Genomic DNA, 72,089 nt, shown 5'->3' with positions numbered 1-72,089 from the left:
ACTTTATCTATAGCGATCCCGGTCTTTCCCCATTTGGTTATTGTATCCGGACTTAGGTTCCGTGGAGCTTGTTGTTGTATATATACCTTGTTGTCATCCTTCAATTCCTTATTTTGAGTTATAGGATGTTTTGGGCAGGTTTGTTACAGGTTGGGTGTGATTAGGAGCAAATGGTTGCTGCCCAGAATTTTGGTCCTTCGCTCGAGCGAGACTTTTGTCGCTCGAGCGAGCTCTGTGTTTTAGATCCTTTGCTTGAGCCAGGATTCCTTCGCTCGAGCGAGAGTTGAGTTTCGTATCTAGTGGATCGAGCGAGAAGTCCTTCGCTCGAGCTTGCTTCTGCATCCAGTACTGGACCTGAAGGGTGCAATTCTTCGCTCGAGCGAGCGAGATCTATGTTTTGGATTTCTTCGCTCAAGCGAGCATTCTGTCGCTCGAGCATGCTTATGGGTTGCAGACCTGAAGCTTCTAATTGTTGGCTCGAGCGAGGCTTTCTACGCTCGAGCGATAGTTCTTTGTGTCTGGTCGCTCGAGCGACCAATCCTTCGCTCGAGCGAGGCTGTGTTATATCAGTAGGCAGCAGTGGGATTGAACATCACTTTTTCATCTCCTTCATTATACAAACCCTAGAACCGACTCTCCCTCTCTCTCTACATATCTTCTCTCTAGGGATTGATCTACATAGAGTGTGTTTCTACCCTAAGTTCTCTGTAAGAAAGGTAGAGGGTTGTGTGGGCTACATTCTAATCTGAAAAATCTTGGATTTGGAGCACTTTGAGTTTTCATCATCTTCTCCATTTGAGCTCTTCATTTCGAGGTAAGGATAACCTACTCCATCTTATGGGTTTTGACATAAGTTTTATGCATTTTGAGTAGTTGGTAATGTTGGGTAATTTTGGGAAAAGTTAGGGTTTGATTTGTAATTTGAAAAAGGGGGGTTTTCATATATTAAACTCCATGTGTATGTAAGACTTGAAAAATGGCATTGATGGTGTCAAATAGAGGAAATTGAACCTTAGGGTTGATTTTTGATGAAAGGGGAAAAATGCCCTAATTGTTGTAATAAATTAACTGGTATAATTAATTTGGGAAAATATGAAATTGAGTTGAAATCCATGAAATTGGGAAATTACGGGATTGAATGGTGTGGTTGGATTAATCTATCACTCACCTATATAAATGTCGATGTTGTATCCGTTTAATGCATTTATTTTTTGTTTAGAAGTAACTGCTTTGGGCTATCGGTGGAGGGTAGTCATGCTTGTTGTAGACACCATATGTTGATTAGGAAAAATTAAAACTAATCACATGGAATATGTCATTGAATATAACGGTTGGAACATCAATTATGTGTATTGAGTGATCCCTGTATATGATAATTGTTTATATACTTGGGATATGTGTACTGTGTGGGAGGAGAAAGGGGATGTACTCCATGGTTTGAGGGAAGATAGGGAATGGACTCTCAAACCTGTTTGGGAGAAGATAGGGGATGGACTCCATTAATACAGCAAAAATGTGTATTAAATTGAAGTATTGATACAGCAAATCTGTGTATCATTTGTGAAGTATGGAAGTGTCTTAGTATCATAATGATGCATCAATTATGTGTATCTATCTTGAAATATGAGAATGTTGATATATGAGCTATAGTTTCATTGAAATGTTGGCCAGGTTCTGAGCCATGTATATGAAATGATTTAGATAAGTAAAGGAAAGTGGAACGTAACATGGACATAATTGTCATGGAACTGTAATGTGATATAACTGGTTGATAAGTGTTAACCATCTATCAAATGCTATTGTTTTAGTCATTGCTTATATTTGGTTTAGTGTATCTCTACTGGGCTTTGGCTCACGCTATATGGGACATCATTTTCAGGTCCATGTGATATGCTACCCCCACGGACATAGCTTGGGTGTTTCTGGGAGTTGAGGACTCTTTTAATTATTTTGTTATTTTGAGATTACATATAAATTCGAGCCAAGGGATTAAGTGTTTTTGAGTTAGTACTCTCTTTGGTGACCAAGTATTGGCTTGGGAAGTTGTAAGCCCATAAGGCATTTACTTTTATCATCAACATGTAATATTTTTGTACTTAACTACTCTGATGAATGGAAGGATGTTTTATTCTCTTATATCTATGCATGTTAAGAATGTTGGATTTTATCTATTATTTTTTAGGGCGTTACATTATCTATTAGTTTGTTTGCCAAGAAATCATGGGAACAAATTACATTGCTTCTGGGTCTCAATGCTTGATGTTAACAAAACAGACTTTTTTCTCGCAATTTGCATTGTGACTAAAGCTCCTTCTCAGGTTTCTTGGCGATCAAATTTATAATGTTAGCTCCCAATTTCTCGGTTTCTTTAATTATGATATTTTTATGAGTGATGATTTTTTAATTTGGTTACATAGTATTTATTTTTATAATGTTTTGTTTTCATAGTTCTTATTCTTGTCTTATGATAATTCCTTGTTTGCTATTTTCTTTTTTTTCCAATAAATTTTTTTTAATTATTTGGTTTTGCTATTGATAAATATATATTATTTATTGCTTAATTTTACTTTATCTATTAGTTTGTTTGCCAAGAAATTCGTGGAACACAATTCATTGCTTTTGGGTCTGAATGTTTGATGTTAAAAAAATGTACGTCACTCTCCAAATCTCCATTGAGACTATAAGTTCCTTCTCATATTTTTTGACACTCAAATTTGTGATCCTAGCTCTCAATTTTCCAGTTTCCTTAATTATTGCATTTTTATGAGTTGTGGTTTTTTATTTTGGTTATATGGTAATTATTTTTATAATGTTTTGGCTTCATAGTTCTAATTTGACTTTCAATTTTTTGTTTATGTTTTTTGTTTTTGATAATTTTTCTCTGATTATTGGTTTTCTTCTTGATAAATATATATATTATTTATTGTTTGATTTTACTTTATCTATTAGTTTGTTTGCCAAGAAATCATGAGAACAAATTACATTGCTTTTGGGTCTGAATTCTTGATGTTAACAAGACGGACTTCTTTCTCGCAATTTGCATTTTGGTGACTAAAGTTCCTGTAACGCCCTCAAAAAAACAGTATAAGACAACCATTCATATAATCCATAAATATAAGAGAAACATTGTATTTTCATTCATCAGAGTCTTCTTTACAACAGATATCACATGCATTACATTTTCATTGATGTTTATCCTGAAACTACAGCATGTAATTCTAACTTCTAATAACAAAATAAATGCCCTACGGGCTTACATCTTTCCAAGCTATCACTTGGGTACAACAAAAGAAGAGTTCTAATTCTATTACAAACAAAGCCCTCGGCTTGAGTTTACATTTAACATCAAAATAAATCAACAAAATGGAGTCTTCAGCTCATAAACCTCCCAAACTAAGACCTTGGAGGTGGCATGTGCCCTATACCTGAAAATGGTGTCCCAAGTAGGGTGAGCCAATGCCTAGTAGAGATATGCTAAACAAAATATGAGAAATAACTAAAACATTAGCATCCGATAAATATTTAACACATGAAAACCAACTACATCTTTTCCATAACCAATCAACATTTACAATCGTATTTCAATCCACTTCCATTTATTTATCCAAATCAATTTATTAACATGGTTCATTATTTATACATACAATTCACAATGAGACTACAACTCATATTATCAACACTTCAATCATCAACATCATTCAGATGTATATAAGGTTTCGGGACTTTCACCCTGGATACTCCGGCCAACTTAATTATCAATGGAGTCCATCCCCTATCTCCTCCCAAACAAAGGTACATATGCAATGTATTTAAACACGTTGTCATATACAATGACCAATTAAAGCACATATTCAATGTGTTAATCCAACCGTCATATTTAATGACATAATCCAATTGAATAGTTTCAGTTTACCTAATCATCATGCAGTTCTACAACAATCATGGCTATTCTCCATCGATAGCCCAAAACAGTTATTTCTAAACAGATAAATTATCAACTTTTCCATAGATAAGTGATTTATCAATCCAACTACACCATTTAATTACATTTTCTCCCAATTTCATTATTTCCAACCCAATTACATATTTCCACAATTAATTCCATTATTTTGACAAATAATTTATTTAATCCCAATTAGGGCATTTTTCCCCCTTCCTCACCTATCAATCCTAAGGCTCAATTTCATCAATTATACACAAATAACCCTATTTTAAGACCTCACATTTCACAATGGAGTCCAAAACTAAGAAACTCCTCTTTTAAACATTTCAAATTTCAAACCCTAACTTTCCAAAACTTCTAAATCTCACCATTTATACAAAATGACTAATATTTATGTTAAAGCTCATAGAAATGAGTAGATTATCCCTACCTAAAATGGAGAAACTCAAAGGAGATGAAAAGAGAAACCCAAGATGCTCCAAATCCAAGCTTTTTTGGATCAAAGGATAGCCCACGTGATGCTCTACCTTTTTTATAAAGGAAGTGAAGTAGAGACACTCTAGATCAAGTGTATTTGTAGAGAGAATGAGTATGGAGAGAGAGAGAGATAGAGAGAGAGAGAGTCGGATCTAGGGTTTGGAGTGAAATAGGAGGCTAAAAAGTGATTAAAATCACGCTGCTACGATCTGATATATGTGAGGCTCGCTCGAGCGAAGGAATTGTCGCTTGAGTGACCAGACACAACAAACACCTCACTCGAGCGCAAAAAGCATCGCTCGAGCGAACAATGCGAAGCTTTAGGTCTGTCACTCATGCAGATGCACACTCGAGCACAAGAGTTCTTGCTCGAGCGACGGAACACAAAACACAAGGCTCACTCGAGTGCAAGAAAGCTCGCTCGAGCAAAGTATACCAACCTATAGGTCTTCACAGAGATGTAGATGCACGCTCGAGTATAGGAATGCTCGCTCGAGCGAAGAGACACACCACAGAAAGCTCGCTCGAGCGCAAAAACCTTCGCTCGAGCGAAGAAGCAAATACTCAAGGCTTGCTCGAGCGCAAGAAGTCTTGCTCGAGCGACGAAGCCAAATCCTGGACAGCAACCATTTGAACCAACTCACAACCAAGCTGTTCCAAACTCCCCCAACACATCCCAAAACTCAAATACAAGGAATTAAAGGATGGAAACAAGATACAGATAACAACATATAACTATGGGACCCGAGTCCAGAATACAATAAATGACGGGGAAGATACCGAGATCGCTATAGTTCCTTCTCAGATTTCTTGGCGGTCAAATTTATAGTGTAAGCTACCAATTTCTCGGTTTCTTTAATTATGGTTTTTTAATTTGGTTCCGTGGTAATTATTTTTATAATGTTTTGGTTTCGTAGTTCTTATGCTTGTCTTGTGATAATTTTTTGTTTACTATTTTCTTTTTCTTTTTTCAATATTTTTTCTTCAATTATTTGGTTTTGTACTTGATAAATATATATTATTTGGTTCTTGATTTTACTTCACCTATTATTTTGTTTTCCATGAAATCTGTGGAACAAAATTCATTGCTTTTGGGTCTCAATGTTCGATGTTAAAAAAACGAACATCTTTCTCCCCATTTCCGTTAAGACTAAATTCCTTCTCAAATTTTTTGGTGATCAAATTTATAATCTTACCTCTCAATTTTCCGATTTACTTAATTTTGTCATTTTTTTAAGTATGGTTTTTTTATTTTCGTTACATTGTAATTATTTTTATAATGGTTTGGTTTCATAGTTCTTATTCTTGTTTTATAATTCTTATATTTTTTTTGTTTAATATTTTCTTTATTTTTGATAATTTTTTCCTAATTTTTTGCTTTATTTTACTTTATGTATTAGTTTGTTTGCCAAGAATTCTAAGGAACAAATTACATTGCTTTTCGGTCTCAATGCTTGATGTTAACGAAACGGACTTCTTTCTTGAAATTTCGGTTGTGATTAAGTTCCTTCTTAGATTTTTTGGCAATCAAATTTATAATATTAGCACTTAATTTCCTGGTTTCTCTAATTATGACATTTTTATGAGTTATGGTTTTTAAATTTGGTTAGAGGGTATATAGCGACCCCGGGTCTCTACCCGACTGTCATGGTACTCTGGATCTGAATCTTGTTGTTTGATGTTGCCGGTTATGTCTTTCTTCCTTACATCTTTTGAATTTGAGTTTTTGAAATGACTTGAGCGTGTTTAGAACAGGTTGGTTGCCTTTCGGTCTAAAATCTTGTCGTCCAGAATTTCGGTCTTACGCTCGAGCGGGCCTTCTTGTGCTCGAGCGGAGTTTGCAACCTTTCAGTATCGAGTGCCCCTGCAAAAGTGTTGCAAGAGTGTTTTTCATGCTCGAGCGGCGTTTCTTACGCTTGAGCGTGTCTAAGCTCGAGCGGCCCTTTTGGCGCTCGAGCGGCTATCTGCAACCTGTGATATACTGGAAGGGTGAAATCTACGCTCGAGAGGTGATCTTTGCGCTCGAGTGAGTTGTTGTTGTTGTGTCTGACGCACGAGCGTAAGACTCTCCGCTCGAGCGGACTTCGCGTATATCATATCGTAAAAGTGACTTTTTACATAACTTTTTCATCTATTTTCATCCAAACCCTAAGTTGAGAGCTTCTCTCTCTAGAAATACCCTCTCTCTCTATATTTGACCTAGATCTAGTGATCTTCTCACCTCCCTCCCTTAGACAAAAAGATTGAGCTCTTCAAGATCTTCTTTTCCATCCAAGAAGAAGTGGGTTTTGCCATTTTTGGGAGCTTCACATTTGTCTAACCCTTTTCCTTGGGCTTCTACTTTGAGGTAGGGATATTCTTGAGTTATATATACTAGTTTTGCCCTTTTTACGATGATTTAAGAGTTCTTCTAGTTTGTCATGATATAAATCTTGTGATTTCAAAATGTGTAGAGATTTTCTTCAAAATAGGGTTTTTCTTTAATTTTCAAATGTTTGGTCAATCTTTGGGGTTTCCATCTTGTTGACCTAAGAAAGATGTTGTGATGAGATTTTCACCAAGAAATGAAAAGGGTTTTGTCTTGAGGAAAAACCCTAGAATTTGGGGAATTTTGAGAAAACATGGATTTTCTTGTGAAATCCTTATTATTTTGTGTCTTGAAGATGAATGAAAGGTTAATATAATGAAATAGTTAAAAATATTTGGACATGTGTTATTGGGAATTGATGAATGATTATGTATTATGAACATGGAAAGCCTTGAGATCTTGGAATGTTGTTGAAAACATTATATTGCCTTGAGAGGCTAACTTGTTGTGGTTTGCACTTGGTGAGAGTAATTATTTTGAGAAATGGAATTGATTGACATTATTGTAAAGATATCTTGAGGATAGACAAATGTTATGACGTAGTAATTATTGCATCATGTTTTAATTGAGTCATTACCATCTTTTGTGCACCTTGGCATGTGGTGAAAAAATCATTATTTTGCGAAAGATTATATTATGATGGAAATTATGAAAATGTGTAAGGGGTAAATACGTTGGTAAGTTTGGATAGGAGGTGTAGATGAACTTGGTAAGTTGGCCTGAGTGTCCAGGGTGAAAGACCTGAAAGCTGCGCGGATAGGTGTCGAGCCTTCCGGTTAATACCGGTAAAAATGACAGTTTGGTAGTACTCATAGAGTCTACTTGCAGACATCAGCCTAGTGATTACCAATGTCGTATTTACCGCCCCTATTGATTAATGATTGGAAATTTTGGTAAAAATGTTGAGATTGTAAATAATTGTTGGAAAAGTAGAACTTTTAAATGTGCATGAAATGGACTTGCTTATAAAGATGCATGGCATGGTATTAACAATTGAATTGTTTTTAAAGAGTATGCATAACTGTATATACTTTATAAAAATTCTCTACTGGGCTTTGTGCTCACCCCTATGGGATTTGGTGCAGGTAAGGATGTTGTGATCCCGCCAAACTGAGGGCGTGGATGTTTTTGAGAAGAGTACATAGCTCTTTTATTTTGTGTAATTCTTTTGAGCCAAGGGCTAATGTGTATGGGTTGCAGAAACCATCTTTTGTGTAACCAAGCTTATGCCTTGGAAGATGTAAGCCCTTAAAGGCATCGTATTGTTTTGGAGAATGGATGTTTTACATGATATAGATTCATATATTTGTATTGATGAATGTATATCCGCATGTAAAACCTTTATAATGACTCATTAGTAAATTATGTAAAGATGGACAGATCATTGTTATTGTTGGACAAATGTTGATTATTTATGGGTGGTTCATGTTGAATTATTTCGGGGCGTTACAGGGTAATTATTTTTATAATGCTTTGTTTTCATAGTTCTTAGGGCATCTCCAACAGTTAATTTTTTTTCCCCCACCAAATTTGAGTAAAAGCTTCCTTTGATATCAAGTGCTCCAACAGAGCTTCATCAAACCACCGGATGACTGGGCCGATGTCCTTCCAGTTGACTGGCCAATGTAAATTTTTCACAAAATTTTGCCTTGAGGTGGCCATCCAGTGGTGAAAATCCAACGACAATGAACAGTGATCTTGTGACGACCGGGTCTTCCTTCTTTTTTCTTTTCCTTCTTTCTTCGCTCTGTCCTTCTTTTATTTTTCGTTGAGTTGAAACGTTCAGAAGTTATTCCCAAATAAGTCATCGTTCTTGTTTGGTTCGGTGTTGAATCTCACTTGTGCCAGAGGGTGTCCAGTTAAGTCCTGTAGCGCCCTCAAAATAAACTCATAAATCATGCATTCGCGACATCCATAAACATAAGAGAAATAAACATGTTTCTATTCATCAGAGTATTTAGTCCAAAAGTATTACATGTTGACAACAAAAGTAAATGCCCTACGGGCTTACAACTTTCCAAGTCAACACTTGGTTACAAAAAAAAGAGTACTAACTCTACACAAAATAAGCCTTGGCTTGATATACATGCAATACAACAAAAACAACAAAAAGAGTCCAACAGCCTCAAGCCTTCCAAGCTACGTCCTTGGAGGTGGCATAATACATGTACCTGAAAATGATGTCCCATATAGGATGAGCCAACGCCCAGTAGAGATATGCTAAACATAATATGAGCAATAACTAAAACATTAGCATTTGATAAATGTTTAACTCACATAATTCAATTCATAACCCATTCAATTACATGACAAATGTGTCCATGTTTCATTCCATTTTCCATTTCTTATCCAATTTCTCAATTCATAACCATGGGTCAGAACCTGGCCAAACGATTTAAATGAGTTTACATCTCATATCAACAGTACTTCCATTTTAATTGAGATAACAACTCAAATTAAACACTTCATACTTCACATTAGATACACATAATTGCTGTATCGATCTCAAATAAAACACTTCCGTACTTCATATATGATACACAGATTTGCTGTATCAATACTTCAATAGATATACATATTTGCTATATCGATGGAGTCCATCCCCTATCTTCTCCCAAACAATATCCGATTTAGGAGTACATCCCCTATCTCCTCCCACACAATACAATGTATATAAACACATATCATATACATAATCAATCAATACATAAATTTGATGTATTATTCCAACCGTCATATTCGATGACATATTCAATTGATTAGTTTTAGTTCGCCTAATCATCATGCATTGTCTACAACAATCAAGACTATCCTCCACTGATAACCCAAAGTAAATATTTCTAAACAGATAATAAATGCATCAACAGATAAAATTATCAATATTTTTCAAAAGTGAGTGATTAATGATTCCAACTCCACCATTTTATCTCATAATGAGCCAATTTCATTATTTCTAACTCAATTTCATATTTCCATATTAAATGTCATTAATTACACTAATGACCCAAATATACCCAAACATGGCATTTTTCCCCTTTTTCTCAATATTGACCCAAAGGTCCAAATATTATCAACAACGTCAATAATCTCTTTTTAAGACCCAAAATATACATATATGAGTCAAAAGGACTAAACCCCTCTTTTCAAAATAACACATCTCAAACCCTAACTTCCCAAATCAAACCACTTATACGAAAAGCTCAACATCTATGTCAAAGCTCATAAAGATGAGTAGTAATCCCTACCTCAAGAGATGAAACCCAATGGAGATGATGAAGAAATCTCGAAATGCTCCAAAACCCAAGATTTTCGGATTGATAGATAGCCCACAACAAGCTCCACACTTTTTACAAAGGGACAAAGGTGGGAGATCACTCAAACCAGATCAAACCCTAGAGAGAAGGTGAAATGTAGTGAGAGAAGCTCTCAAAATATGTTTTTGAAAAGTAAGAGAGAGAGAGAGTGGGTGTAGAAAGTGATCTAAAATGACCCAACTGCCAACTGATATACGTATGACCCGCTCGAGCGGAGAATAGGACGCTCGAGCATCAAACACAAAAACTGGACCCGCTCGAGCGCAAGAATACCCACTCGAACACCAAGACACAACTGCAAAACACACCCGCTCGAGCGTAGATTACACTCCTATAGTATTTTTTACAGACATCGAATACCCGCTCGAGCCCAGCCCGCTCGATCGTAAAGAAATCCGCTCGAGCGTGAAAAACGCATCTGTAGAAGTTTTACAGGCGCACAAGATACTGAAAGTATGCAAACTCCGCTCGAGCGCACAAGGACCCGCTCAAGCGGATCACCAAAATTCTAGGCAACAAGAATGGAGACTAAGACTCAACCAACCTGTAACAAACTTGCCCAATACATCCTAAAACTCAAATATATGGAATTAAAGGATGACAACAAGACATACACAGCAACCAACTCCACGGAACCTAAGTCCGGATACAACAACCAAAGGAAAAAGAACCGGGATCGCTATAAGTCCAGTGTGTCAGGAGTCGAACAAAAACAAATTTCTGGGCTGGTGGGATAGCCGCAGGTGCGGGGGCCTTGGGCCGCACATACGGGAGGCAAGGCTGCACGTGCAGAATTTAGGGGCTGTTTGGCTTAGCACAATGCTTAAATTGCAAGTGCGGGACTGAGTGTGAATTGGAGGGCCGCACGTGGAAGGATCATGGCCGTATGTGCGGGGATCAGTACCACACGTGCGGGAAGGAGGCTCCGCACGTGCGAGGGAACGTGCCACACGTACGGGACGGGGATAGTCCGAAAACTCTATTTTTTCTCCTCTTTTGGGCTGTTTGTATCTCATTCTATTATATCTCCCTCTCTCTCTAAAAATATTTTCTCTCCTCCTTCTCTCTAAAAACCCTAACCAAGGCATCAAAATCCTTTGATTTTTGTTATCCATTGGGTTTAGATCATCATCATCTCTCACTAATCTTGAAGATCAAGAACTAGAGCTTCACTTGGTGTGGTGGAAGTCAAGGGTCTCTCATCTTTTGATTCTAGGGTTTTTTCTCTCCATCTTCTCCAAAACATTGAGGTAGGGACATTCTTGAGTTATATATACATGTTTTGCTACATTGTTAAAGATCTAAAAGTTTTCTTGAAGTTTTGTGTTAATTTTACATTTTGATTCAAAAGGTAGAAAGTTTTAAATGTGGGTTTCCAAAACTCAATCTTTGCTACTCCTTGATGGTTATTCATTTATAAAACCTAAGAAATGTGATTTTAGTTGGGTTTTACCAAGGAAATGAGAAGTGTTTTGTCTTGATGAAAAACCCTAGAATTTGGGGGTTTTGGAAAATAAGGAAATACCTATGAAACTCTTTACCATTTTGTGTCAAGAGGATGAATGAGAGTAAACCACATAGCATGTTTGGCAAAAATGGAAACCTATTTGATGTATGAGACATAAGATGTTATTATAACATATTGTTAAATGCTTGAACACGTGTTGTTGGAAAGTGGTGAACGATTATGTACCATGGAATGTGAAAGTTGTGAAATCTTGGAAATTATGTTGAGAACATCACATATTGCCTTGAATAGGCTAACTTGTAGTGATTTGTGCATGGTGAGAGTTTGTTGTTACTATAAATTGATGGCACATGGATATTTTGTGAAATAGCTTTGAAGAGAAGAAATGAGAAATGGGATTAATTGATATTGTTGTGGAGATATCTTGAGAATAGAAAATTGCTACGAAATAGTAATTATTACATCATGTTTTCAATTGAGTTATTATCATTATTGTACATCTTGACATGTGTTGGAAAACGTTTACTTTGAGAAAGATTATATTGTAATGACAACTATGGTAATGTGTATGGGGTAAATACGTGGTAAGTCCGGATAGGGGGTGTAGTTGAACTTGATGAGTTGGCCTGAGTGTCCATGGTGAAAAACCAGAAAACCACGCGGATAGGTGTCGAGCCTTCCGGTTAATACCGTTAAAAATGACGATTTGGTAGTACTTGTAGACTCTACTTGCAAACACCAGCCTAGGGATTACCAGTGTCGTATTTACCGCCCCTGTTGATTAAAAGAATTGGAAGTGTTGAAATTGATGAGATTGCATAACATCATTGTAAACATGGTGATTTTCAAGTGGTGCATTAAAATGATGTTCTTCTTTATAATGGCATGGCATGGTAACACATTTGCATATGGTGTTGAGAAATTTTGCATAACTGTATATACTTTGTGAGAATTCTCCACTGGGCTTTATGCTCACCCCTATGGGACTTTGGTGCAGGTAAAGATGTAGTGATTCCGCCGAGTTGATGGCATGGACATGATTGTGAAGAGTATTTTTTCTCTTTTATTTTTGTGTAAATTTTTTGTAAGCCAAGGGCTAATATGTATGGGTCCGAGAGACCATTTTGTGTAACCGCACTACAAGAATTTACACAATTGCCGACCACTTTTGCCGGCCAAAAAAATTTTGGTCGCAAAAAAATGACATTTGGCGACCAAATATTAATTAGTCATGAATAATCATTATTTTTGGCGACCAAATATTATTGGTCGCAGAAGGTTATATTTTGGCAACCAAAAAAAGAGTTGGTCGCAGAAAGTGGTATACTTTTGCCGACCAACTACAAATTTGGTCACGGAAGGTCACATATTTTTTGGTGACCAAAAATTTGGTCACCAAAAACTTATTTTCAACAACCAAAAAAAATTAGTCGCCGTTGATTGAGATTTGGCGACTAAAAAAGTTTCTCGGCGAAGGTACTTTTTCTGCGACTAATTTGGTCTTTTGGTCGCCAAAAGTTTGGGAGGGAAATTTAAAACATGGAGGGGGGAAATGAAATTTTTTGGCAACAAAAAAAATTTGGTCGCCAATCAGAAAACGACGTCGTTTTGTACCTGGGAAACAGAAAAAAAATTAAAAAAAGGCAAATCCAGTGAGTAGCCTTTGTGTATGTGAGGCCGATTTGAACCCTTCTTCCTTTATGGAATCTATGGAAGGGTTGACGAGTGATATTATCGCGATGAATGAAAGAGAGAAAGGGGTTGCATCGTTGGGGTTAGCTTCGGTGGAGGTTGCACAGGGGGATCCGTTTCAGCGAGTTACTCAGTCGAAGCCCTTTGAGGAGTTAAGAGAGGAGCTTAATCGTATGAAGGCTTCCATGTCTGGTGTGGATCGAGAGGATCTGATCTTGTGTGATCTTATCCAAGAGGAAACTTCAACCCTAACAGCTTCTGCCCTAAATCTTCTCTAATCTCGGTGGTCAGACATCGTAGAAATGGAGGGGAGTGAGGAAGCTGTTGTAGATTGCTTTAAGTATATCCCAAACAACCTCTTTCTTGCTAGGGCGAGAAATCCGGTATCGAAGCTTGATTCCCTTCTGATGGCTGGGAGTGTCCATTCTCATGGGGTTGGTGGTGGTATGGCTAATTCGAAGGTTTACACACCTATTGGAGGTCAATCTGGGTCAGGTGGTCGTGGAAGAAGGGAAGGCAGAGGCCAAAATCCTATGGCCCTAAATCCTGAGTTGAATATGGTTTCAGCTGTAGACAATGCGGCTCCTGATACGTCATGGGCTTCAGTGGTGGCATCGAATCAGAGGTCATCTGTCAAACTTAGGTATTTCCTCCATTCTTCTTCTGATTCTACCATTGTGGTTGACCTCCCTAGGAGGGAAAGTGTAGAAAGGTGGGAGGCTTGTTTAGTGGGGCATTTTTTGGGTAGGAATCTCAATTTTAATTATGTCAAAAATTTTGATTTCAATCTGTGGGAAAATAAGGGGTTAAGGCAGGGGCTATCTACCTCAAATGGGTTCATCTTTTTCATGTTTGATAACTTGGACAGTAGTAGTGCTGTTTTAGAGGAGGGCCCTTGGTTTTTTGGTGGTCATTTCTTAGTTTTAAAGAAGTGGCATAATATGATGAAGCTGACAAAAGAGCAACTGGACAAGATTCCTATTTGGATCAAATTATTCAATGTCCCAATGGAATACTGGATCTCTTGATCCCTTTTTGTTGTGTTGGTTAGATTTATTTTTTGATCCCTTAAATATCTGTCCTTGGAATGTTAGGGGTCTAAAGGACCCTGTTAAGCAAAAAGAGGTTGCGAAATTTTACTCTAAAGAGGATATCCATCTTGCTTGCTTGTTAGAAACCAAAGTTCTGATTGCCAATCATAGTGGTGTTATGAACCCTGTTTTGTATAATTGGTCTTCTCACACTAATTGGTGTTATGAACCATGTTTCATCCCACTAACAAGCTACTGGTTAATTACTTGTTTTTGAATTTTTATGTGTAGTCTATCACCATCCAGTGTCTGGAGGCACTTCAATTCTTGCATGGTCTTGGTCTCATACACTGTGATCGGAAACCTGAGAATATTTTGGTGAAAAGCTACAGTAGATGTGAAGTGAAGGTCATTGATCTTGGTTATAATTTTTCTTATTGCTAAGCCATTTGCTCATGTAGGATGGTCATGACCACCCAATGCTTAATCATCTTTTTAACCTTGATATCTGTATAGGACATCTTTTTTCTGCCATTTGGGTTCTTTTGACAATCATGACAAATGTCTTTCAGAGAGACCTCTCTAACGTGCTCCGGATGCTTCAGGCCAAACATTTTAATTGAGCGTGAAGTGAATTCCTATCTTGGACCACTGTTATGTCCACATATAATTTTATGTCTACTTGATTTTCACTTGGATACCATCTCTTATTATGTAACTTTTCTTAGTTACTCTACTTTCGAGATTGTGGAAGGAGTTCCATGAGTTCTGTTTTGTTCAAAATGTGCATTTGCCTGACCATGTTGAATTGTATGGCATCTTTTATGGGTGGACTAGATTACAAATGACTTTCCTTAATCATCAAAAGATACACTTCATCTTCTGGAGAAAGGCGTTTTAGAGTGCATACTGCAGCAGCACCAATGGTTGCAGATCTAGGAGAGATGTATCGGCAAGCTGATATTGGCGCCATCACTTCTCTGTTTTGTAGGCTAGGTACAAAAAGCACCTCACCCTCTCCCATACTGTCTGCTAGTGTAGACACCCCATTTTTGACCGACCTTAAGACTTAGACGTCACAGATTGAGCGCTCGGTGATGGTGCATATTGTGCTCGTTCAGAAGTTTCAGAGTCTCGGCTGCGAGCCTTGCCTCTGGACTTCCGGGCTCTTTCGTGTCTTGCCTCGGTTTGCGAACCAGGCTCCGTTTTCTCTATTTTCTCTTCCCGAAGGGAGGGAGAGGTCTCGTAGATCATCTCTCGGTGGCCGTAGGCTACATTTCGTGGTCGTAGGCCATTTTTCCCGTTTGGGGCCCGGTTTCTGATTTTTCGGAGCCGACAGCCGTGTGCCTCGATTCGGGACCGCTTAACCACCTCCGTTTGCCCCGATTTTTGGTATACACCCCACCACCATCCATTCCAAAAACTTGGACCTGTTTTTCAGAGCTTAGGAGCACCATTTCTCAGACCAAGAGCTGCTGGTCCATTGGTCTTCAAGAGTAAGCTTCTTTTCCCTCTTTTTTGTTCCTATCTTGCTCTATATCTAAGCCTTGCTTGCAAGCATTTTTGGGCTCCGACCAAAACTGTAAATAGTCATATTTTGAGCTCCTTTTCATGTTTGATTAAGGACCTTTTGCTGTTTGAGGTCTCCTACTATCACTTGCCTCTTTAATTCTCTTTTAGGCCTATTTTTGCATGGTATTTTAGGCTTATTTGTGAGCTGTTTCAGACTTGGTCATAAACTGTAAAATGTCTCTTTTTGAGCCCCTCTTCAACTTTGTTGAAGGGCTCTCTTCAGTTTGAGGCCGGCAGCTACCACTTGCCTCTTTATCACTCTTTTAGGCCTATTTTTTGGGGGAAATTTGAATTTCATTTCCCCCCCTTTTCCTCCACTCCTTTGCCTATATAACCAACACCCCCAGCTGTGTTTTCAGAGGTTACAAAATTTTCTTTAAGGCTCTTGCATTATATCTCTCTCTCTCTCTCTCTCTCTCTATTCCAAGCTCCAAAACCCCAAGTTTCCTACACCATTTCTACACTACCTCATAGCACAAAGACTCCATACTCCATTCCAGACCTTTGAAGCTGATTTCTAGAGGTGAAGAGCTTCTAAACTTGGTCCAAAAGTCGTTGAAGCTTGGTTCTACAAGGGTGAGTCCCATTTTCCCTCTTTCTTGCCTTGTTTTGTTTCATATCTAAGCCATACTTTCTTACACTTTTGGGCTCTAACCCTAACTGTAAATAGTTATATTTTGAGCCTCTTTTCATATTTTATTAAGGACCTTCTACTGTTTGAGGTCTCCTACTACCACTTGCTTCTTTATCTCTCTCTTAGGGCCTAATCTTGCATGATATATTAGCCTTGTTTTTTTATCATTTTTGGGCTCCAAGAAAAACTATAAATAGTCTTATTTTGAGCCCCTATTCAACATTGTTGAAGGGCTCTTCTCTGTTTGAGGTCCCCTACTGCCACTTGCCTCTTTATCTCTCTTTTGGGCCAATTTTTGCATGGTAGTTTAGGCTCATTTTTAAGCTGTTTTGGACTCTTCCATAAACTATGAAATGTCTTTTTTTGAGCCCCTCTTCAACTTTGTTGAAGGGCTCTCCTCTGTTTGAGAACAACAGCTGCTACTTGTCTCTTTACCCCTCTTTTAGGCCTTTTCTTGCATGATAGTTTGGCCTTATTTGTGATTATTTTCGTGGCTTTTTGTAAACTGTAAAATACCTTTTTTTGAGCCCCTCTTCAACTTTGTTGAAGGGCTCTTCATTGTTTGGGGCCAGCTTCTGTCCCTTTGTGTTTAATCTCTATTTTAGGCCTTTTCTTGCATGATAGATTAGCCCTATTTGCATTCGTTTTTTGGGACTTGTTATAAACTGGAAATATGCATGTTTTGGAACTGTTTTGCATCTGTCTTCATGCTTCATGATCAAATAATGCATGATTTGTATAGCTATAGGTCATTGCGTATGCCTAGTTTAGAGTTTCGGGTTTCATCTCGTGCATCGGGTGCCATATTGCCATGTTTTGGGGCTGTTTAGCATCATATTTTAGTGCTGGAATTTGCATGTTTGCATACCATGTTCCATGCCCTACCATGCCTTGTTAGAGTGGCTTTTGTGCCTTAGGATCGGTCCTCGATTTGCGTGCATGTGTGCACGCATTTCGAGTGTCTCATTTTCATCTCATGGCTACTAATGTGAGTGTGGTTGAGGTCCACTCATGTTGGTGTAAGTCCATTGTGCATTGAGTATGCCATTTCATTTTATAGCATTGCGTATGCTAGGTTGTATGTTAGAGCATTGCGTATACCTTGTTACATCGTGCATTATGTATGCCATCTCATAGCATTGTGCATGCTAGGTTGTATATTAGTTGCATTCATGCATGTCATGCATATTGCATTGTGCTTGGGATAGGAGTTAGCCTGAGCACGGGAAACGAGGGACGTTTTGTACTTCGAGTGACGGAACGTGTCTCAATTCCCAGTCACCGACACTCCGGATTATCCATGATGGAGTTTAGGTTTTGTTGTATTTATATGTGTATTCATTTCATATTGAGTCGTGCAATTCGACTCCTCGGCCATTATGCATCGATATGCGTGATTGGTGGCACGAGGATCGAGGACTACACTCCCCGAAGAGTAGTCATGCATACATATGTGAAAATACTTTGCCATGCCCCTTTGTTGCTCTCTGTTACAGCAAATCAGAAATCGACAGCCTTCCGGAGCTTGGCACGCATTCCAAGAACAATTGCAAACAGAGGCAAACCAGGGCATCGCGAGGGATTCTCCGCACAAGGCAACCCGAGCATGCATCATTCATCATCCGGAGCAGATTTGAGGCAGTCCCTGGCTTGCATGCCAATTTATTGCATTCCTAATTTAATTTGTTAATTAATTAGGGTTTTGTACATATTTGGACTGTAATTATTTGGGACTGTATATTATTTATTCGGACCCTCTGCGCGAGGGCAATATTGTAATAAGTGTGCGTGTGTGTGATGTATGTCTTCCAACCCCACGTCTTTCTCCCTTTTATTTACCAGCTTATGATGGTTAGATTAGGGCATGTTTCAATTAGCATACAGTATGATAGCATGTTTGCATTCATTCATCTGTTTTGCATGCACCGGGCTCGGCGCATCATACTAACTGCATTGTATTTTCAATTCCAAGTTGAATACACGTTAGCTGTAGCATTTCATATGCCATATTTAGAATAGCCGAGCCTGCTATAGTTGCATTTTTGCATGTGTTGCATTAGGCATTTCTATATAATTAGGATCTTGCATGGATTTCTAATTAGCTTCTGTTTTGGCTTGGAGTACTCGGTAAGTTTTCATGTTTTAGCATCCTTGAATGTGTGTGAGTGACTGCCATGAATAGCATGCTTACCATGAGGCTATATGCTTATGTGATATAATTGCCTGAATGCCTGTGGGTGAAGGTTGGATTATTTGAATTGGAACAATTCATCAAATGTGTGTTTTAAGCCCGCTAGATAATGGCAAAATCATGTTTTTCTAAGCCCACCCGAGGGTGGCAAATCCACGTCTTAGCCTACTTGTGGGTAGCACCATCAAACCATTTTCAAATAAACAAACATGAAATGTTTTCTTCTAATTCAAGCAACCCAGTCTATACTTGTATGCTGTGCGCATCACATAATAAATCTAGGCTAATAATCGGAATAAGAACGCATAATGTTTTCAAAAATAGATATCATGGTTAGTAGAGGCCGATCTTTGATCGGGCGGGCAGGGGTGCTCACGAAGTGACCTTCCCCAATCGTACCCAAGTTTCCGAGCCGAGGCAACTTTGGTGATGACGGACACGTGGCCTTAGGCAAACGAGTCAGGGTTTCCTAAATTTCCCCAAAATAAAACATTTAGGTGGCGACTCTGTATCTGGCAAAGCAGTCCATGTTTGGCACTTCTTTCAAAATCTATTTTCTCAAAACGATTTGCCAGATTTGGACTCTTTGGTTCAGATTAAGAACCGTGGCAATTTGAGCGTCCTGAGCTGTAGTGAGCCCAATATCGAACGGAACGGGGGGACTCGTTCCTCCCGGGAGCATTCGAGGACGTCTACAGTTTCTGGCGACTCTGCTGGGGACTTAGAGAACTTGACTCGAACTCATGATATCTATTTTTGACTACACTTATGTGTTTTTTTGCATTGCATGTGCATTGGTGCGCCTAGGACACCGTGTTTGCCATCTGCTATTCCTGAACGGTTTGCCGGAGGCTTGTCTTGTCAAGGCATGACCATAAGGCTGACCGGCTATGGGCTCTGCCAATATGGGAACACAAACCCCGGTTTTACCAAGACACCCTTTTTGACCATTCGACCTAGTGCATATTCGGAATCCATAGTGACCATTCCAAACTAGGACAGGTTGCTTACCCGATATAGGTTGTTTGAAACCGCTGCATGTGTAGTGAAACCCTAGCTCCTGACAAAATAGGACAGGGAAACCCTACCCCAACATAGGGGTGCTTTGGCTCTCACTTGTCTGCTATGTGCTTTTAGAGTGCGTCTCTATAGGAATGCATGTATCACTCTACAAGTTTGGGCATCAGGCCTGCGGGCACCAGTTTAGTACTTTGGGCATCAGGCCTGCGGGCACCAGTTCAATATTTTGGGATTCAGTTTACCTGAGGGTATCAGTTTGCAAGGGCAGAGATTTGGGCAGAATTCAGTAGAGGGCACACTCATTCAACTACGCTCAAATCTGTTCTAGTAAATCAGGCTGAGATGCTGAACGTTTTCTCTTTTGCTAGGTAGTCCTGGAACTATAGCTTCAGAAGGTTTCGATATCCCCCGGGTACATTGGACTAGTGCTGATAGACTTTGTTAGGTCAGAAATTCAATTCAAGGGCAACCAGTGTTCTTTCGCTGAGGCAAGGCAAAGAAAGGCCAATCAGGGCTCACCGGTTCATCTGATCCGTCAGTCACCAGTCACATCATCTTTGTTCAAACTCAGCAGACCGTGATGGCACAGGGTTCGAAAGAATTTGTGGCCGTGATAGCAGCGCTAAATCAGGGAACTGCCATGCAGGCAAAGACCAGTATTGAAAAGCAGCGCCCATCTGGGGCATCTGCCTCACATCCAGCTTTGGGACCCCAGCCGAACTTTGACCCACTTCCACCAGCTGAAGATTTGCAGGGTCCAGATCCTCGAGAAGGGTTGGCTCAAGCTCGAGTTTCCAGACCCCTGGTGCAACCTAATGAGAGGCTTTATCCCCTTGATGTTAGTGACCTCGATCCGACCGCGGTGAAAATCGCAAACCTTGAGAAGCAATTCAAAAAGGCACAGGGCCTTAACTTCATTCCCGACATTGAGGATGGGTACACTGAGTCTGCCGTACGGCTCCCAGACAGATTCAAAATGCCATATATTGACCGTTTCGACGGGTCTGGGGATCCAATGGTACATATCCGACTTTTCTTGGATGTCCTAAAGCCGATGAGTCTGACTAAGCCACAAAAACTCTCTCTATATGGAAGAACCCTGTCGGGTGTAGCAGCCACTTGGTACGCTAAGTTGGAGGACAAAGTGAAGCAAAATTGGGAAGAATTGGCTAAGGCCTTTGTCGATCAGTATTCCTACAATACCCAAGTTGAAATGACCATCCAAGAACTTGAAGCAACCCGCCAAAACCCAACAGAGCCTTTTGTGGAATTTGTTACAAGGTGGAGAGCAAAGGCAGCACAGATGACAAATCGTTGCCCTTCTGAGAGGGATCAAGTGCAGATGATGGTGCGAAACCTCGAGCATGATATGTTGCAAAAGTTGATAGTCGCTCCGCTATCCACTTTCAAAAGTTTGCACGAACTGGGGGTCCAGATCGAGAATGCGTTCAACAGTGGGATCATTCCCAGAACAAGTGAACCGACAAGGAAGATGATTTCAAGGAGTACCAATGCTGGAAGTAGCACTATTCCCGAACCCACTGAAATCAATACAGTCACCACAACCAACCCTTTTGCCAAACCAAGCCTACAAACCATCGACCCAGCCCGAGCTCAGGGCAGAACTTTCACCCCTCTCTATATGAGCCTGACTAGCGCACTAAAAGCCTAGATGGAAAGAGGGCATCTCAAACCCCTCGATCCTCAAACTCTTCCTGACCCACTCCCAGCCAGACATAACCCCTCCAAGTACTGTATGTACCACCAGCAGCGCGGTCATGGCACCGACCGTTGCTACCGCCTTCATCATGAGATCCAAAATCTCATCGACAATCAGACGATAGCTCCACCTTCAGACTCCAATGACCAAACATCTCCTGCCTACCTCAATCTCATCCATATGCTGCCATCCACCTATGACCCCAGCATATACATCACCCCGACCCATCTACCCAAGCCTGAGGTATTTATCCCAGAAAGCATGGACTTATGCATGATGGGTGCACCTGAACCTCAACCATCTCAAACCCGTGAACCCACTACTTCTGAGTTGATGGGAATGATTAAAGATCTTCAAAGAACCATAACAGATCTGGCCTCCGGGACATTGGCTCCATCATCGACCACACCACCTACCGGGAAATTCATGTCAAAAGGCTCCCCGATCTTGGGACAGGCTGCATTTGAGGAAGGTCAATCCCTTGGCAAAGTGGAGGCGAGTGGAAAGAACAAGGTAGGGGCGGGCATGGATCCCCATGAACATCTCCTGTTCGCTGTTAAGGCTTTGAAAGTCGAGGGACTGAACAAAGAGCAAGTCCTCGCAGTTGTTGCAAAAGCTGTGGATGACACTTTCGCTACTCAAGTTGGGGGCAGTCTGAATCAAAGGGAACATCGGGAGAAGGGCTGTCATACTAGAGACGATCCTGTTATCTCTAATCCTCCACTCGAAAGAGATCGGCAAACCAGGCCAGCACCTACCAATCCCTTTGCTGGTGCGCCCAGTAAAAATCCACAAGCCCTGAAGTACCAACCCCGAGGTCGGAGGGTCTTCCATGCCCTCTATATGCCTTTGTCCAAAGCTCTCCAAATCCTTGTTGGACAAGGCCATCTCAAACCCCTTGAGCCTCGGCCTCTCCCAAACCCTCTTCCGACTACGCATGATGCTACCCAGTACTGCGCGTACCATCAGCAAACCGGCCATACTACCGACGACTGCTTCCGTCTTCGCCATGAAGTACAGGATCTATTTGACAATGGGGTCCTCCTCCCGCCGAGCTCAGCAAAGTCTATCGGCACTGGATCGGTGAATTTGGGGGGATAATGTTATGTGATCGGGAGATGAACCACTTGCAGGCAGCGCTCGATTAACTCCAGACGTGGGAATGGCATGCACTGTTCTGAGCAATATACAAATACCAGTTTTTGTGCTTTCTGACTTGGGTATTGGGTCAGTCTTGTTGTGTCGTACAGAGTCAGTCTTTTCTTACTGAGTCAGTTAGGTCTGTCTTGTTGTACCGAGTCAGTCCTGTTTTGTTAGAGTCAGGTGATTCTGGGGGTGTTACCTCGGGCATCACTGTTTTGTTTTGTGTTTGTCTTTTTGCTTTCTTTTGAGTCTGTTTCTGTCTTGGAGCCAGTAATGCCAACAGATTTGAATGAACAGCAGTGATTTTCACATTCTTGTGTTTGCTTCTGCCTTGTGCCAGTTGTGCCAGAAGTTCTTAATGAAACGACAGTGCTTTTCACCTATTTTTCTGTGCTTTGAAAATCATTGCATTGACCTAAGTTTTTAAAAACCTTTTGAACATTGTGATGAAAACAAAGAGGAAGGAATTCCTCGAGATTTGCAAAACTTTGATCAAATTGAGAGAAAGAGAGGCGTGCTAAGCCCTTAATGAATGAAATCATGTTTGTTAACGTGAGTACTGAGAAGGATCCTAGCTTGATCCAGATTGGTCCCACACCGTCTTCAGCGAGAACGATTAGTCGCGTTCTTAAAAGATTTCAAAAAAAAAAATGTTTTACGCGGTCCTGCGAAGACCTGTATGGAATCGCTCTTGAGATTGCGCAGCTTAGGATCGCTCTTAACCTCGAGACTCGACTCCTCATTTTCAAACCTTGGACTAGAACTCAAAAAGTTCAAAGGTCAACTACAATGTAGGGCCTGTGTGGCCGGATCCAGAGCAGCCCGTGAATTAGCGGCAAGAAGTCAGATCAAGAAGCTTGCGAAGCTAGATCAGGAGCACCCCTCGAACTAGAGGCAAGAATTTCAAATGTGCTCGAAGAGTCCAAGATGAAGATCGGCAAGAATGCCAAATCCCAGAAGGGAGGAAAGAAGAAGACATTGTTGAAGGACAACCGAGGCCCTATCCACAAACACTAGGGGCAAATTCACCCTCCATTGGATGGACTCTTGCATCGTCAGCGAACAACAGCCATTCTCCTGGATTCAGATGACTTCGGGATCTCAAAACCATTTGACGTGGACAAAGCTATACTTTTACCCATGAGAGGCTCGCTGGGCCGAAAATCCGGAAGGGCGGCCCAGGCAAAAGTTAAAGCAAGAAAAGAAGGAAAAGAAGAAAAAGAACAAAAGAACAAAAAAGAAAGATGCAAAGAAAAGAACAAAAAAAGAAAATAAAAAAAAAAGAAATGAAAAGAAAAGAAAAGAACACAAAAATTAAAAAGAAGAAAAATATAGCTCGCAAGGTTGAAAACCCGCAAAGGGCGGCCTTGACAAAAGTTAGAGCGTAAAAGGAGAGGTTAATACCCGAGTGTACCTTAACCCTGAACTACGTGAGGCTTGATTCCCATCTTTGGGATACGTAAGCAACTTCATTCTGAAGTCCAGCCGTAAAACACTGTGTCCATGTAATGGTTTTGATCATCTTTGCTTTCTCTGAATCCGAAAATTTGGTTGTGTTCGTCACTCTGAGGACTGACTACAATGCGCCGCGGTGCTATCCAAACAAGGGGCAACTTTCCGTTGCCAGGAAGCTCTCTTCAAGCACGGGGCAATTTTCCTTTGGATCTGAAGTTGTGCATCTCAAGAGCGGGTTCCGTGCTCGTTGAGCAATGGCCGTTTGCAAAAATAGTTTTTGAGAATTTTTAATGAGGTTGACTAATTTTCTCTCAAAAATTATTCCATTTTTCCAAAACTGGACCATTTCTTGGACCCAAAAAAGGAAAATTTTCAGTGCTCATAACCTGACTTGCATGATTTTAAATCAGAAAGTTGAACAAGCATATTAATCGAACTCTCATTTTGGTCAAAATTGTCTTAGTAGAAAGCCAAAAACAAAAAATGGTCAAAATGATGAACTAGGGGCACAGTTGAGTCAGGTGTTCTTTCTTTTCCCCATTGCCACAATACTTGCCAAGAAGGACACTCTACCTGCCAGAAAAGGGCATAACTGAAGTTAACAGCAAAAGGGCTGAAAGCTCTCTCACCCTCCGAGCAACGAGGTATCAAGCCAAGTGCGAAGCACGAACTGGAATGGATCAAGATATTCCACCCCCTCATCTGAACAGATCTGATCACGTCCAAACTCCCCAGCAGAGCATCGTCAACCGATGTCAGTTGCAGATTTGCTACACACCCAGTTGTAGCACAGCGCCTCTGTGGGAGAAACTCACTAGCCGCGTGCAGAAGAAGAAGAATCTAGTGGAATGCTAGGGGCAAGAGCCCACAACTTTCTGTTTATCCATTAACCACCCAGGGGAGGGATAAAAAATGAGAGATTAAAGAATAGAGAGATGTGCGCTAAGAGAAAAAGTGAGGAAGGGGCTTTTTCAGAAAAACAGAGCCTGAGGGCCGAGTGATGTGAGAATCACAAATAAGAAAAGGGTGGGAAATAATACCCGGAGAAACTGGCTCCTCGCGTACTGAGAGATCTCTCGTCTTTGTAACACGTCTGAGTGTTGTGTCTTTTATTTTGTCTCGATTCTTGCTTTGAGTCAGTCCGAGTGTGTCTCGATGTGTTTAGGTTGTTTACCTTTTGTTTTCCATTATTGAGTCTTTTTCGCTGTGTTCAGTTGTAGGCTCAATACTCGGTCGAGAACTCATTTCTCAATTTCAAAAAAATCATCTTGTGCTCAGAGTGCTGTGCCATTCTCCACATTTGTGCAAAACAGGATTTGTTCTTTCATAAAACTGCAGGGTCCACCCCCGATAAGTGTGAATGGTAAAACAAGGACCTATCTAAAGCTATATAAGTTCCGGACTGCAAAGCAAAAGAAAAGAGGGAAAATTTTGAGCATCTGAGTGTGTTTCACCTTCAGAAAATTCTAAGATTGCATTCCATATATACCTCTTCAGGCCTTGTCAGTGCTCCGAAGAATGGGTGTGCCTCTACCCCAAGCTTAAGCATGCTTCAAGTCAGAATGGCAATTAAAGCAGCAGCAGATGTTATCTCTCGCCAATATGAACAGGGTGTGCCCTTTTTGAGCTGAGTGTGTTGCAAAGTCCTCTAAGAGGTAAATCAGAGGCACCAGAGTACATATTTGATGCTCCTCTACTGCATAGAATGCGAACTTTCATATATACTATTGTTGCATGCATGCCGCGCATCGTTATGATTCATGCATAGAATATGCTTGCTTTCGATTCCACATAGAATATGCTTTGCTTGTTTCATGCATAGAATATGCTTGCTTTCAATATTGCATAGAATGTGCTTCCATACTTGCATAGAAAATACTTGTATCTTTTGCATGGAAAATGCCCCCATACTTGCATAGAAGATGCATTTTATCGCACTTTCTTGTGCATTTTATCTCACTCGCACTGTCTTGTGCACTTACACTTTGTATCTCACTAGCACTGTCTTGTGCATCTTGTGGTCGTATCTCACTCGCACTATCTTGTGCATTTCAAATCACTCGCGCTGTTTAGCGTATCGCGCTGTTTAGTGTATCGCACTGTTTTGTGCATTTCAAATCACTCGCGCTGTTTAGCGTATCGCACTGTTTTGTGCATTTAAAATCACTCGCGTTGTTTAGCGTATCGCACTGTTTTGTGCATTTCTAATCACTCGCGCTGTTTAGCGTATCGCACTGTTTTGTGCATTTCAAATCACTCGCGCTGTTTAGCGTATCGCACTGTTTTGTGCATTTCAAATCACTCGCGCTGTTTAGCGTATCGCACTGTTTTGTGCATTTCAAATTACTCGCGCGGTTAAGCGTATCGCACTGTCTTGTGCCTTTCAAATCACTCGCGCTGTTTAGCGTATCGCACTGTTTTGTGCATTTCAAATCACTCACGCGGTTTAGCGTATCGCACTGTCTTGTGCATTTCAAATCACCTCACCTTTAGCGTATCGCACTGTCTTGTGCATTTCTAATCACTCGCGCTGCTTAGCGTATCGCACTATTTTGTGCATTGTACCATTCGCACTATCTTGCGCACCTCACCTGCACTTGTTAGCGTATTACATCGTGCTATCTTGCGTCGTGACCATTACTTGCATTGTGCATGCATTTTATCACGCTATCTTGCGCACCTCACCTTTAGCTCGCACTGTCTTGTGCACTCGCCTGGTCCAGGAAACCTTAAATCCTCCGGTCTAAGGAGACCCTAAATCCTACATCTTTATTCGCACTGTCTTGTGCACTCCCCGGTCTAGGAAACCTTAAATCCTCTAAAGGTGTAATTCCTTTGGTGTTTGTCGTGCCCGAACAACTTCCCGTGGTCTGGTATAGCCACCTGCCTATGTTTGCGGTGAGTTCCTAGGAGACCAACAGAGACGGTGGAAACTAGAGTTCGAATGGCTCATGCCTAGAACACAAAGGTTCGGGATTTCCGAGACTAAAGTCTGGTTTTAATACCCAGAGGTATATCCTCGGCTTGAAATCTGTATGGCAGCCCCATAGATTGAGATAGCATGTGTATGCGCCTCAATTCTGGATACTGAACCAACCTAGTCTGTCACCCTGTTGGAGAATAGGGAAAGCTGCGACCATAGTCAGGGAGAAAAGTAGTACCTGCGGTTCAACCAAGGAGAAGCAAAAGATCCCCAACAGCATGAGGTAAGTCATTGCCAATTGCCCCTGTAAGGTACCTTTACATCTTAGCTATTACATTGCATTTTAGCCACTACATTACAGTGCATTGCATGAATCCTCAATTTTCAAACCGGCTTCGCGTAGCGTATAAGTCCAATTATCAAACCGGCTTCGCGTAGCGTATAAGTCCAATTTTCAAACCGGCTTCGCGTAGCGTATAAGTCCAATTATCAAAATCTTCCTGCATATCATTTTGCATCTTGCCCCCTACCTGCGGGCATGCCTGCGGGCACATCTTTGTTATCTTGCCTGTTTGTCTAAGTCTTCGGCCTTGTCAAAAATGGATCGTCTCTGGACTTTGACATTCACTCCCGTCACGTGTGACTTTCGAGTTCTCTCAAAGAGGGGCAACTGTAGACACCCCATTTTTGACCAAGCTTAAGACTTAGACGTCACCAATTGAGCGCTTGGTGATGGTGCATATTGTGCTCATTCATAAGTTTCAGAGTCTCGGCTGCGAGCCTTGCCTCCGGACTTCCGGGCTCTTTCGTGTCTTACCTCGATTTGCGAACCAGGCTCTGTTTTCTCTGTTTTCTCTTCCCGAAGGGAAGGAGAGGTCTTGTAGATCATCTCTCAGTGGACGTAGGCTACGTTTTGTGGTCATAGGCCATTTTTCCCGTTTGGAGCCCGGTTTCCGATTTTTCGGAGCCGACGGCCGTGTGCCTCAGTTCGGGACCGCTTAACCACCTCCGTTTGCCCTGATTTTTGGTATACACCCCACCACCATCCATTCCAAAAACTTGGACCTGTTTTTCAGAGCTTAGGAGCACCATTTCTCAGACCAAGAGCTGTTGGTCCATTGGTCTTCAAGGGTAAGCTTCTTTTCCCTCTTTTTTGTTCCTATCTTGCTCTATATCTAAGCCTTGCTTGCAAGCATTTTTGGGCTCCGACCAAAACTGTAAATAGTCATATTTTGAGCTCCTTTTCATGTTTTATTAAGGACCTTTTTCTGTTTGAGGTCTCCTACTATCACTTGCCTCTTTAATTCTCTTTTAGGCCTATTTTTGCATGGTATTTTAGGCTTATTTGTGAGCTGTTTCGGACTTGGTCATAAACTGTAAAATGTCTTTTTTTGAGTCCCTCTTCAACTTTGTTGAAGGGCTCTCTTCAGTTTGAGGCCGGCAGCTACCACTTGCCGCTTTATCTCTCTTTTAGGCCTATTTTTTGGGGGAAATTTGAATTTCATTTCCCCCCCTTTTCCTCCACTTCTTTGCCTATATAACCAGCACCCCCAGCTGTGTTTTCAGAGGTTACAAAATTTGCTTTAAGGCTCTTGCATTATATTTCTCTCTCTCTCTCTCTATTCCAAGCTCCAAAACCCCAAGTTTCCTACAGCATTTCTACACTTCCTCACAGCACAAAGCCTCCATACTACATTCCAGACCTTTGAAGCTGATTTCCAGAGGTGAAAAGCTTCTAAACTTGGTCCAAAAGTCGTTGAAGCTTGGTTCTACAAGGGTGAGTCCCATTTTCCCTCTTTCTTGCCTTGTTTTGTTCCATATCTAAGCCATACTTGCTTACACTTTTGGGCTCCGACCCTAACTGTAAATAGTCATATTTTGAGCCTCTTTTCATGTTTTATTAAGGACCTCCTGCTGTTTGAGGTCTCTTACTACCACTTGCTTCTTTATCTCTCTCTTAGGGCCTAATCTTGCATGATATATTAGCCTTGTTTTTTATCATTTCTGGGCTCCAAGCCAAACTGTAAATAGTGTTATTTTGAGCCCTCTTCAACATTGTTGAAGGGATCTTCTCTGTTTGAGGTCCCCTACTGCCACTTGCCTCTTTTTCTCTCTTTTGGGCCAATTTTTGCATGGTAGTTTAGGCTCATTTTTAAGCTGTTTTGGACTCTTCCATAAACTGTGAAATGTCTTTTTTTGAGCCCCTCTTCAACTTTGTTGAAGGGCTCTCCTCTGTTTGAGAACAGAAGCTGCTACTTGTCTCTTTACCCCTCTTTTAGGCCTTTTCTTGCATGATAGTTTGGCTTTATTTGTGATTATTTTTGTGGCTTTATGTAAACTATAAAATACCTTCTTTTGAGACCCTCTTCAACTTTGTTGAAGGGCTCTTCATTGTTTGGGGCCAGCTGCTGTCCCTTTGTGTTTAATCTCTATTTTAGGCCTTTTCTTGCATGATAAATTAGCCCTATTTGCATTCGTTTTTGGGACTTGTTATAAACTGGAAATATGCATGTTTTGGGACTGTCTTGCATCTGTATTCATGCTTCATGATCAAATAATGCATGATTTGTATAGCTATAGGTCATTGCGTATGCCTAGTTTAGAGTTTCGGGTTTCATCTTGTGCATCGGGTGCCATATTGCCATGTTTTGGGGCTATTTAGCATCATATTTTAGTGCTGGAATTTGCATGTTTGCATACCATGTTCCATGCCCTGCCATGCCTTGTTAGAGTGGCATTTGTGCCTGAGGATCGGTCCTCGGTTTGCGTGCATGTGTACACGCATTTCGAGTGTCTCATTTTCATCTCATGGCTACTAATGTGAGTGTGGATGAGGTCCACTCATGTTGGTGTAAGTCCATTATGCATTGAGTATGCCATTTCATTTTATAGCATTGCATATGCTAGGTTGTATGTTAGAGCATTGCGTATGCCTTGTTACATCGTGCATTATGTATGCCATCTCATAGCATTGTGCATGCTAGGTTGTATATTAGTTGCATTCATGCATGTCATGCATATTACATTGTGCTTGGGATAGGAGTTAGCCCGAGCACGGGAAATGAGGGACGTTTCGTATTTCGAGTGACGGAACGTGTCTCAATTCCCAGTCACCGACACTCCGGATTATCCATGATGGAGTTTAGGTTTTGTTGTGTTTATATGTGCATTCATTTCATATTGAGTCATGCAATTCGACTCCTCGGCCATTATGCATCGATATGCGTGATTGGTGGCACGAGGATCGAGGACTACACTCCCCAAAGAGTAGTCATGCATACATATGTGAAAATACTTTGCCTTGTCCCTTTGTTGCTCTCTGTTGCAGCAAATCAAAAATCGACAGCCTTCCGGAGCTTGGCACGCATTCCAAGAACAATTGCAAACAGAGGCAAACCGGGGCATCGCGAGGGATTCTCTGCACAAGGCAACCCGAGCATGCATCATTCATCATCTGGAGTAGATTTGAGGCAGTCCCTGGCTTGCATGCCAATTTATTGCTTTCCTAATTTAATTTGTTAATTAATTAGGGTTTTGTACATATTTGGACTGTAACTATTTGGGACTGTATATTATTTATTCGGACCCTCTGCGCGAGGGCAATATTGTAATTAGTGTGCGTGTGTGTGATGTATGTCTTCCAACCCCACGTCTTTCTCCCTTTTATTTACCAGCTTATGATGGTTAGATTAGGGCATGTTTCAATTAGCATACAGTATGATAGCATGTTTGCATTCATTCATCTGTTTTGCATACACCGGGCTTGGCGCATCATACTAACTCCATTGTATTTTCAATTCCAAGTTGAATACATGTTAGCTGTAGCATTTCATATGCCATGTTTAGAATAGCCGAGCCTGATATAGTTGCATTTTTGCATGTGTTGCATTAGGCATTTCTATATAATTAGGATCATGCATGGATTTCTAATTAGCTTCTGTTTTGGCTTGGAGTACTCGGTAAGTTTTCATGCTTTAGCATCTTTGCATGTGTGTGAGTGACTGCCACGAATAGCATGCTTACCATGAGGCTATATGCTTATGTGATATAACTGCCTGAATGCCTGTGGGTGAAGGTTGGGTTATTTGAATTGGAACAATTCATCAAATGTGTGTTTTAAGCCCGCTAGATAGTGGCAAAATCATGTTTTTCTAAGCCCACCCGAGGGTGGCAAATCCACGTCTTAGCCTACTTGCGGGTACCACCATCAAACCATTTTCAAATAAACAAACATGAAATGTTTTGTTCCAATTCAGACGACCCAGTCTATACTTGTATGCTGTGCGCATCACATAATAAATCTAGGCTAATAACCGGAATAAGAACGCATAATGTTTTCAAAAATAGATATCATGGTTAGTAGAGGCCGATCTTTGATCGGGCGAGCAGGGGTGCTCACGAAGTGACCTTCCCCAATCGTACCCAAGTTCCCAAGCGAAGGCAACTTTGGTGATGACGGACACGTGGCCTTAGGCAAACGAGTCAGGGTTTCCTAAATTTCCCCAAAATAAAACATTTAGGTGGCGACTCTGTATCTGGCAAAGCAGTCCATGTTTGGCACTTCTTTCAAAATCTGTTTTCTCAAAACAATTTGCCAGATTTGGACTCTTTGGTTCAGATTAAGAACCGTGGCAATTTGAGAGTCCTGAGCTGTAGTGAGCCCAATATCGAACGGAACGGGGGGACTCGTTCCTCCCGGGAGCGTTCGGGGACGTCTACAGCTAGTTTTGTCATATTAGACCATGGAATTTGACCATATTAGTTGCCGTTGATTGAGATTTGGCGACTAAAAGAGTTTGTTGGCGACGGTACCTTTTCTGCGACTAATATGGTCTTTTGGTCATGGAAAGTTTGGGAGGGAAATTTGATTTTTAGTGGGGCGGGAATTGAAATTTTTTGGCGACAAATAAATTTGGTCGCTAATTTTAAAACGACGTCGTTTTGTACCATAAAATCTGGAAAAAAAATAAATAAATAAAATCAAATCGGTGCCCTCTCTCTTTGTTTCTCGGTCCGCCCTCTCCCTCTCTATTTTCTTCCTCTCAATCGGTGCCCACTCTCCGCCTCTGGGACCTCTCCACTGGCATCACTACTCGCCGCTTCGTCGGCCACTCCAAAGATGTCCTCTCCGTCGCTTTCTCCTTTGATAATCGCCAAATCGTCTCTGCTTTCCAAGACCGCTGGATCAACGAAGGCGGAGGCTGAAATGAACGAAGGCGGAGCTGCCGTGTCGTCTGGTGTTAAAAACAAGGTTTAGTATCGTTAATTTAGTATATATGGATTTTGGGTTTTTATTGCTTGTGTTTCTTGATATTTCTTGCCATTTAAATGTTTTTTTTGATGTGTTTGTGTTGTACATAGTTGATGAATACATATAGGGCCTGTTTGATTAAGAGGATTAATAGTAAGTGGATTAACAATCATGAGATTAGTGTATGATTAGTTATATAGTTGATTTTTAGATCTATGTTTTGGATCAACACCAACACTACGATAGGCTGCTTGAGCTTCTTGACACGGCCACTCCATTTTCTGGATTTGGCATAAAAAAGATGGGAGAGTCTAAGGTTATATTTCTACATATTTTTCTTTGAGTTTTTGTTTTGAGAACATCTTCCATGTATTTTTGTAACTGTTTATGATAGTATGAATAATGAAACATTTAATAATTAATTTCTATTCAGATAATTTGATGGATATTCATTTAATAATGGAATTATCTTTTTTATCTCCATTAATTGTTAAGTTTCATATATAGTTCCAGCACTTCAATTAATTTGGTTGTGAAAATTTTTCCTAGTATGTTCTTGCTTTATTCTTTTGCTCACTAGAAATGATCTGGCTTCTGTTGTCTTCCATAGGTTCAACGAGTTAATACTTATGGGTAAGGAAGCTTCTTGTTCCTCTATTTTTTTGGGGATTATTTTCTTAGTGTTTCTTGATTTAAATAAAAAGATTCCGGAAACCTAAGATGACGGCAGCATAGTTAGCGAAAACATTGCATACCGGTATTTTTTTCACTGTTTAACAGTGTTTTAGAAATGTCGGGAAAGTAGACATTATTATTAGTGTTAGTGCAATGCAATACACCATGTTACTTGCTTGGTAGAATAATGACACTGAATTGGTCAGTGCTCTGTATAACTTCTATATTCTCCGTTTCTTTGCGGCAGCATGCAGCGTGCTCATCTGCAGATGGATGACAGATAATCAAAAACAGCTTTAGAAGAGGGAAAACTCAAAGATGCAATCAGTTGTAGGGCGAAGGTATTTAATATCCATAATCATGTGCTATATTTCCTCTGGGTATATCAAAAAGTATTTAGATATATCGGTAGATTATGTGGCTGTAGTACTTCTCTGATTACCAGGCTCTTGCTGTAGTTTTGTAACACACAGGAAACTTTAATCAGGTTTTTTTTTAAATCCGTTCGTGTATTTAGCATTTTTCGCTTAACAAATTGTTGGTACGCTTTATAAAGTTCACCATAACAAGAGGATGCCTGATTTAGTTATTTTTGTACAGGTAACTGGTGAAGGAGATGACAAATATTTGATTGCCACCGCTGAACAGCCACTATGTTCTTATCATCTAGATGATTGGATCCATCCTTCACAGCTGCCAATAAGGTTATAACTACTTCCATGAATGATAGTTGCCTTTATGGCTACTAAAGAATGTTGGAGCATGGACACAGATATGACACGATACGAGCACTCTGACAACTTTTAAAAAGATTTGATACATGAAAATGATAATGACTTCATTTTTAATAAATAATAGGGCATGCTTGGTCATGTGTCCGATATGTGTGGATGTGTGTCTAACAAGTGTCTGTGTCCAATGTTGAACATGGAAACAACACCTTTTTAGAAGTGTTTCTGCTTTTTAGATGGTGGCTTTTATGTTTTATTTTTTTGGTTATAAATCTTTAGTGGCTGCGCTTTGTTGAATTTATGTTGCATGAATTACTAGATATGCTGGATATTCTTCTTGCTTCCGCAAAGAAGCAGGTTCTCATGGTCGCGATACTCTTGGGATTTTCCGCGTTCACCAGTTTGAGAAAGTGGAGCAGTTCTGCCTTACTAGTTTTAAGTTCAAATATTATGACAAATTCTTCACACACTTATAATAATAATAGATATATTAAGTTTAAACACTCTGTAAATTTGTCTTAGCACCACCGGCCCATAATTTTTCACTGCATCCAAAAGCTAAAAGCTAAGCAACCCTACATGGGACTTCCAAACCAAATGATCCTCTACTCATCCCTCCTCCTTAGTCAGCAACAATGGTGTATGAAACTTCAAATTTGGTCGAAATTGCCACTAGTTTTGATTTTTGATGAAACTGGTTTTCACTGGACAAGTCCAATCAGTACGCACACACACATATATATATAGTCGAGACGTGTGAAATTGAGATTAATTTCTATTCATTAAGCCAACCCTTATATATAACCTTAGGTATGTTGCTGCTATTGCCCATAAGCACTTCACATTTCACACAAGAGAGCAAAAGAGAGAGAGAGAGAGAGAGAGAGAGAGAGAGCAATATGTCAATGGAGGTGTATAAGAGAGCAAAGCCATACTTGGCAATGATTTTGTTGCAGTTTGGGTATGCGGGTTTAGGTATTATAGCCAAGTTTGGTATAAACCAAGGGATGAGTCTTTACACCTTCGCTGTCTACCGGAATGTTGTCGCCGCTCTTGTCTTTGCTCCTTTTGCTCTCCTCTTTGAAAGGTATTCCCCTCCCACCCCTCTCTCTCTCTCTCTCTCTCTCTCTCTCTCTCTCTCTCTCTGTTCTTTGCTCTATGAGAGAAGGTTTTAAACTAATCAGACTATGTTATTGACTATAACAAATGTACAGGAAAGTAAGGCCAAGGATGACCACTTCTGTCTTCTTGAAGATAATGTTACTGGGCTTGTTGGAGTAATTAATTTATCTTTTCACCTCAAAAAGCAAATCCTTATAAATTAATTTAATTATGTTTTAAAGGTGAATCTAATGCATGTATGTAATGTTTTTACTCTTATTTTTGTATAATTGTAATCAGGCCTGTGATAGACCAGAACTTGTTTTATACTGGAATGAAGTACACAACAGCTACTTTTGCCACTGCCATGTGTAACATTGTTCCTGCCATGTTTTTTCTAATGGCTTGGATACTCAGGTAAATTACCTATGGATTTTTTTATCATGTGGAATTTTGTTATGCATTGAATAAGGTAAAATAATAATAATAATAATAATAATAATAATAATAATAATAATAATAATAATAATAATAATAATAATAATAATAATAATAGTCCACTATATATTTCACATATTTTTATGTATTTTTTATATATTTGTTTTATATATGTTAACATAATTTTTACACATATATGAACATTAATCACTGTCCAATGGAGATGGTTAGCATTTCCTATTAAGTATTCTATTATGACAACCCAAGTTCACATATGCACACGGAATTTTTTATTTTTTTGTTGGAAATATAGGCAAACAAATTCAATATGTGATAGATCCATTAAGGGTGACCTAAATGAATGTCACTCAGAATGAATTTAGATCAAACAATTCTATATATATATTTTGTGAGTTGGAGGTCATAGTCCAGAAAGGAGAAATCTTCCTTATGGCAAGATTTGTATCTATGACTCTTAACAAGGCAATTAACAAGGCAAAAAATTTTGATCAGCCCAATTAGATCCACTTGGTTCACAAAATTGATTTTTTATGCTTCTTTTTTACCTTATATATGCGTAACTTATATTCATTTTTTTTAATCTGGAGATGCTTGATAATGTTTCTTATAGTACTCATATAGATTATCTTGCCAGGAAATGATAGGTTTTTAGGATATAGAACTTGATTGAATTTTATAGTTTGTGCATTCAATTTACAGAGATATCTAGATAGATTTTATACTGTTCCATTAGTGACATTGTTTGGTCATTTTTAGGTCTGTGGATAATTTTTTAGTCAGAATTTAATAGGATTTACAGACTACAAGTCTTCATAATTTTTATGTTTTGGGAAATTTAAGAAATTTTAGAAGTAGGTTGTTTGACAGTTTAGAAAGGTGTTGTTAGATTCTTTGGTTGTCATTATTTTGTGTGAACAATGTCTGGTGGAACGCCAGTTGGGGGTGTCATATATTTTCATTCATGTATTTGAGTTGAGATTTTTTATTTTAAAGGAGAGAACAATTGGGTTATAACGAATTAAAAACTTGGAGTCCTATTGGTTTAAGTCATATTTGGTGAATCTGCATTTATAGGTATGAGACCTGATGTTTTGTTGATAAGCAGGTAGGTCATCTATATAGCAATTAGCAATTAGTCTATATAGCAATTGTTGATAAGCAGGCATATGCCTCGGGAAGGGTAGCCAGGGTAATAAGGCTCCCATAGCTCTGTTCACCCTGCTTACTCAAATGTAAGTAAAAAAAGCTTTGGATTTCTAAGATCACCCAGTTCCATAAAGAAAAGAACATGAGAAAAAGAGCACTTCACACATCAAATGTCATACAGTTGCTCAATAATTGTTCTAGTTTCATTAATAAATGCATTCTAATGTAGAAGCAACAAGCTGTTGATTCGTGTGGAATGACTTATCACCGTGATAAAATCTAAATTTATTTGCTTGGTAATTATATTTGATTTCATTAATTGTTTGGCCACGATGCGTTACGCTTGGGCGATACAGGTGCTCCAGTGTCTAGAAAGAAATTTTACTGACATTTATGTTTGGCATTTTGACAGGGGAATGATATGCATAGGACAGAAGCGTTTCCACAAAGCATTGGAGCTTCTGCATAATGTAGGTCAATGTTTTTTAGTTCAGCCATATTATATATATGTGTAGACACCCCATTTTTGACCATCCTCAAGACTGGGACGTCACCGTTTGAACACTCGGTGATCATCCACGTTTGTGTTCGTCTTGAGTTTCTGGAGGTCTCGGCTTGCGCGCCTTGTCTCAGGATCTCTCGACTCAACTGTTCAGTGTCTGGTTTTGCACCAAAAAATTGTGTTTTGCCTTGGAGGGGCAGGGAATGCCTTGTGAGGCATCCCCACATATCACCGGCCATGGCCAAAGGCCACCGGCTGGTGTTTTGTTGCCATCGGCAATGTATATTGCCGGTCGGCATTATTTGTTGCCGGTCGGCAGCCCATTTTGTCAAGATGGAAATTTTGAGCAGTCAACTACTGTTCATCTGCTTTTGCAGATATTTTAATACAGCTGTATGGCATTTTGTTCCCCTCCATACACGTGTATGGAGGGATGGCCTTCTTGTTAGCTTACCTTGTAAGCTTTACAAGATTGGCTCCTCTATAAGAGGAGCCCTCCTCTCTTGGCTCTAGGTTAGACACTTTGGAGAGAAAAACATTGTTAGAGGCTCTGGTTCTAGGGTTAGAGCTTATACATATTCTATCTCTATACCTCTCTCTCATTTGGCCTTTGTGTGTGTATAAGTGTGTTTGTGTCTTACTATTGTACACAAACACATAGTGTTACACCTTTTCTTGATTCTTGAAGGGCCAGAGGTTTGTTCTTGAAGCTTGGGAGCTATTTTGAACCCAAAGAAGTTGCTGGAGCTTCATTTGTGAAGAGAGTCTTCAAGGGTAAGAAGTTTGTCCCTTTATTCCCCATTTTTGCATTGCATTTTTGCCTATCTTAGAACTATTTTTGAGCTTAGTGTATAGTATAAAAAAAGTTCTATTTTTAGACCCTCTAAATAGTTTGTTTAGAGTGTTTTGTGGTTTGGAGGTGTTTGACCCCTCTTAGGCCTTGAGAGGCCCCATTTTGTGCTATTTTGAGTGAGCTCCGGGACCTTGGTGTTTGGGACTTCTCACCACTGAAATCTTGAGGGATTTCAGAGGTGAGGATGGTGCCTTGAGGTTCTAGGGAGGAGAGGGCCACCCCCTCTCCTTGTTGTCCTTGAAATGGACCATTTTTTGGCCTCTTGAGGGAGCACCTAGCTAGGCTTCATGTTGACCATGCCTTAACTGATTTTTGTGCTTATTATGTCATAATATGCCTCTGTTTTTTGTTGGTTTTGGTACACCATGCATGCTTAGCATACCTACCTTGTAATGCCATGTTTAGGCCTTAACATGCCTTAGGTCGTAAACCATTGTTCAAGCATGTTTTAGGTCTAGCTTTGTGAAGCTTTTGTGCTTATTTTGCCATGCTAAAGGTCTGTCCCTAGTCATTTTGGTCGGCCATGATGTGTTTGGTATAGCTCCTTTGCATTCCGGCTTGTTGGCCTTAAGTGTGCGAGTGTGTAGCATGCATTACTTGCTTTGTTTTAATGATTTGGCACCGTTTATAGCATCATTTCAGTCCCCTTAGCATGCTTGTATGCTTGCCTTGGATGCCTCTTTGATGACTTATGAGCTTGTGTGGTATGCTCCTTGAAAGTGCATTTGTGCATGCTTTTGAATTCAAGCCATTTAGATGCCATCTAAGTGGTCTTTTGGGCTTTGTTTTATGTGCTAAAACTCTGTTTTTGGTCATTAAATTCATGCCATGTTTGGTCTTGCTAAGTGTAGTTCAATACTTCATTAGCTTGCCTTGAATGCTTGGGCCATTTGTTGCATGTTTAGCCTCTCTTGTTTGCTTGGTTTGGCACCATCTTAACATGATTCCAGAGCTTACATTGCATGTCATTAGTCCATGCTTAGCCTCTTTTAAATGTGCTTGAAAGTTGCCTTTGTTTGCTTAAGTATAGGCCCATTAACATGTGCATGTGTGCAAGTGTGTTTGGTCCCATTTCTTAAGTTTTTTTGGCCACTGTTTTAGGCTTAGTTAGGGTTGCCTAATTTAGTTTGAGCCCATCCCTTTGTTTGTTGCATGCTCTCCTTGTATGTTGTAGTATATTGGTGAGTTGTTGCATGTTTGAAATCACATGATTGAATGAAGTCACATGTTGGCTTACATGCTTCAATGCCTACATTAGCCTTGCACACTTGTTAGTTGCATTGCTCTATACCTTGCATTTCTTGCATGCTCATTTGCATTGCCGTATTGCATGCCTAGTTAACATGCTTAGGTTGCATTGCATTGGCATGCATGCTTGGCCTCTTGACTATCCATGATAGAGGTTAAGTCCCCATTGGTTTGATTGTGTACATTGCATTTCATTTGACATGAAAATGCGTAACTTGGTCTCTTGGGCCATCACGCATTAAAATGCGTGATTGGTGGTCCAAGAATCGAGGACCATGTCCCTTTGAGTCACCAACATGATAAGGGACATGATTGGTGCATACATTGCTTGAATTGCATTGCCATGCTATGCCTTGCCCTCTGCTGCTGTCAATTGCAGATTCTGCAGGAACCTTCTGCCGACCGGCAGTGTTAAGTACCGACCGGCAATCATTCCTGTGCCGATAGCTTCACCAACAGCCGGTGATCACATACCACTGCCGGTGGCCATTCTACTCACCCGGTGGTGTCTCCCAATGTCCAGGGAAGCAATCCTGAGACTTTGGCAGCCTTCAGAGGAGTATAGCAGGGAAAACAGAGGCAGCTTACGCATGGCAGTGCACTTCCGAGCAGGACCGAGCACGCGCGCATCGAACCCTCTTCCCGAGGCCCCTGTTATTGCTTTTCTTATGCTTAGTTAATTTGTTAATTAATTAGGTGATTTGTAATAATTAATTAGCTTGTAGGTTAATTATCTGTAATATTTATTTGGTCCCTCCGAGCGAGGGCGAATCTGTAATAAGTATGGGTGCGTATGTGTGCATGTCTTCCAATCCCCACTTCTTTCTTCCCTTTTACTTACCTGCTTTGATGGTTAGTAATAGGTCATGTTTAAATTAGCATACCTTATGCTGTGCATGTGTGCATCCATGCATTTGTTTCGCATGCACCGGACTCTTTACATCATGTTAACTGCATTTGTACTTCAATTCCAAATTGAATACGTGCATCAATTGATCGCATTTCACATGCCATGTTTAGGTTAGCTGAGCCCACTCTAATTGCATCCTGCATATGTTGCATTAGTCAATTTGACATGAACTAGGACCATGCATGTTGGCTAACTAGTTTATTGTTTTGGCATGGAGTACGATGTAAGTATTTATGCTTTAGCATCCTAGCATGCGTGTGAGTGTTGCCATGATAGCATGATTACCATGAGGCTAGCTGCTTAGGTGATATAAACTGCTTGAATGCCTGTGGGTGAAGGTTGGATTGTCTGAGTTGGAAAACCTCGTTGAAATCCGTGTTTTAGCCTACTTGTGGGTAGCAAATTCCAAAACATTTTTCCAAAACAAACGGATATACAATGCTTATTCCCAAATTAGGCAATCTAGTCTATACTTGTTTGCTGTGCGCATAACGTAGTAATTCTAGGCTATTAACCGGTTTAAGAACACATAACGTTTTCAAAAACGGATATCATGGTTAGTAGAGGCCGATCTTCGGATCGGGCGAAAGGGGGTGCTCATAGCTGACCTTCCCCGATCGTACCCAAGTTCCCAAGCCGAGGCAACTTTGGTGATGACGGACACGTGGCCTTTGGCACCGAGTCAGGGTTTCCTAAATTCCCCCATTTTAAAATATTTAGGTGGCGACTCTGTATCTGGCAAAGCAGTCCATGTTTGGCACTTCTTTTCAAAAAAATCTGTTTCTCAAAACGATTTGCCGGATTTGGACTCTTTGGTTCAGATTAAGAACCGTGACACAAATCGAGTCCGAACTGTAGCGAGGGCCCCACGCGGGCGCGTCTACAATATGTTTATATATATATATATATTGTAAAGTTTGCTACAATTGACTTTTTACATCATCCTTATGGCTTGCTGCTATTAGGTTGTAACTGCACCAATGTCTACTATAAATGCTATTGCTATTGAAGCGTATAAGAAATACATTCTTGTCTCTCTTATTCACCTTGGGCAGGTTGGCTTTATTTTTCTTCTTAATCATTCTATTTGATATTTATGTCTTGTAGAATAAGGAGAAGGTTTACAAAGAAGTGGCTGAATGAGTTGGGAAGATGTTGTTGTTATAAGTGAATCTTGTCCAGTGTAGTGCTTTTGTTTCCAAGAAAAAAAAATTATCCAATTGTTAATTAAGTTGCTAATTCTCTTGGACTTATTAACATGTTACTTCATTGAGTGGTTATCCCACATAATTTTGTTCCACTTTGTCATTGTTTCAGAATATTTTATATTTTTTGTGAAGATTATGCCAACATAGATTAATAGGTGAAGATTATGCCAACATAAATTAATATGTGAACATCAATTAAATCTGGTGAAGGAAGATGATAAACCAGGGAAGATATTCAGTTTAGACTTCAATAATGCCAGATCCATGTTTGTTAAAAATATACAACAACTATATTCAATGCCAAACATAATCTTTAACCAGTTTGCTTTGAAGATCAAGAACATCATCAATCTCTTCATTGCTCAATCCTTCTTCACTCACCCTTCCTTGAACCAACACTGAGTCTTGAAGAGATTGAAAGCAGAATAGGTTCTGTTATAAATGCTGATAGTGTTTCACAATTGAAGAGTGCTGTATGGAAAGAACGGCTGGAAGGTTATTCTCTCTCCATGCCCAATGTTTATACTTAGTTTTTCTGATTTCTCTTGAACATGTACCATGAGTTTTGGTGATCATGAAGGGAAGAATGAAAGAGCGTCAAAGTTTATGACGCTGGGTTTACCACTATATGGAACGTCACTTATGCCATTCCTCGAATTTATGTGCTATGTTATTACCTATTGGGAAATTGGAAAGTAAGAAAATATTTATTGTGCTGAAGGGCCCACTTCAGGTGAATTGCAAATTTTAGGTCATTTAAAGGGAATGGATCTTTGATAGTTAACTATGCCTGAATAAGTTCCTGTTAGGTCTTCAATAACTCATGCTACCTAAAGAAGTAATTAGTGTCTGATATAACTACTCAACCTCCAATTAGCAATCACTGAATTGTATTTGTGTTGGAGTAGGATTTGACAATGACACAGGTATTTAACTTTTTTGCTTATCTTACTGGCAGGGTTGTTATGGCTGTTAGCTTATTAATCATCGTGTACTGAAATTTGCAGGTACAGCAACAGGTACAGTTTTATTATGCCAGCTAGTTATCTCAATACGATGTACATGTTTATAGGATTTAATTGATTTTTGCAAAGATACGGGTTTGTAATCCAGTGTTGCTGCCACTATCATGCTACTCTGATAAATTTTCCAATTCTGTTTCTTTATTAGATGCCTTACATCACTACTGCTTTGATGGATACGAAGCTTGGCACGGAAGGGCGCAAGTATCTTTTTGATTGGCTATCAAGGCAGCTTAGTGGATTAAGCAATTTTCCTGATGCTGTAAATCTGCTAAAACCAACTGCTTCTGCTATGACAGTATTTACTGCTGCAAAATTTGAAATTTTCAGAAAAATAATTTAAGGGCAAATAACTCATCATTTTTTTTATCACTTTATTTAATTGCTTGGTTTTGCATTTATATATAGGATAAATCAGCAGATGTTCGTAAAGCAGCTGAAGTATGCATTGGTGAAATTTTCAGAGTCTGTGGTCCTGATGCAGTATGTAGACAAAAATTTTTGGTGCCTCCTTTGGTTTTTGTCAAAAATCTAGCAGAACTAATGAGTTTATTGTCTTGTTACATGACTAGGTGACCAAGAATTTGAAAGATATTCAAGGACTTGCCTTAGCTATTGTTCTTGAATGACTGAAGCACTCTGGGGCTTTTCAAGGTATGTTGTAGTGAAGTTTGTTGAGGTTTTATTATCTTTGTTCGGTAGTGCTGTTTCATAGTGACATAATTTTTCTTTGTTCCTAGAAACATTTGAAGTGGCTAAAACAATATCGATGGGGCCATCATTGAAAAGTGGATCAAAAGTTGGGAAAAGTGGACCAAAAGTTCACGAACCAGGCGAGCACCCTCCCCAACATATTTCTTAACAAGTTCACAAAGCTAAATTGTACAAGACTACTTGGCAGTATGAGCATTTTTAGGAGGATTAAATATTTTTGGATGGATGTGTATGGATAACAAATATTAGTAGTTTTATTTGTTGATAGCTGCGCATGGATAACAAATAGTTATGTTTCAAATTGTTATGCTAGATGGATGTTACTTGTGAACGAAAACTTAGAATAGTTGTATTGTGTCGAATGTTAATGAATTATGTATGTGTCGAATATTAATGATTCAGTTAATTTGAATGATGCTTTAAAATTATAGGTTTATTATGGATTGAATGAATTATTAGGAATTACAGGTGTATTGTTTTCCTGCTTTGGCGACCAATTTATTAGTCGCGACATGCAAAATAAATTTTTTTCGCAAAAAATGACAATTGCCAACCAAGAGTTTTGGTCGCAAAAAATACATCTATTGTCGACCAAAATAGCTCTTGGTCATGGAAACTCACTTTTGCCGACCAAAAGTTTTGGTCGCGAAAAGTAACAAATGGCGACCAAATTTTTTGGTCGTGGAATGTCACAATTGGCGACCAAACTTTTTGGTCGTTGAATGTGATAATTGGCGACCAAACTTTTTGGTCGCGAAATGTGTCAATTGGCGACTAAGATATTTGGTCGGAAAAATATCACTTTTCGCGGCCAAAGTGTTTTAGCGACAAAATGAATTAGTCGCGGTAATTAAATATTTAGCAACCAAAAATTTAGTCGGCAAATCCAACTTTTGCCGACCAACCAAAATTTTGGTCGCGAATTACTTTTGCCGACCCTCAATTGACGACCAAAGTAGCGACCAAAAAAATTGGTTGCGGATAACTTTTGCCGACCAAAAATGGGCTTTTAGCGACCAATTTTTTGGTCGGCAAAAGTGTTAATTCTTGTAGTGCCGGGCTATTACCTTGGAACTTGTAAGCCCTTGAGGGCCTTATTCGTTTTGATTAAATGATTTTACATGCTATAGGATCATTTACTAGTTTGTCAATGAATGTATAATCGCATGTGAGATTACTTTGTATAATTTTTCGAAACGAGGTAAGAGAACATGGTGAATGTATCTTTCCGGCATCTCTTGAGCCATGGTTATTATTTTAGTTTGAAGTGGGTTGATGTATTATGCATATTGGGTTTATTTTTGGAGCGTGACAGATCTGATGAAAGGCACATCCGTTCTTAGTTTGATGAAAGATTTGAGAAATCCTGAATGTGATGATCTATTTGATAAACTGTTGGAGCAGCAAAAAGTGAGCTTTTTCATCAAATTTAAATTTGATGAACCATTAGAGATGGTCTTATTCTTGTTTTATGCAAATTCTTTGTTTACTACACAATGCTTTTGGTTCTCAGTGCTTATTTTTAAAAAACGAACATTTTTCTTGCAATCTTCATTGAGACTAAGTTCTTTATCACATTTCTTGGCAATGAAATTTATATTCTTAACTCCCAATTAACCGACTGCTTTAAATATGACATTTTTATGAGTTGTGATTTTTTTAATTTGGTCACATGGTATTTTTTTATAATGTTTTGGTTTCATAGTTCTTATTTTTGTTTCATATTTTCTTTATTTTTGATAATTTTTCCCTAATTATTTTTGCATTCTTCTTGCTTAATATATTTTATTTATTGCTTGATTTTACTATATGTATTAGTTTGTTCGCCAAGAAATCCTGGGAACAAAATACAATGCTTTTAGGTCTCAATGCTTTGATGTTAAAATAAAAAGGACGTCTTTCTTGCAATAATCTCTATTGAGACTAAGGGCTTGTTTGGGGTGTCATAAATAAGTGTACTTTTTGACTTTTTGGACTAAAAAATTGAGAGAAAAATGATAGTTGTTTGGAATAAATTTTTGACTTTTTATAAAAAGTTGTGTAATATAATATTAGTTAACATGGTAAAATGACTATTTTACCCTTCGTAACTTGCACACAATCTCTTGCGTACGTGTCACCGTTGCGCAGCGTCACTTTACGTCTGTGGTGACAATCACTGTGCAACATATAATTTTTAAATATTTTTTTTCATTTCCATGAACACTGTGCAACGGTCAAAGGCACTTATTTTTTTTCTTTATTCATAATTTTTGTTTCTGTTGCAGTCAATTTTTTTTTTGTTTTTCTTTTCCTTAACATTTTTGTTTTTATTATTTTTCATTTTAAAAGAATGTATTTTTTTAATTCTTTTCCTTTTATCATTATTATTTGTTTTATTTCTTTCCTTTTTTATTCAATTTTTTTTTTCCATTCTTTTCCATTTAACATAATTTTTTTTTTCTTCCCGTTGTAGTCGGTACTTGTCTTTTAATATTATTATTTTTTTTGTTTTCATATTTTTATTCAATTTCTTTTTTTCACTCTTTTCGTTATAATTTTTGTTTTGTTTCTTTTCCTTTGTTGTGAATATTTCTTTTTCATTCTTTTCGTTTTTTTTTTCTTCTCCTTTTCACATTTATATTTTATTTTTTATTCTTTTCCTTTTAATATTATTAATTTGGGTTTATTATTTTCCTTTTTTTGTCATTTTTTTGTATTCTTTTCTTTTTACGTGTAAATTTTTGTTGATTGTTTTCATTTTTTATTCATTACTTTTTTTCTTTTCCTTTCAAATTTTTTTTAAATTCTTTTCTTTTCGCTTTTATTGTTTTCGTTTTAACAAATTTGGTTTCATTCTGTTTTTTATTGCTTTTTTTGTAATTTTTTTTATTCTTTTCCTTTTTTATTATGCCCAGTGCTGTTCTAAGTTGTTCAACCAAGTTTTTTTATTTTATTCTTTTCATTTCGTTTTCAATAGTGTTTTTTGGACATATGTAGCATAAAATTGGATACAAAACTTTATCAACTTCCTGCTATGAAGTATTACAAATTCAGAAATACAAAACACATTAACAAACCATGATAATAATCTTGCGACGGATCTGAGTTACACACATTACAAATTTAACCAACATTAATGTTTCAATTATTCGTGTTCAGTTGCTGGGCTAGTTGGTACGTAATGTTCACTCGTACAACTGTCATTGCGGGGTCGGAGTCCCCTTCCTCAATCACATCCGCAACCCGTGCGTATTCATCGTGGTCGGGCATTTCGGGAGCCACGTATTCGGTGCTATTTGCGATAGGAACTGTGACCTCATCAATTTCACTGTTTCGGCGTATGAAGTTATGTAACGCCATCGACGCACACACGAAGATCACTTGATTAGCGAAACTCAACTTCTGAATATTCCGCAATGCCCCCCACCTCGACTTCCACGCACTGAATGTCCGCTCGATACAACTACGCAATGACGAATGTGCCTTATTGAATAGTTCGAACTCATTTTGTGGTCTTCGATTTCGATGAGCATTTTGGTGATACCTATATCCCTTGTATGGGGCTAGGTACCCTGTCTTGTTGCTGTAGCCGCTATCCACCAAGTAGTATTTTCCTACAACAAACATTTTTTTACAAACAAGTTCTTTGAGAAAAATAATTTTGCGTCAATTTTTTTTTCAGAGGATATTATCTATTTTTGGTAAGTTCTCAATTACGATAGCAAGTACGAATGTGTAATTTTTGTTATATTATTTTCAGATTATACTACTTTGTTACGTAAGATATACTTTTACCAGGTGCGGGGTGCGGGAAGCGATGTTTAGGTTCGGTTGTCACGTAGTGCAACACCCTACTGTCGTGCATGCTCCCGTCCCAACCGGCTGACACAAACGTGAAGCACAAATCGAAGTCACATACGGCCAGTATGTTCTGTGTTGGGACGCCTTTTCGGCCGTAATACGAAGTGGCGTACTCTTCCGAGACACGAGCCATCACGTGCATGCCGTCTAGTGCACCGATGCAGTCCTACACAACGCACCATTACGCAGAATATATAAATAATAATTCATGGTATATGTCGCCACTGTGATATTTAAAATTATGTGAAACAGTCTCACCTTGAATGGCCGGTATCGCCGTTGCGATTGTAATTGTGGGTGGCCCCCCTGTTGCACTTGCTCAGGCGTAAGACTCCTACTATGAACCGCTGTGAACGGTATCATAACATTCAAAACCTCATGGAAATGCCGTGACAATGTCTCATTCGAGTGTTGGAACCGTTCTTGCAAATCTTTCATCTTCATTCCCTACAATGCACAAATGAAAATGGCTACCTTCTCTTCTAGCGGAACGCCATGCTCCCGCTGTGGCAGTGTCAATCCGAAACTATGAAGAGTGTCGCATAACATCAAGAACACTGGTTTGGACATGCTGACAGCATCTTCAAACCGGCCTTGGTGACCGTTAAACAACTCATACATCCATAAACGTCCTGTAAGTATGGATGTATTTCAAGGCACTCTATGATAATGGTTGTAGTAATATGTAGCTGCACTGTTATACGCCTCTAGGAAGTTGTGATCAGTTTTGACCATCATTTCCTGTGCAATTTCATCGATAGCTTCCCGGGCTGCATTACTGGGCACAGTGTAACTAGGACCTGCGTCGTCTGCCATTTTGGAAACCTATAACGCAGCATATACAGAGCCAAACTGGTTTACCAAAATCTGACTTCGCAAGTACGAGGCTGCCTACCAAGAAAATTATTACGACTTTGGACAATGAAAGAAGCAGATTGGGGCGAGGGTAAGAAAGCAGACAACCACACTGATTTGTGGTGTTCTCTAAAGAAATGAATGATGAGATGAGCAAACATTGTGGTGAGACCTTTGAAGCTAACATGTCAACTGATTTGTGGTCTTATATAATGAAATCAAAGATGAGCATGCGCAAAGATTGGGATGGGACCTTTGAAACCAAAATTTCAACAAAGCAACACAAACGGATTCTCTTCTTTGAAACCACAAAATTGAGCATGCGCAAGAAAGGATTCTCTTCTTTGAAACCAAGATTGTGGTGGGACCGTTGAAACCAAAATTTCAACAAAGCAACACAAACGGATCCTCTTCTTTGAAACCACAAAATTGAGCATGCATAAGAAACGATTCTCTTCTTTCAAACCAAGATTGTGATGGGACCGGTGAAACCAAAATTTCAACAACTTCACGTGGTGTCCATGCAAATTGGGCAACACACAAATTATTGGGGGCTTCAACAATAATTTGTTCTCTTCTTTTTGGTAATAGATACCAAATTATTGGTGTATATGAAACTGTGTGCTGGGCCGACAAAACATGTAAGAAAAACAAAAACCAATCCTCACTTGTCATTTTTTCGTCACCTTAATAAAAATGGAGTATTTATTATAATATAAATAAATAGATAAAAACAAACAACGGTTCGAATATCGTCCTTATATTTTTAACAACAAAAATTGGAAATTAGTGATAAATTATTACCATTTTTTGACCATATTTTGTCTCAAAAAATAAAAAATTTTTAGACCAAATTATTTTCTCCCAAAAAATCTATTTATTAATAACCTTTTAAAAATTGTCCCTAAATGTCTTGTTTTTATTTTTCGGGACGACCCTAAAAATTATAAATTTAATTATTAATATGTATAAAACTTTTCATTATTTTAATTTAATTTTTAAAAAAAGTAACCTGGTGTGGAATCAACTAATTTCGTGCACTTTACAACTTTACAACTCTCTAGCAAGAAAGGTGAAGGTGAATCTCACCTCGTGTCATAAAATTATATCTGATTGATTTTAAAAATTTTGTTATTAATGCATTGCTCACGGGACCACCCATTCTGGGATTTGCTGCTGATGGGCCACCAATGCATTGCTCACAGGACTTCTTTGTTCGCAACCAAGCAATGACAGCCGTGTCTGTAGGAATCGACGTCATTATGGCTTGATTTGCAGGGTTGTCAAGTACCGATTGAGCAAAAGGAACTAGCGGGTCTTGCGGATCCAGCCCTTCCAGCGAATACAACCGTGTCATACACTTCTGAATTAGCTGCTGTGCCGAATCTGCGTAATCATGTGAGACACGGATTTGTCGTCGTTGTAATTTCACAGAGGATGCAAGGTTTTCCATACTACTCGCCAACAGAGAAGCTCCCTCACTCTGCCCTCTTTTCCGTTGTGGGTGTGTTGGGCCTGGCGATTTGCGTTTGTTCATGCCACTAGTTGGTGTGTCGTCAGTGTTAATTCCCGACGACGCAGCGTGCACGGTTGCCGGCGTGCCATCCTCTTGCGCAACAGTGTGCTGCACAGTGTGTTCATGCTGCGCGGCAGGCTGGAAAGGGGGCAGCACTCTGCTATCCTCGCAGTCTTCGTCAGGATCCTGCGAAGTACCGTCATCGGGTGCCACAGGTTCGAACGCTGCATCTGGTGTCCATGCATATTTTCCGGTTGCTGTAGCGCCTTCGTACACCCTTCGCATGAGGTCCATGTGCTCCAACGGTTTTGTTTTGAACTTGATTGCATTCTTGTCAACCTGGGAAAAACAACCAAAAACCCATCGGAAGAACTTCATGTCAGATAGTGAAACAGAGAATAATGGAGAGCAAACACAGGCAGCAAAGAAATAGGCTTATGTATCCCTGTAAATAACGTACATAATAACGGTTATTTGTAGATTATTTATTAAAATAAAAAATAGATTGATTCGGTAGTCACATAATGTCAATATGTTTGTGTTAAAGAAATAGATAATGTAGCCCATAACCAACCTATTTGGATGATCTATATTGTTCATTTTATGGACTTATATTTGTAGATTATTTATTAAAATAAAAAATAAATTGAACTAGATAGTCACATGATTTCATTATGTTTGTCTTAAAGAAATAAATAATATATTTTCCAAAGCATACGTTTTATTGGGTGAAAATGAGTACTATTATTGGGTGAATAATATTTTATTAATAATTTACATACAGCGGATTCGAAGGAGCAACGGTTCGAATTATGAATTTAAAGGCTGTAGTGGGCTCAACAGAACCAACTAGATGGCTCAATCTTCTCTTCAGTTAACAGAGAAGGTAGACCCCATTCCAAATATTATGTAAAAAATTGAAATGGAGATACAAGGTAATAAACAAACAACACGTACGGGTCTAAAAAATGTTCAAAGCAATACAACAAGAAAGGCCTCTATGCTGATAAGGAGATATGAATTGTAACTTCTTAGTAACGAACATAAACTCGTAACCAACGGATTAACTTATTGTTTTATTTTATAGGCTACCTTATGAGGGAGTCGTTCGAGTATTTTGTCTAAAGTTTCTTACAAGTATTAAGATTGTGTTTAGATTATTAATTTAGAGAAGTAACTTAGAAAGAGGGGGGGGGGAAAAAAGTGAGTGAAATGTTGTACTCTGTAATTCAGTGGATTTTGGAGAGAAAGTGAGTAATAAGTTGAAATATGGCTTAGATATAATCATGTAAGGCAAGAGATGATTATAGTGGTTTGAAATATGAGACTATGGTTCTAGATGTAGTAACACTTAACTTTTTTGTCCCAATAAAGGATGATGTGTAATAGTAGTTTTTGTTCTTCTTTGTGACCTCCAAAAAAGCAAAGAATCATTCACATTTATCAACCATTTTGTAATTTATCAAATTAAGTAAGCATAATGGAAAAATAATAATGTTAATAATCTAATGGGGGGAAAAATTAGGATAAAGAAAAGATGTATTCCTTCTTTACATTATTTCCATGATAGTGGTAAATAATACTCTACTCCCTGTCCAAAATGTTATTAGTTTAAGGTTCTAATCAAGTTTCATGTACTAATTTTATTTCTTAAATTATTATGTACATATAAAAACATGAATTACAGATTCCTATGGTGGTGGGGTACATCGACAAGGCTAAATTAGAGACACAGTACGAAATGTCACAATTATTTATGTTTAGACCCAACTAAAAAAACTAGGGTGTACGTAATAATCTACACAACGCGCCATTGAAAATAAGCTTAAGCATTGACAATACTAACGGTGTAAGTTTCCATGTAAATGACGCACGTAAAACTCGTTGTTGAAATGTTACCTTTTCATAATGTGCCCACCAATCGTCAGATGCTTGTATCAAACCCGTGGCTTCATTGTAACTGATGCCGGTTGGCCCATGCCTGCTGTCCATCAATTTCGACCATGACTGCCAATCCTTTTTCAGCAACGAGTACTTGTTCTGCAGTTGTTTGACGTCATGCACCTTATTTGTACAGTCCAGAAAGCCCTTGCTTACAGCTCGATATCCATGCATTGTCATTGTATGGAAGCTCCCCTTGAAACCAACGTCCAACTCTTTGATAACAAGTTCCAAAAAAATCGGCACCGTGTCAGAGTCCCAAGATGCTTTATGCACGTTTGTGGACTGTTGCTGCGTCTGTTTACTACCGCATTTGCGCAAAGCTTTGGAAGGCGTCGACTGCGTTTGGGACTGCTCCATTTGCGTACTACAATGCAACAACAATTATGGTATACGAGGAAAAATTGAAGACATTGAAACTCATAATGCAAATAAAATAAAAAACATATGAACAACTGTGTAACACAAGCCTCCAATACAACCGTCTTAGAACATTGTTATTGTTTTTTTCGTCGGCTCACACTACAGGTCTCCAATGATTTCCTCAAAATGTGTACCACAGAACGAGCTCATCTGTGTAATTAAAAAGCAACATAGTGGACAATACAGAAACAACTTTACAACAGAAATCCTAGAGCATGTACCCTGGTCAATGGGATCTCTTCACAAACGAAATCAATGAACACTAACAATTGTATGCTAATCCGAAACTTCCTGAAAATATCTATTAGATAATGAACTTGTCTATAAAACTAGAAGGTGATAGAGGACATTACAGAACAACTTTACCAGAGGAACCCTAAAGAATGTTCCCTGGCAATTGTCAATGGACCATTATCTCTTCACAAATGACATCAATGAATGCTCAAAACAATTTATATGCTACTCCAACTCCTTAATATAGGATTTTGGTTGCAATGAAGAGTGCCTTAAACAAATATCTCAAGTATGAATATCACATTCCATGGCAGAAAACCAAATTCAATTAGAAAAGCTTCTCCATAAAAACAAATATATTAAAGATGGTAGGTCGTTTTTGAAAATATGATTCCAAAATTTCCATAAGATAAAAATGTGCCCAACCAAGACCCAAATAAATAAGTCTAATTGTTTGGAAGTAGCTCTACTTTATTTGTTGGACAGATGGGCTATAAAGGAATGCATTTTTACTCAGAAATACACTGATTTGCAGATCAGTATCCCATTTTTAATTCTTTGTTCCATTTCTCCCACCCGCATCGTTTCCAGCAAGACTCTATGAAATAGAAAAAAAAAAAATTCATAACCAAAATTAGAAATGACAACAACAAACCGTAGACACACAACAATCACAACAAAAACGTCATCGTCTTCCCTGAAGTTGGTCTTGTTCATCTTCAGAGACAGAGGGTTCAACTGATTGTGAAATTTGAACTGAAATCGTGGAGTGATGCTTAGATCGTGAAACAGATCGCCGAACCGAAATGAACATCTTACAACCAGATCTGTAGATCTGGTTTGGGTTCCGGATTCATAGAGGGTTTCGGTGTTACAGATAAGAGAAGAGAGGTAGGAAAGAGAAAAAAGTTTTGGAACAAAATCAGAGAAAGGAGAGCGAGAGTGAGAAAATTAAATTGCGTGGAAGAGATGTTACCTTGTAGTTAGGGAGAAACCGGCCGGTGTGGTGTAGATCCGGTCGGAAGTGATGTAGATCTGGGCGACGGATTATCCGACAGCCGTCGGTTGCTGTTAAGTTGCGATCGAGTCCAGGTCGGACTTCCCCACGGCTGTTGCGGTGCTGGACGGTGAAGGCTGCGACGGATCTCCGGCGTCGCTGGTGTGGATATCTCCGCAGACGGATTGTCCCATTTTGGTCTTCAATCTCAGCAGAACTCCACTGAGAGAGAGAGAGAGAGAGAAGGGGATCTTCGGGTGAGAGTTTAAAGGGGTTGAGGAAGGAATAAAAAAAACAGGGGCAGAATAGTATTTTTACCCTCCGTAGGTGTAGACACCCCATTTTTGACCGACCTTGAGACTCAGACGTCACCAATTGAGCACTTGGTGATATTGCATAATGCGCTTGTTCAGAAGTTTCAGAGTCGCGGCCGTGAGCCCCGCCTCCGGACTTCCGGACTCTTTTGTGTTTTGCCTCGGTTTGCGAACCAGGCTCGATTTTCTTTGTTTCTTTTCCTGAGGGGAGGGAGAGGTCCCGTAGACCATCTCTCAGTGGCCGTGGGCTACATTTTGTGGCTGTAGGCCATTTTTCCCATTTCGGAGCCCGGTTCCCGGTTTTCGGAGCCGCCAGGCCGTGTGCCTCGGTTCGGGACCGCTTAACCATCTCCTATTGCTCCGGTTTTTGGCATGCATCTTATGTACTCCCTTTTGAGGGACACTGAGGTCTGAGAGACCCACTTCGTGGTCGAACACCACTCCCGGTGCCTAACAGCCAGTTTTCGGGGCCTCGGGCTGCGCGTTTCGGCCCTCGAACCTTCATTTTGCATCGGTTTGGGCTCATTTTTGGTGGAGACCTTATTTTCACTGTTAGAAAGCTTGTAGGAGGGTGGGAGGCCAGCAATTTTTCTAAAAAGCCAACTTCTTTTTGGTCAAAAGTGGTTCAGCATGAATCCGGGAAGGAGAAAAATTTGCGCGGCTTCACCGAAACGGGCGTAACTCTTTGCACAAGAGGAATTAAGATATGAGGCCACCACCATTGGAAAGATTACTTCGGAGGCTTCAGTTTGCACTCAAGAATCTCCCAAGTCCAAGTCCGGGGGGGGAGATGTGGTTGGTTGAAGTCTGGTTGGACCGAATCTGCGCGGCTTCACGAAAAAGGGCATAACTTTTTCTACAGGAGGAATTTTAATGCAAGGTTTGCGCCATTGGAAAGCTAACTTCTGGGGCTTCATCCTAGGAGGTGGCCGGCCACTTTTTTCCTTTTGACCTAGCCGGCCGGCCACTTTTTCTGGCCGGCTGGCCACTTACATGGTGGTTGACCTTTTTCTCCCTTTTAAACTGGCCGGCCATGATCCTCTCAAAAGGGACTTTACAGCTGTATAGCTGTTTCCCCCAGAAAAGATCTCAAGCCAGGGGATATTTCTTGGGGGAAAGCCTTGGTCCTTTTCCCCCACCATTCCCTTCCATGCTCCCTCTCCTTTTGGTCCTTATAACCAGCTGCAAGCATTGTTCTTAGAGGTTAGAAAATTTTCTCTTCAAGCTTGGGATACAAAATCCCCCTCCATCTCTCTCATTTCCTTGGAAACCTCCAAGTCCTACATCACCATTTCTTCTACACCACCAACCCCAACCCTTCCATCCTCCATTCCAGAAGTTTGAAGGTGTTCTCCAAGGCCTAAGGAGCCACAAACTCAAGCCAAGAGGCAACCAAAGTCAAGCCTTCAAGGGTAAGTAGACTTTCCCCCTTTTGTGGCTCATTTTTGCACCAATTTCTTAGCCAACATGCTTATTGATTTGAGCTCCGACCGAAACTGAAAAGGTCATTTTTTTGAGCTCATTTTCTTGTTTCATTAAGGGCTCAACCCTGTTTGAGGCCCCCATATTGCACTTGCTTCAATATCCCCTTGTATGTCAATTTTCTTGCATGATTTACTAGCCTAGTGTGCTTCCATTTTTGGGCGTTTTACAGAACTAAAAATAGGCTTATTTTGAGCCCCTCTTCAACATTGAAGAAGGGCTCATCAATGTTTGGGACCTCCACATGCCACTTCATGTTATATCCTCTCTTTGGTCCCCATTTTTGCATGCTTTGGCAGCCTGTCATGCTTCCATTTTTGGCCTTTTTACAGTACTAAAGATAGTCTTATTTTGGCCCATTCTTCATGTTTCATTAAGGGCCTTTGGCTGTTTGATGAATATTTTCTATACTTTGTGTTATAAGTCACTTTTGAGCCTCATTTTGCATTGCATTTTTAGCATGTTTGTATACTGTTTTGGGGTTTTTACAGTTCTGTAAATGTGCATATTTTTGGTCCCTCTTCAATGTTGTAGAAGGGAATTATTCAGTTTGGGCTGTGTATATACCACTTGCCTCTTTGGCCACCTTTTGGCCCATTTTCTTGCATAAGAGCTTAGCCATATCTATGTTTATTTTTAGAGTTTTTACAGTTCTGTAAAGTGGCTTATTTTGGGCCCCTCTTCAATGTTGTTGAAGGGCCCTAACCTATTTGGAGTTAGCAGCTGTGAGTTGCTTCATAACCTCATGTTTAGGGCCATTTTTGCATGCCATTGTTGCCCTATCCTTGCTTGCTGTTTGGCCATGATTTGTACTGTAAAAATGCTTAGTTTGAGGCTGCCTTACTTCTGTCTTTTCATCTCATGTACCAATTATGCATGCTTTGTATAGCTGTAGTTCATTCTAGGCGCCTAATTTGCATTTCGGGAGAGATTCCATGCATCGGGTGTGTTTTCGCCTCATTTCGGGGCTGTTTTCCCCCACATTTCATTGCTGAAAATCCATTAGCATGTTTGCATATCATTTTCCATGCCATTGCATTGCATATATCATTGCCTCGGTTTGCGCGCCCGTGTGCACGCATTTCAAGGCACTTCATTTTCATCCATCGGCTTCTTATGTGAGTGTGGCTGAGGCTCTCTCATGTTAGTATAAGTCCATGTTGCATTCTATATGCCATTTTAGCCATATTGCATTGCGTATGCCATTGCCTCGGTTTGCGTGCCCGTGTGCACGCATTTCGAGGCACTTCATTTTCATCCATCGGCTTCTTATGTGAGTGTGGCTGAGGCCCTCTCATGTTAGTATAAGTCCATGTTGCATTCTGTATGCCATTTTAGCCATATTGCATTGCGTATGCCATTGCCTCGGTTTGCGTGCCCGTGTGCACGCATTTCGAGGCACATTATTTTCATCCATCGGCCTCTTATGCGAGTGTGGCTGAGGCTCTCTCGTGTTAGTATAAGTCCATGTTGCATTCTATATGCCATTTCATGTCATTTGCATTGCGTATGCCATTGCCTCGGTTTGCGTGCCCGTGTGCACGCATTTCGAGGCACTTCATTTTCATCCACCGGCCTCTTATGTGAGTGTGGCTGAGTCTCTCTCATGTTAGTGTAAGCCCATATCATATTTCTCTGTCATTTGCATTGCGTATGTCATTTTCTCGGTTTGCGTGCCCGTGTGCACGCATTTCGAGGCATCTCATTTTTACAGCATAGTGCATACTAGGTTGTATCTTAGATCGCATTCTGTCATTTTCTCAGTTTGCATGCCCGTGTGCACGCATTTCGAGGCATCTCATTTTTACAGCATAGTGCATACTAGGTTGTATCTTAGATCGCATTCTGTCATTTTCTCGGTTTGCGTGCCCGTGTGCACGCGTTTCGAGGCATCTCATTTTTACAGCATAGTGCATACTAGGTTGTATCTTAGATCGCATTTTGTCATTTTCTCGGTTTGCGTGCCCGTGTGCACGCATTTCGAGGCATCTCATTTTTACAGCTAGGTTGTATCTTAGATCGCATTCTGTCATTTTCTCAGTTTGCGTGCCCGTGTGCACGCGTTTTGAGGCATCCCATTTTTACAGCATAGTGCATACTAGGTTGTATCTTAGATCGCATTCTGTCATTTTCTCGGTTTGCGTGCCCGTGTGCACGCATTTCGAGGCATCTCATTTTTACAGCATAGTGCATACTAGGTTGTATCTTAGATCGCATTCTGTCATTTTCTCAGTTTACGTGCCCGTGTGCACGCATTTCGAGGTATCTCATTTTCATAGCATTGTGTATGTTAGGATTGTATCTCAGTCGCATTTCATACATGTCATGCATATTGCATCGTGTTCGGGATAGGAGTTAGCCCGGGCACGGGAAACGAGGTGCATTTCGTACTCCGAGTGACGGAATGTGTCTCAATTCCCCAGTCACCGACACTCCGGATCATCCATGATGGAGTTAGGTTTTGTTGTGTTTTCATGTGCATTCATCCTATATTGAATTGTGCATTTTGACTCCTCAGCCATCATGCCTCGATATGCGTGATTGGTGGCACGAGGATCGAGGTATGCATATATTTGTGAAAATACATTGCTATGCCCCTGTCCTGCTCTCTGTTGCAGCAAAATGAAGAATCAGCAACTTTTTGGAGTTTGGCGCGCATTTCAAGAAAAGGTGTAAACAGAGGCTAATTGGGGCATCCCAGTGGATTTCCGCGCAAGGCAGCCCAGACATGCATCATCCATCAGAAGCAAGGCAGTCCCTGGCTTGCATGCCAGTTTTACAGCTTTCTTAGTTAATTTGTTAATTAATTAGGAATTTGTACATTATTTGGACTGTAATATTCTTTTATTCGGGACTGTATATTTATTCGGACCCTCTACGCGAGGGCAATGTTGTAATAAGTGTGGGTGAGTGTGATGTATGTCTTCCAACCCCACGTCTTTCTTCCCTTTTATTTACCTGCTTATGATGGTTAGATTAAGGCATATTTCAATTAGCATATAGTATGACAGCATGTTTGCATCATTCATCTGTTTTGCATGCACCGGGCTCGGCGCATCATACTAACTGCATTGTACTTTCAATTCCGAATTGAATACATGTTAGCTGTAGCATTTCATATGCCATGTTTAGAATAGCCGAGCCTGCTATAGTTGCATTTTGCATGTGTTGCATTAGGCATTTCTGTATACTTAGGATTCATGCATGATTTCTAAATGAATTTTTGTTTTGGCTTGGAGTACTCGGTAAGTTTTATGCTTTAGCATCCTTGCATGCGTGTGAGTGACTGCCATGAATAGCATGCTTACCATGAGGCTAATTGCTTATGTGATATAACTGCCTGAATGCCTGTGGGTGAAGGTTGGGTTACTTGGATTGGAATAATTCATCAAATGTTTGTTTTAAGCCCACTAGATAGTGGCAAAACCATCTTTTCTAAGCCCACCCAAGGGTGGCAAAATCTGCATTTTAAGCCTACCTGCGAGTAGCAAACCATCTTTCAAAAAAACAAACATGAAATGTTTTGTTCCAATTCAGGCGACCCAGTCTATACTTATATGCTGTGTGCATCACATAGTAACCTAGGCTAATAACCGAAATAAGAACACACAAAGTTTTCAAAAATAGATATCATGGTTAGTAGAGGCCGATCTCTGATCGGGCGAGCGGGGGTGCTCACGAAGTGACCTTCCCCAATCGTACCCAAGTTCCCGAGCCGAGGCAACTTTGGTGATGACGGACATGTGGCCTTAGGCAACGAGTCAGGGTTTCCTAAATTTCCCAAAAAAAAATATTTAGGTGGCGACTCTGTATCTGGCAAAGCAGTCCATGTTTGGCACTTCTTTCAAAAAATCTGTTTTTTCTCAAAACGATTTGCCAGATTTGGACTCTTTGGTTCAGACTTAGAACCGTGACAATTCGAGAGTCCTGAGCTGTAGTAACCCCAATATGAACAGAACGGGAGCTCACTCTCCCGAGAGCGTTCGGGGACGTCTACAGTTTCTGGCGACTCTGCTGGGGATTTAGAGAACTTGACTCGAACTCGTGATATCTGTTTTTTACTACACTTGTGTGATTCTTTGCATTGCATTTGCATTGGTGCGCCTAGGACACCGTGTTTGCCATCTGCTATTCCTGAACGGTTTGCCGGAGGCTTGTCTTGTCAAGGCATGACCATAGGGCTGACCGGTTGTGGGCTCTGCCAGTATGGGAACACAAACCCCGGTTTTACCGGGGCACCCTTTTGACCATTCGACCTAGTGCATATTCGGAATCCATAGTGACTATTCCAAACTAGGACAAGTTGCTTACCCGTTTATAGGTTGTTTGAAACCGCTGTGCGCGTAGTGAAACCCTAGCTCCTGACAAAATAGGACAGGGAAACCCTACCCCAACATAGGGGTGTTTTGGCTCTCACTTATTTGTTATGTGCTTTAGAGTGCGTCTCTACAAGAATGCATGTATCAGTATATGAGTTTGGTCATCAGGCCTGCGGGCACCAGTTTGCGAATTTGGGCATCAGGCCTACGGGCATTACTATCAGTATTTGGGAGTCAGCTTTACCTGTGGGTATCAGACTCAGATTTTGAGGCCGAATTTTGGGGCAGAATTCAGTAGAGGGCACACTCATTCAACTATGCTCGTATCTGTTCAGATGGAATCAGGCTGAGATGCTGTCTGTTTTCTCTTTTGCTAGGTAGTCTGGGAACCATAGCTTCAGAAGGCTCCGTTATCTCCCGAGGTTCATCGAACTTGCGCTGATAGACTTTGCTAGGTCAGAAATTCAATTCAAGGGCAACCAGTGTTCTTTCGCTGAGGCAAGGTAAAGAAAAGCTGGTCAGGGCTCATCTGTTCATCTAATCCGTCAGTCGCCAGTCACATCACCTTTGTTCAGACTCAGCAGACCGTGATGGCACAAGGTTCGGAAGAGTTTGCGGCCGTGACAGCAGCGCTAAGTCAGGGAACTGCCATGCAGGCTGAGACCAGTATTGAAACGCAGCGCCCATCTGGGGCATCTGCCTCACATCCAGCTTTGGGACCCCAGCCGAACTTTGACCCAATTCCGCCAGTTGAAGATTTGCAGGATCCAGATCCTCGAGAAGGGTTGGCTCAAGCTCAAGTTTTTAGACCCCTGGTGCAGCCTAATGAGAGGTGTTATCCCCTTGATGCTAATGACCTCGATCTGACCGCAGTGAAAATTGCGAACCTTGAGAAGCAGTTCAAAAAGGCACAGGGCCTTAACTCCATTCCCGACATTGAGGATGGGTACACCAAGTCTGCCGTGCGGCTCCCAGACAGATTCAAAATGCCATATATCGACCGTTTCGACGGGTCTGGAGATCCAATGGTACATATCCGGCTTTTCTTAGATGTCCTGAAGCCAATGGGTCTGACTAAGCCACAGAAACTCTCTCTGTATGGAAGAACCCTGTCGGGTGTAGCAGCCACTTGGTATGCCAAATTGGAGGACAAAGTGAAACAAAACTGGGAAAAACTGGCTGAGGCCTTTGTCGATCAGTATTCCTACAATACCCAAGTTGAAATGACCATCCAAGAACTTGAAGCAACTCACCAGAACCCAACAGAGTCTTTTGTGGAATTCGTTGCAAGGTGGAGAGCAAAGGCAGCACAAATGACAGATCGTCGCCCTTCTGAGAGGGATCAAGTGCAGATGATGGTCCGAAACCTCGAGCATGATATGTTGCAAAAGTTGATAGTCGCTCCACTATTCACTTTCAAAAGTTTGCATGAACTGGGGGTTCAAGTCGAGAATGCGTTCAACAGCGGGATCATTCCCAGGACAAGGGAACTGACAAGGAGGGTGATTTCAAGGAGTACCAATGCTGGTAGTAGCGCTATTCCCAAACCCACCGAAATCAATGCAGTCGCCACAGCCGACCCTTTTGCCAAACCAGGCCTACAAACAGCTGGCCCAGCCCGAGCTCAAGGCAGAACTTTCACCCCCCTCTATATGAGCCTGACTAGCACACTAAAAGCCTTGATGGAAAAAGGGCATCTCAAACCCCTCGATCCTCAACCTCTTCTCGACCCACTCCCAGCCAGACATAACCCCGCCAAGTACTGTGTGTACCATCAGCAGCGCAGACATGGCACCGACCGTTGCTACCGCCTTCGTCATGAGGTCCAAAATCTCATCGACAACCGGACGATAACTCCACCTTCAGACCCCAATGACCAAACATCTCCTTCCTACCTCAATCTCATCCACATACTGCCATCCACCTATGACCCCAGCATATACATCACCCCGGCCCATCTACCCAAGCCTGAGGTGTTTATCCCAGAAAGCATGGACTTATGCATGATGGGTACATCTGAACCCCAATCACCTCAAACCCGTGAGCCCACTACTTTTGAGCTAAAGAGAATGATCGATGATCTTCAAAGAACTGTGACAGATTTGGCCTCCGGGACATTGGCTCCGTCATCAACCGCATCACATACCAGGGAGTTCATGTCAAAAGGCCCCCCAGTCTTGGAACGGGCTGCATTTGAGAAATGCTAATCCCTTGGCAAAGTGAAGGCAGACGGTAAGAACAAGGTAGGGGCGGGCATTGGTCCCCACGAACATCTTATGTTGGCTGTTGAGGCTTTGAGGGCCGAAGGACTAAACAAACAGCAAGTGCTTACAGTGGTTGCAAAAACTGTGGATGACACTTTCGCCACTCAAGTTGGGGGCAGTTCGAATCAAGGGGCCAGCCGGGAGAAGGGCCGTTGTGCCAGAGACGATCCTATTATCTCTAATCCTCCACTCGGAAGAGGTCAGCAAACTAGGCCAGTACCTGCCAATCCCTTTGCTGGTGCGCCCAATAAAAATCCACAAGCCTTGAGGTACCAACCTCGAGGTCGGAGGGTCTTCCATGCCCTCTATATGCCTTTGTCCAAAGCTCTCCAAATCCTTGTTGGACAAGGCCATCTCAAACCCCTTGAGCCTCGGCCTCTCCCGAACCCTCTTCCGGCTACACATGATACTACCCAGTACTGCGCGTACCATCAACAAACTGGCCATACTACCAACGCCTGCTTCCGTCTTCACCACGAAGTGCAGGATCTATTTGACAATGGGGTCATCCCCGCACCAAGTCCTACAAAGTCTATCGGCACTTGATCAGTGAACTTGGGGGATAATGTGATCTGATCAGAGGGATGAACCCCCTGTGGGCAGCGCTCAGTTTACTCCAGATATGGTGGATGGCAGGCACTGTTTTGAGCATTTGCGAATGCCAGTTTCTGACTTGGGTATTGGGTCAGTCTTGTTGTCTTATTTTGAGTCTGTCTTTTTGTTTTTGAGTCAGTCTCTTTTTTGTTTTGGGTCTGTCTTGTTGTATCGAGTCAGTCTTGTTGTATAGGAGTCGGGTGATTCCGGGGGGTGTTACCTCGGACATCACCATTTTGTTTTGTGTTTGTCTTTTCGTTTTGTTTTGAGTCTGTTTCTGCCAGGGAGCCAGTTATGCCAACAGATTTGAATGAAACAGCAGTGGTTTTTCACGCTCTTGTGTTTGCCTCGGCCATGTGCCAATTGTGCCAGAAAGTTTGAATGAAACGGCAGTACTTTTCGCCTACTCTTCTGCACCCCAAAATCATTGCATTGACCTAAGTTTTTCAAAACTTTTTGAACACTGCGGTGAAAACGAAGAGGAAGGGATTCCTCAGGTTTTGCAAAATTTTGATCAATTGAGAGAAAGAGAGGCATGTTAAGCCCTTAATGATTGAGATCATGCTTGTTAGCGTGTGTAACAACCCTCATACTGTTTACTGATTAAGGACTGATCGATTACCGATAATCACCGATTACTGCTAAACGGAACTGATAACTGACTGATAATCGAACCGAATGAAATACTGAACTGACTGGCTGAAATTGAAACTGAATTGACTGAGTATATGTTAGTTAATTGCATTCTATCTGTTTGATTGTCTAATTATCTGTTCATGTTTATATGTTTAAACTGCTAATTGAAGGCCTTATCGGCGGCCGAATTAGAAACCGATTGATGTTCCGTGACCCTCATAACTAATGTGATTTTATGGTATATTTATCTGAAAACTGATTAGGTATGATTAAATTATATTAAAATAAGCCAATTAAAGAGTTTGCCATATTTACCATTTTGCCACTATCTCATATACACACACTTGAGCCTTTGAACACTCCACGTATGTGATCAAACCAAACATTTTCTTCTCCTCTTCTTGCCTCAACCGACCCAAGCTAGAGAGTGAGAGAGAGTTGAGTTGTTCTTGAGAGATTTGCTTGATCTTGCTTGGAATTGAAGTGTTGATTGCTACTTTGAGCTCCTAGACCTTGAATACAAGACTAAGGTAGGACATTCATCTTCTTGTTGCTGTTCTTGAGTTCATTCTTGCATGATTTATGTTAATTTGTAGAGCTAAGTCATGATTTGGTTCATTAATGATGGATTGAAGATCATTTCTTGCATGCATGTTGGTATTGTTGCATTTTGAGGTTGATTACATGGACATTAGTGCATGCATGCTCATATTGTTGTTATAGATCATGTTTCCAACTGGTTTGAAAAGAAATGAGCTCATTTGATCAAGCTTTGGAGCTTTAATTTGGTTTAAAAACTCATGCATGACATGTTTGAATGTTGTTCTTGAAAATGGGTTTGAATGTGATTTTAATTGACTCACCTTTGGGGCTTGAATTCACAAATTGAGCTTTGAAACTTGTTATACATTGAATTTAATGATGTTTTCCAGAATTTGGGCCCAAGAGGTCGAGTTTGGAGTGGTAGAATGCTTGGTTTGAGCTTGGGAGGCAGATCTGGAAATTCCAGATTTGGCTTCCTCGCTCGAGCGAAGGATTCCCCGCTCGAGCGAGCACCTTTGTCCAGGGCTCCGCTCGAGCGACCATCGCGCGTAAAATTTCAGCATCCAGTACTTTTACTGTTTTGCAGACCGCTCGAGCGAAGGATTCCTCGCTCGAGCGAAGCCTTTGATTTTGGACTCACGCTCGAGCGTAGAAAGTCTCGCTCGAGCGAGGCTCCTATTTTCAGCAAACTTTGCGAAATATTTTCTAAGTGTATTTTTGCATCCTCATCCCATCCTAGGCATTCTTAGGCCTAGTTTAAGGCATCTTAATGAGGATATCGTTGTAGAACACACCAAGGCAAATTAGGGATTAAGTTATGAGATTTCCCAACTGTGTAGCTCAGTGTGTTCAACCTGTGAACTGTGTAGGGTTGGCAACTGGGGAGACACGCTCTAGCATATTGTAGCCCAGAACTCTGTGAGTAACAATTGTGTAAAGATATGTTCAACTGATTATCTTTTGAATACTGAACTGAACTGTTTACTGACATGTTTACTGAACTGGTATTATTTACTGAATGAATGTATGTCCTTTATTTCTGAACTGTACTGTGGCATCCTTAGTACCTACGGTTTACTGTTACTGTTACTGTTACAGAGATCTCTGTCGGTTCCCTCGTGGAACCACCACTGTTTACTGACTGATGGCCATCATTACTGTTCGGTCTTTCAAGACCTACTGTTACTGTTATGCTAATGGATGTACCACATATGACTGTTTACTGTACTGAACGACTGAAATACTGATTGAATTGAACTGTTTTCATTACTGAAGGGACATTCATTCTAAACCTCTTTACGCTTTATGTTATTCACTGGGCTTTAGCTCACTGCTCATATATATATGTAGGTGTACAGGCACCAGATCGGAGCTAGGAGCGTCAGGGTTACTCCAGTTTTGTCAAGCCAGCCTTTGCGCCTCACTGCGAGGTTCCGAGTTGCCATGCTATGGCTTGGGGGTGTTTTGATTGTTTCCCCCACCTGTCTTCTGTACTGTCTAACTGTTCTGTATAGACTGACTGTTTACTGTACTGTTATACAGGGATTAGGTCCCTGTACTGTGTGACCGTAAATTTTGTACAGACCGTACTGTTTTGTATAGACGGAATGTTTTCTGTACTGTTATGAAGGGTTGAGTCCCTAGCTTGAATGGATGTGAATATTGTGCATACTGTTCGGTACTGTTTATGTATGAATGCATGAAAAATCTTTTTGGCATACAGACTGTCACAGCTCATTGGACATTGTTTAATTACTGTATTGGCTTCCGCCAGGCCCTGTACTCTGTTTTACTGTATTTCTGTTAAGCAGGCCTTCGGTAATCTCGGATTACTGGCCGGTTACGGTGCTAAACCCATAGGGCCGGGTTTGGGTCGTGACAGAGTGGTATCAGAGCGATACTTAACCACGAGTTATACCGCACACACGTGTCCAAATGAGCTATAAGGTGTCCTAGAAAGTGATTAGGGCATCTCATGAGCATGTTAAGTGTGTGGTTACGTTATGACTGAATATCTGCTAATGTGTTAAACTGTTAAACAAATGACTGCTTATGTTTAAAACTGTTATAACTGCTTATAGTGAAATGGACAATGCAAATGAACCTGAATCCTCGTCTACCGAGGCAAGAATGGAAAGAATGGAAAGAATGATAGAACTGATAACTGCTAGACTTGAACAACAACAGAACCAACCGCCCCCACCTCCTCCTCCTCCGGTACAGCCGGAACCTAATGCGAATGTGGATGATGGGGATGTTATTGCTCTCACCCATAAATTCAGCAAGATGAAACCGCCATCCTTTCAGGGAGGCCTTGAACCGTTAAAAGCTGAAGCTTGGGTTCTGGAAACAGAAAAATTATTCGAAGTGTTTCCGTGCTCAGAAGCGAATAAAGTATTGTTAGCTACCTTCACCCTGCAAGAAGAGGCTAGAAGGTGGTGGATGTTAATCCGTGATACAAATACCGTTATGACTTGGGCTCAGTTCAAGGAGTCCTTCTTTGAAAAGTATTTCCCTCAATGTGTTAGGGATAGAAAAGTGACTGAATTTGAACAGCTGAAGCAGGGCACACTGACTGTTGCGGAATACGAGACGAAATTCACCGAGCTTGCCAGATATGCACCGCATATGGTGGATACGGAATATAAGAAGGCCAGAAAATTTGAAGGCGGCCTTAATGTGGCAATACTTGACCGGATAAATGTTTTGAAATTACCGACTTTTGTGGGTGTCCTCGACCGGGCATTGATGGCCGAGTCGAACATTGCAGCAGTGAAACAATCTGAAACACCAACAACTGAATGGCATGGTAAAAGGCAGGGTTTCAAATTCAAGAAAGGCAAGCACAACCCAGCCAATAAGAAACAGAATACGGGGACAACAACTAGCCCCAGTCAAGGGAGTGGATTCATACCACCCTGTCCTGAGTGTGGCAAGAAGCACAAGGGGGTCTGCTACAGAATATCTGGAGCCTGTTACAGGTGTGGCAAGGTGGGCCACATGGTTAAAGACTGCCCCTCTGCTCCACAAGCCAGTAGTAAAGCTGCACCAAGCGCAGCAGCATCAACTGTAGCACCAAAGCCTAACCCCAGAGCTACCGGGAAAGAGCCCATGAGGCAGGGCCGAGTGTTTGCCCTAGTACCGGGAGACGTGCAAAATACTGAGACCGTTGTGTCAGGTATCCTCTCTATCTGTACACAAAATGCATATGTATTGATTGATTCGGGGTCTACACATTCTTATGTATCGCATGCTTTCTCACGGAAATTGAATAGACCCTTAGAACCTATGAACTATCTGCTAGCCGTATCATCACCCGTAGGGGGATCCATGACATGTGCTTATATGTACCCCGCATGTGAAATCATTGTTGGGGATATGCATCTGTTTATTGATTTACTGCCATTGAACATTGATCATTTTGACGTAATATTGGGGATGGATTGGTTACAAAAATATTATGCCACTATTGACTGTGTGACCAAGCAAGTTGTTTTCCGTCCACCTGGTTTACCTGAATTCGTGTTTAATGGGGTTGGAGTAGTACCTCCCCCGTATCTGATTTCATTTGTGAAAGCTGGTAAGCTGATTAGAAAGGGATGTAAAGGGTATCTGTGTTCTGTATTGACTGTGCCTATTGATGATAATACTAATGTGGACTGTATTCCTATAGTCAGAGAATTTCCAGATGTTTTTCCAGATAATCTTCCAGGAGATTTGATTGACAGGGAGATCGAATTTACCGTGGATGTGATTCCCGGAACACAACCAGTTTCTAAAGCTCCATACCGAATGGCTCCAACTGAATTGAAAGAATTGAAAGTACAACTGCAGGAACTGCTGGATAAGAAGTTTATCAGACCTAGCACTTCGCCATGGGGTGCTCCTGTTTTGTTTGTCAAGAAGAAAGATGGCTCACTGAGACTGTGTATAGACTACCGTGAGCTGAACAAGGTAACTGTAAAGAATAAATACCCATTACCGCGTATCGATGATTTATTTGATCAGTTACAGGGTGCACAAGTATTTTCCAAAATTGATCTCAGATCCGGATACCATCAGTTGAAAGTTAAATCAGATGACATTGATAAAACTGCTTTTAGAACAAGGTATGGACACTATGAATTTTTAGTTATGCCTTTTGGAGTCACGAACGCACCAGCTGCTTTTATGGACCTTATGAACAGAATTTTCAAACCATACCTTGATGACTTTATTGTTGTGTTTATCGATGACATATTGATTTACTCCAAGAGTATAGAAGAACATGAACATCATCTGAGACTTGCCCTACAAACCTTAAGAGAACAGAAACTATATGCTAAACTGTCTAAATGTGAATTTTGGCTTGACCATGTTATGTTTTTGGGACATGTTGTTAGCAAAAATGGAATTTCTGTTGATCCGCAGAAAATTGAAGCTGTAGTGGACTGGCCTAGACCAACAAATGTGACTGAAGTCCGAAGCTTTTTGGGATTGGCTGGATATTACAGAAGATTTGTCAAAGATTTCTCCAAAATTGCCCTACCATTGACTCAGTTAACTCAGAAGGGGACATCATTTGACTGGACTGACCAAAGAGAATCTGCGTTCCAGGAGTTGAAAACTCGACTTGTGACTGCACCAGTTTTAACCTTACCTTCAGGTACGGATGGTTATACTGTATTTAGTGATGCTTCTCATAAGGGTCTGGGATGTGTTTTAATGCAGAATGGGAAAGTAATTGCCTATGCTTCCCGTCAACTGAGACCACATGAAAAGAACTACCCGACCCATGATCTGGAACTTGCTGCAGTAGTATTTGCGCTGAAAATCTGGCGTCACTATCTGTACGGGGTGACATGTGAAGTATACACCGACCACAAGAGTTTAAAGTATTTCTTCACACAGAAAGAACTGAATATGAGACAGCGGAGATGGCTGGAACTGATTAAAGACTATGACCTACAGATATTGTACCATCCGGGAAAAGCCAATACCGTTGCCGATGCATTGAGCCGGAAATCGATTGGAAACTTAGCATGTTTGCTCACCGGACAGAAAGAATTGCTTTGTGACCTTGAAAAATCTGAGATTGAAATTGTTTTGAGAGAACAAGGTGGAATCTTGGCTGCTATTTCTGCTCAACCAGCACTGGTTGAAGAGATTAAAGAGAAACAGCAACTGGATGACTTCTTGAAGAAGATCATCGAGGAAAGAGAATCCAAACCGAGACCGGGATTCAAATTTGAGAATAATGTACTGAAATTTCAAGAAAGACTGTGTGTACCAAATGATACTGAACTGAAAAGAAGAGTTCTGCAAGAAGGCCACAATTCGAAATTGTCTATCCATCCGGGGAATACGAAAATGTACCAAGATCTGAAACAGAATTTCTGGTGGCCGGGAATGAAGAAAGAAATTGCTGATTTTGTATCCAAATGTCTTCATTGCCAACAGGTCAAAGCTGAACATCAGCGACCTGCCGGATTATTGCAACCCCTACCCATACCAGAGTGGAAATGGGAGCATATCACGATGGATTTTATCGTCGGATTACCTCGCTCCAGAAAAGGTATGGATTCAATTTGGGTTATTGTTGATAGACTAACCAAATCTGCTCACTTCTTACCTGTCAAGACGATTTATAATGCGGACAAATTGGCTGTTATTTATATTGATGAAATTGTAAGACTGCATGGAGTGCCTGTGTCTATTGTTTCTGACAGGGATTCGAAGTTTACATCAAGGTTTTGGCAAAGCCTACAAACTGCACTAGGTACTGAACTGAGACTGAGTAGTGCCTATCATCCTCAGACAGATGGCCAATCGGAAAGGACCATCCAAACTCTGGAGGATTTATTGAGAATGTGTGTCCTTGATTTTCAGGGAAACTGGGAAAGTCATTTACCATTGGCTGAATTCGCCTACAACAACAGCTACCATTCAAGTATTGGCATGGCGCCTTTTGAGGCATTGTATGGCAGAAAATGTAGATCTCCAATTTGCTGGGCAGAAGTTGGAGATGGGCCTTTGCTTGGGCCCGAGATGGTGTATGAAACAACTGAAAAAGTGAAACTGATACAGCAAAGACTGAAAACTGCACAGAGTAGACAGAAAAGTTATGTAGATGCCAGAAGACGGGACAGAGAGTATGAAGTGGGTGATCACGTTTTTGTGAAAGTGACACCAATGAAAGGCCAGACTCGTTTTGGAGTCAAAGGCAAGTTAGCACCGAGATACGTCGGACCATATGAGATCATTGAGAAAATCAATCCGGTGGCGTATCAAGTTGCGCTTCCTCCTGAAATGGAGCATATGCATAACGTCTTCCACATTTCTATGTTAAGAGACTATCTCCGGGATCCCTTCCATGTGATTGAGCCTACTCGGATAGTGTTGAGTGATGACTACACTTACGAGGAACGGCCTATACAGATTGTAAACCGACGAATCAAGAAACTGAGGAACAAAGAGATCCCGTTAGTAAAAGTCGACTGGCAAAACCACGGTGGCGTGTATGCCACTTGGGAAAGGGAAGATGACATGACCAAACGATATCCTGAACTGTTTCCACTGAATCCTGTTTTCTTCCAGAATGAAGGTAACTCGAGTTTAGAGGACTAAACTCTTTATAAGGAGGGGAGACTGTAACAACCCTCATACTGTTTACTGATTAAGGACTGATCGATTACCGATAATCACCGATTACTGCTAAACGGAACTGATAACTGACTGATAATCGAACCGAATGAAATACTGAACTGACTGGCTGAAATTGAAACTGAATTGACTGAGTATATGTTAGTTAATTGCATTCTATCTGTTTGATTGTCTGATTATCTGTTCATGTTTATATGTTTAAACTGCTAATTGAAGGCCTTATCGGCGGCCGAATTAGAAACCGATTGATGTTCCGTGACCCTCATAACTAATGTGATTTTATGGTATATTTATCTGAAAACTGATTAGGTATGATTAAATTAGATTAAAATAAGCCAATTAAAGAGTTTGCCATATTTACCATTTTGCCACTATCTCATATACACACACTTGAGCCTTTGAACACTCCACGTATGTGATCAAACCAAACATTTTCTTCTCCTCTTCTTGCCTCAACCGACCCAAGCTAGAGAGTGAGAGAGAGTTGAGTTGTTCTTGAGAGATTTGCTTGATCTTGCTTGGAATTGAAGTGTTGATTGCTACTTTGAGCTCCTAGACCTTGAATACAAGACTAAGGTAGGACATTCATCTTCTTGTTGTTGTTCTTGAGTTCATTCTTGCATGATTCATGTTAATTTGTAGAGCTAAGTCATGATTTGGTTCATTAATGATGGATTGAAGATCATTTCTTGCATGCATGTTGGTATTGTTGCATTTTGAGGTTGATTACATGGACATTAGTGCATGCATGCTCATATTGTTGTTATAGATCATGTTTCCAACTGGTTTGAAAAGAAATGAGCTCATTTGATCAAGCTTTGGAGCTTTAATTTGGTTTAAAAACTCATGCATGACATGTTTGAATGTTGTTCTTGAAAATGGGTTTGAATGTGATTTTAATTGACTCACCTTTGGGGCTTGAATTCACAAATTGAGCTTTGAAACTTGTTATACATTGAATTTAATGATGTTTTCCAGAATTTGGGCCCAAGAGGTCGAGTTTGGAGTGGTAGAATGCTTGGTTTGAGCTTGGGAGGCAGATCTGGAAATTCCAGATTTGGCTTCCTCGCTCGAGCGAAGGATTCCCCGCTCGAGCGAGCACCTTTGTCCAGGGCTCCGCTCGAGCGACCATCGCGCGTAAAATTTCAGCATCCAGTACTTTTACTGTTTTGCAGACCGCTCGAGCGAAGGATTCCTCGCTCGAGCGAAGCCTTTGATTTTGGACTCACGCTCGAGCGTAGAAAGTCTCGCTCGAGCGAGGCTCCTATTTTCAGCAAACTTTGCGAAATATTTTCTAAGTGTATTTTTGCATCCTCATCCCATCCTAGGCATTCTTAGGCCTAGTTTAAGGCATCTTAATGAGGATATCGTTGTAGAACACACCAAGGCAAATTAGGGATTAAGTTATGAGATTTCCCAACTGTGTAGCTCAGTGTGTTCAACCTGTGAACTGTGTAGGGTTGGCAACTGGGGAGACACGCTCTAGCATACTGTAGCCCAGAACTCTGTGAGTAACAATTGTGTAAAGATATGTTCAACTGATTACCTTTTGAATACTGAACTGAACTGTTTACTGACATGTTTACTGAACTGGTATTATTTACTGAATGAATGTATGTCCTTTATTTCTGAACTGTACTGTGGCATCCTTAGTACCTACGGTTTACTGTTACTGTTACTGTTACAGAGATCTCTGTCGGTTCCCTCGTGGAACCACCACTGTTTACTGACTGATGGCCATCATTACTGTTCGGTCTTTCAAGACCTACTGTTACTGTTATGCTAATGGATGTACCACATATGACTGTTTACTGTACTGAACGACTGAAATACTGATTGAATTGAACTGTTTTCATTACTGAAGGGACATTCATTCTAAACCTCTTTACGCTTTATGTTATTCACTGGGCTTTAGCTCACTGCTCATATATATATGTAGGTGTACAGGCACCAGATCGGAGCTAGGAGCGTCAGGGTTACTCCAGTTTTGTCAAGCCAGCCTTTGCGCCTCACTGCGAGGTTCCGAGTTGCCATGCTATGGCTTGGGGGTGTTTTGATTGTTTCCCCCACCTGTCTTCTGTACTGTCTAACTGTTCTGTATAGACTGACTGTTTACTGTACTGTTATACAGGGATTAGGTCCCTGTACTGTGTGACCGTAAATTTTGTACAGACCGTACTGTTTTGTACAGACGGAATGTTTTTTGTACTGTTATGAAGGGTTGAGTCCCTAGCTTGAATGGATGTGAATATTGTGCATACTGTTCGGTACTGTTTATGTATGAATGCATGAAAAATCTTTTTGGCATACAGACTGTCACAGCTCATTGGACATTGTTTAATTACTGTATTGGCTTCCGCCAGGCCCTGTACTCTGTTTTACTGTATTTCTGTTAAGCAGGCCTTCGGTAATCTCGGATTACTGGCCGGTTACGGTGCTAAACCCATAGGGCCGGGTTTGGGTCGTGACAGCGTGAGTACTGGGAAGGATCTTGGCTTGATCCAGATTGGTTCTACACTATCTTCAGCGCGAGCGATTTGTCGCTTTCTTAAAAATTTTCAAAAACAAAATGTTTTGCGCGGTCCTGCGAAGACTTGTGTGGAATCGCTCTTGAGATTATGCAGCTTAGGATCGCTCTCAGCCTCGAGACTCGAGCCCTTGCTTTCAAACCTTGGGCCCATTCAGAACGTTCAACGGTTAACTACAATGTGAGGC

General features: G+C 40.5%; 1 non-coding gene across 1 annotated transcript; it reads left to right on the top strand.

The window, feature by feature from the left end:
- The first annotated feature begins 33,241 nt into the window (after positions 1 to 33,241).
- LOC114297669 (uncharacterized) lies at positions 33,242 to 35,220 on the top strand. The gene is made up of 4 exons (XR_014328926.1): positions 33,242 to 33,364; positions 33,478 to 34,695; positions 34,823 to 34,885; positions 35,010 to 35,220. It is a non-coding gene; the product is annotated as an uncharacterized LOC114297669 (transcript).
- Positions 35,221 to 72,089: the final 36,869 nt, after the last annotated feature.

Source organism: Camellia sinensis, chromosome 5 (genome assembly GCF_055761805.1).
Source record: "Camellia sinensis isolate YWXY chromosome 5, ASM5576180v1, whole genome shotgun sequence".
Lineage (NCBI taxonomy): Eukaryota > Viridiplantae > Streptophyta > Magnoliopsida > Ericales > Theaceae > Camellia > Camellia sinensis.
Note: the sequence above shows the minus strand (reverse complement) of the source record. Positions and strands in the feature narration are given on the sequence as shown.